Here is a 72,089-nt window from a genome sequence, read left to right on the forward strand (position 1 = left end):
CTTGGTGTTGTTTTTTAACGAGGACTAAACAGTTGCACGGCTGATAGATGGTAATCGCAATTGTTGAATTTGAACTCCGCTGTTCTTGAAAGAAGGTTTTGAAGATGCCAGGACTACTGATTCAGTTGCAATCCAAGGCTCAATACGGTTGACACTTGCAGCATTGTTGCAGCCGCTAATACCAATAGAAGATGACATACAAATCTTGAATCTGAAATTATAGAGAGGAGGAGAAGTTCACATTTGCATAAATCCCCAGTGGAGATCACCCTTCAAACCAAGCCTTCTTATAATTTGATGAAGAAATGAAAGTGGATTTACAGGGTTCATCTTCCAATCATTAATATAAGCTATCATTGATTCTTTGGTTTGAGTTCAAAATAAGACGGAAAGATATGACAGCTGTATTAAAATATAAAAACTTAATCAATATTAATCTAACCGTTGATGAAAAGATCCAACGCTTAATAAGCTGCTTGCTTATTAAGAAGTCCCGACAGCACTGCTCAAAAGAAAATACAAAAAAAATAAAATAAAATTATCTATACTCAATAAAAGACAAAACTGAACATTTATAGTGAATAAAGACAAAACCGAGATGGTTGGAAATAGTAATAACCCATGGAGCCAAAACCGAGTTGGATATAATAAATCAGAATCTTCCTAACCAAATATTTTTAATAATGAAAAATCTGTTAATACTATTGATTAGTTATTAATAATTTTGATTAGAGATTAATGTAAATAATTTAATTGCATAAGTTTGAGTAGAACAAAAATCTTGTGGAAGAAAAAAATGTTTGCTTTTTTTTGGAGAAGGAGAGGAAAAGTGAGAAAAAAAAAATTATTTTGATTTTTAATTCAATGAATGAGGAGGGAAAATCTTCATTTAAAAAACTTGGGAAAATACACATCAACTACAAGATCCGGAAATGATTGATCTCTTAGATTATAAGAATAATTTTACACAAACGCAAACTCGAACTTAAACACAAACTCAATATGATGATTTTTACGAGCCAAATCCAGATGATGAAGACATTGATGATGAACTCAATGCTAATAATACACAGATTTACTTTTATCTTATGTTTAATTTCATTTTTGTACGTTGAAATCATTAAAAGTTTGCATTTTTCACTATAGTTTGGCAAACTAGGAATGGGTTTGGCTTATAATTAGCAGTCGTGCCCACCTGGTTCTGTACAAATGATGCACAGTTGGGGTATCTCAAAGTCTTAATTTTAGCCGTCGAATTTGTATTTTGTAACTTGGCGTTTATTTGCTAGATCATAGTTCGGGTTATTTGAAAGTTTCATAAGTAGTCGAACCTATTCTTGAGAGTTGTTGTAAGAATACTTGTTCATGGTTCGGATTATTTAGTGAATATCGTAAGAGCCGAACCGTTGATATACTTGATTCGGCTTGCTTTTCAATTTTTATACATCCCGAACATTACCATTAATATCCTCATGGTTAGAATATTTTCTTAAGCATTGTTGGGGACCGAATATTTTCATGCTTCGGCAAATATTATTGTGAACATCGTAATGGCCGAACCTTTTTAATGTACCAGGATCGGCAAGTTTGGTATTTAGTACATAAACCGAACCTAATGATCAATTTTATTTCGATATCTCTTACCTTGTGATTTTCTTCTAGATCGCGCTTGGTGAACCTGTACCGGTGGACGATCAACCTGATCCCGTAGACGTAATTCACGAAGATATTAGGTATCACTTCGAAAATGATTTGGTATGTAAGAATTTGATGTTTACCTTAATTTTGTCAGAATAACCCGAAATATTTCTTAATAATTATTTTAATGAACGCATACATGGAAAAGCAAACCCGAAGCACATGATTGGGCTGATGAACACGCAATGAATATAAATTGTGTACTAGTTAAAGGACAACAAAGCCATCGAGATCGGTTTGAATCGATTTGTGATCGAAGTGGAACCGACGATAACAAGGCTAAAAAAGGTTTATATATATGTTGGGTTAGACCGGGATAAATAATTGGACAAAGATCAAGAAAACAAAGTGCCATTTCAAGATCGTTTTCAACCTCAAGAATAAGTCTTTCAACCAAGATGAAGAGTATTCGGCTATCAATAAAAATATGGATTGTCGTCACAACGATCCACGTCCACGTGACCTTCATGGACATGCAAAAGTTGCACCGCTCAAACCCAACTAGATTCTTGAAGTAGATAAAATGACACGAGCAAGTATGACACCATCTAGGATTCTTAGTAAATTGAAGGAGGACTACAAGAATAACAAGTCGAATATGAAAACTATCTACAACGTAAGAAATAAATTAAGAAGACTCAATTTGGAAGGTAGGATGGTGATGCAACAAGTGATGTGGACAGCGGTGAAGCATAACTATGCTTGCCAAAAGATATTGGATGACTTCGTTCAAGTGACACACATTTTTCTTGCCCACCCAGAATGTGTCCAATTGGCTCTTTGCTTCCCACAAGTTCTTATATTGGATTGCACGTACAAGACTAACAAATATGAGATGCCTTTGATGAACATTGTCGGGCATACGTTAACAAAGACACCGTTCAACGTGGCTTTTTGTTTCTTGAAAAATAAGAAGATATGTCACTCTTCCGTATGGATAAGATGTATGCCTACCAAGGGTTTAACATGTAAAATATAGGATAATATATCAAAGCATCATATTTACGGTCTAGATATGTCACTCGTCAGCAGGGATCGGTCCCTTCCCATAAAAAAATGTATAAGTTTACTCTACCTCACTCTACCTTCGTGTTCCAATGACCCCGACAAAAGAGCTACTGTTCTACCTGATTAAACGACAACTCTAATGAAATAGAAGTGTTTAAAAAATAAATTACAAACTGAGCTGAAATAGTGAATCAAATAATGTTTGGGGTGTTATACAACACCTAACATGCTAACACGCATCAAAGAACTAACCATACCTTAGGAAAATGTTTCTCACAGATGAATGAACTTAGTTCGGGCTCCCTTTTGGTGATAAAGCTACTAACTCCAAGAAGTGGGATTCTATCATTAAGAAATGCCAAAAGAGATTTTGCTCTTGGAAAAGAACTATACTTTATTGAAGGAAGGTAAACTCATTCTTGTAAACAGCGTCTTAACTAGTCTCCCCATTTACATGTTCTCTTTATTTGCTGCTCCTATTAAGGTTATAAACCCCATTGAGAAAGTGATAAGAGACTTCTTATGGGATAAAAGTGAAGTCAACATTCCTATCAAGAGTGGTGGTCTGGGTATCAAATGCTTGAGAATTATTAGCAAAACTCTTCTCTCCAAATGGTGGTGGAGGTTTAATACAGAAAAAGAAGCATTTGGGAGGAAAGTCGTTGCATCCAAATATGGGTCTTGTGGAATGGATAAAGAAACAAAATCCCCTAATAATTCTCAAGGAGTTGTTAGTCTCGTGAAGGGTATCCATTAGCAACTGGAGTTCTTCAAGGAAAATGCTAAACTGGAGGTTGGAGATGGCACCTCTGTGCTTTTTTGGGAAGACCATTGAGTAGGTGAGTCCTCTTTCTCTCTGAATTTTACTTCTCTTTATGAAGCTACCTCCTCAAAGCATTGTATTGTAAGCAAAACAGTTGAATCAACTAGTGGCGATGGGTCTCGGAACTTGGGTCTTGAAAGAAGACTAACTGAAGCCCAAATCAATGAAGTCTCTAGTATAACGGCTATACTAAAGCCTGTTTGCTTGTCTTCATAGCCTGATCATATGAAGTGACACCTAGATAAATCAGGGAGATTTACCGTCAAGTCAAGTTATGCTAAGCTTGCTAAGAAACAAGAGCTTCATATTTTGAATCTTAACATTTGTTCAAGATCATGGCCTCAGCGTATGGGTTTTTTCCTTTGACTAGTGTATCATAAGAGCCTAGAAACTATGGATCTGCTTCGCAAAAAAAAGGAAACTGATTGTTGATGGATGTCTTATTTGTTTCTGATCTAGAGAGATTGTTCCTCACCTTCTTTTCCAATGCAAGTTTGCATCGCATATATGGATTTACTTCAGGAATGCTACCTGTGCCTTTTGGACAATGCCTAATTGCATTGATGCAATCATTAATTTTTTCTATCGTTTCATCATCCATGCCATTTATTATTTTGTAGTAAGTGGGTTCCAAGTTTATTGTACAGCATGCTCTGCATCTTTCATGGAAACCAAATTCTTAACCATCATATCCATGATTCCAAATGTGATTTCAAACATACATTATCCCATAATTACAAAATATATATATATATATATATATATATATATATATAAACATCTCTAAATACAAATATCTATAAAATTTCTAATATTTGTTTAAATTCAATAATAAAGCATCTTTAATTAGCAAACTCAGAGGTAATTTTTTAGCTTTGTTTTTCAGTCTATTTTGAGATTACATACTATAAGAAAGCTTAGTATCGTGATATAATTCCTTTAGCTTAGTTTTTTACTGTATTTTACGAAATGTCGCATTTCAAATACTAAAGATATGTTTCAAATGTGACTTTGTTTCTCTCTTCCCACATTGTCATCATAATTTAAATATATATGGAAATTATTAATTCGTTTCCCTTAAAGCTTATAATCCGCATTGTCATTATGATTAATTCCATCAATAGCAACTTCGTCATCTTATTTGAGAAATTCATTAAGCCAATTACTTCTCCAGCATAGTGAATTTTACTTCTTTGGGTAATCGTATAGTGAATATTATATCAAATCAAATTACTCAAAAAAAAAAGTTACTCCACCATTACCAGACACGCACATCATCTAAGGATGCCTGCATTATTTAAAAACTGACGCATGGAGGGAACATTACTTATACGTTTTTTTCTCACCAAGATATCTATCAAAATAAAATGTCAAAACTACTAATAAATGAAAAAATTCTCTTCACTAACATTGGGGTGGTCCATCGTACTTTCCAATAGAAATTTCTCCATTACAGGTGATGTCTTCAAAATTCCATCTCTGCACTGTGTAAAGTAATCCACCTTTTCCCTTTTAAAAACAAAATATACTTAAAAAATTTACGTTTGTTAATTTATGGCTTGATAGAATCATCTTGATATAATCTGGTACATAATTCTAGTATCCCAAACACCATTCACTAAAATTCAAAAACCAAAACTTATGCTTTATGCAACCAATCAAATAAATTATATTAAAGGTAGCTATTAGTAGATTAAATAAAGATAGAAAATAGGTAAATATACTTCAAAGTTTGAGGAAATTTATCAGATAGGTTTTGTATGCAATCTTCTACAGAACCTCAGCTTCACTCTAATTGAAGCTGCAAAAAGTTGTAATTTACCTCGTACATGTTCCCATAAGCTTATATTGAAATTGTATATGAAGTAACAGAAGCGGTTAGCAAATGTGTGAAAATATTTAAAAAAAATTGGTTAAGCCTAACTCTGCAATTTCCTTAGTGACATATTAAGAAAATTCAATCAATTATGTTTTTAATTCTTCTAGACGTGTAAGATGAGTTCACATATAAAAAATTAAAAAAAAAACTAAATAATTTTCTATATAAAAAAATATGTCCAAAACTAATATTTTGCTGGAGAAACATTAAGAGTTCAATGAACCTTTTTCTTGTTGAACATATATTGGCACCGAAAAATTTTACATGGACATAGTGGTGTTTCAGCTACTGATGAATCGGGAGAGATGAATGAAAATCATCCTACGATTATGTAGGAACCTTTTGGAATACTGTTGGCACAGTTTTTATGCTAAGCAACAACCTTGTTATTCATCCGGCTATTATAATCAATGTTAAAGTTTTTGTACCACATCAATTTCCTCTTACTTTCGACAAAAAAAATATTAAAATTTGATATATCTTTCATCTTACATAAAGAAATATTACAAGTATATATATAAATAATCATGTAACAAAAGCATAAATAAAATGCCAACAATGAAAAAACCAAGATACCTGCATAGAATTTGCAGATAATAACTGTGTAAAGACCCTCAAGCTCGTCAACGCTATTAGACCAGTCAAGTAACGAATTAGGCAATAATATTTCGATTAGTATAACACGAACGTCAATTAATAGGAATTAATTTAACAACGATATAGATACGAGACTAGCCTTGTTGGATAGATCTCGAAAAGTTAGGCGGAATGGACTACTCGAACGTGTCATTCGAACATCAGACGAAGAAGATATTTGTTATTTTAGGTGAAGGGTAAAGTGGCCATTTCATAATAAAGTTTTATCAAGGAAACCAGTTTTTCTGGTCAGGGAATCCTATGTGGATAGCTCGAAAGGAATTCGATATGGTCGAGGAGTTTCTATTTCTCTTTTATTTTCTTTCCTTTTTCTTTTTATTTCTTCTTCTCTTTCCTTCTTCTCTGTTCTTCACCTATTGGTGATTATAGAAAACTGCAGTCGAATTTTTTAGATCGAGAAAGAGATGGGTATGATCGAGTAATAGTTGTTGTTGATGGTGCTGAGGTTGGTTAGCTTTGAGAAGAATAGGAGATGTCGATGCTACTGTAAATCTGAGTGAATCGATTTAGGGTTTCGTTGGATTTTGATGTTCTGAAAGTTTAGAAGATGATGTATAGAGCTACTTCTAGATGAGTAAGCATGGGTAGACGTTTAATTGAAGTTTTATAGTTGTTTCTGTGGTAAATCAAAGAACTAAGGTTAGGGTTTTGGGAATTCAATTGAAGATTTGATTTAGTGATAGACATGAAGAAATTGAAGACTGGGTGTGGTTATTTGAGAGAAGAATCAGGCATGGTTGTTGGTGGTTTCGACTCTGGTGTTGATTCAAGCTCAGATATTGTGAAAGAGATGCTGAATTGAAGCTGATGGAGAACCTGGGTTTGATTCTAGTGTTAATAAGGTGATGGAGTTAAAACTAGTATGTAACCTTGTGTTGGACCAAACTCAGGAGGAATGTGAAAGGTAATTTAATATAAGAGTTCCAATAATTGATTTTGTGTTACAGTTCATGTAGTAATTGATTTGAGTATATCATTTGGATAGAATGGTATGTGTAGGTTGTTCCTGTGATTTCATATTGTTTTGAATTACAAGGATTCTATGAATTTAACTTGGAATGGAATTCTTTGAGTAAAGATATTGGCGTAAGTGAACTGTATTGAAGTTGAGATAGACTGTACTTTTGTGTTGCTGATACAGACTAAAGTATAACTGGTGGTGATTGCAGGGAGGATATGAGCCATGGGTGGATGATGAAGTGATATTGCAGGTTGTGATGAAAATAATTGTAATTGTGGTGTTGCAATGACAGTCTAGAGAGGTGTTATAGATTATGGATGGCATGAAATGGTAGTGGTGATGATGTTGAGTTGTGGTTGTGGTATTATTTGTGAAGATGAAGTGAAATGGGTTTGTTGTGGCTGTGATGTTATGATTTGAATTGTGATAAGTTTACAGCGAGGCTTGAGCCACTGTTGAGGTAATTAGCGCAGCAAGAAGTAGTTATGTTGGTCTGAGAAATTATGGAACTATAAATTGGTGATAGTGATTATCTTTATACTGGATAAAGATTCAGTGAAGTTGTATATTCTAGTGGTGATTGATAAAAGAGTGTGCTTGGAGTTGAAGTGGTATCTAAGAATGTCGTGTAGTCTGTATAGTTGGAATTGCTGGTGGAGAAAATGAATGAACTGCTGGTGTTTGTTTTACTGAAATGAAACTAGTGTTGTATTGAAGATGTAGATTGTTAGAGAATTGCTCGGTTGAACCCACCAAGCGTTGGTGTGTCAAGTTTGGTTGTCATATTTTAATCAACCAAAACTCATGTTAAGAGTCGCTTGATTATGTACTAGAGTCAACTTCGTATAGGTTATCTTGAAAGTATTAGGATATGAAACATTACAAGTATTGCGAAGTCTTGAAGATGTGAAGAAGCAAGGAGCTACAACGACAACAATCATCCTTCCACTTGAGGTTAGTGATATTTGACTTGAACTGTTTCATTCCCTAACGTATCTTTCAAGTCGTGAATATTGAAAACATAACTGCGAAGCATATGTGAAGTCTAGATAGACATAGTATTAAGGAATACAATACGAGGTTTATTGCTTAACCATTAAACTTTGTAGATAAGACATCGCCATAACCATTTGAATGCTATTGTGATTATATATGGGTATGAAGTGAGGATTTCATCCTAGGGAACAATGTTTACATGTGTTCTAAGGAAGTAAGTTCATAAACTTGTTTGTAGACCGAAAAGAAAATTTCCAGGTGTTATTGGTTTTGTTATTCATTGCATATCTTATGAACAACCAATATGTATGATAGGGTATAAGCGCTCACAACTTGTTGTGTTATTGGTAGAACTGTTCACAATGGCCTGACTTATGTATTGGTATAACTTTTATTAGTAAAAACGATCTTAAGCAATCACCTGTGGTATGATCGGATTTTGTATGTCTGACCAATTAAAAAGAAAAGGGAACCGATCCTTGTAAGCGGTGCAGTACATCAAAGGGAACCGATCCTTGTATGGGGTGCAACAAGGTTTATAGCATAAAGGGGAACCGATCCTATGGACATGTGCAACACATATAAGTTAGAAACCATATATATGTGGGGAACCGATCCTAGTACCTAGTCAACCGAATTTTTGGAAAGCTAGTGTGACTATGCGCAGTACTCACATGGAGGTAGAATCGAAACTTGTTTTGGTAGAGCCGTAAACCCATGATTGTGATTGAATGTTGGTTTGATCAATCACATAGTTCTTGAAAGACAGATGAACCAATACTAAACTTGTTTGGAAGTGTGGAAAATCGGTTTCAAGGTTGTAAGTGTGAAAGAGAACTTACAAAGTGTTAAGATGTCGACAAACTTTGAAAACGTGCTGTGAATATTTATTTCTTTAATTGTTCAAAGATATTCCTTAACGGCTAAGGGAAGAGAATCCCAGGATCGAAACATAAGTAAGTTAAGAATCTTTTAATTAAGGTTATTAATTTCATTTTGTAGGGAAATTACATAATTAGTAATGTGCATTTACTAATTACATTTTCCGAGAGATTTCGATCGTTATTTTTGGACAGAGCATTTCCAGGAATTATGAAAACCGAATCTGTGCTTTTATGAATATCTTGAGAATATTTTCGGTTTTGGAAATTCCTTGGTGTCCAAATTCCTTGTATATAAATACTCGAAGTTTTCCTTTCTAGCTGATGAGTGCCAAATATTGTATATATTTATCCCTTTTTGTTGGCATTTAACTCATCTTTTGTGCATTAATTCTACATTTTATCCCGTATTCTGTATTTTCATTGTTTTCAAGAATAAATATTTTTCTTACTTAATTTTATATTTTTAGGTAATAAATAAAGTTTGGATGAATAGCGGAGCGAAAAGAGCAGAAAAGTAGTGAAAATCCGGGAGGAATTACACAAGGAAGCCGCGAAGAATGTCGTGCACAAGACCAAAAGGCTAGAAGTGGGCTTGAAGAGGAAGAATTGTTCTTAAAGAAGATATGGGCTTGGCATACCCAAGGCCCAAAACCCTCACCCAAACCCATTTTCTATATCCAAGCCCGTCTCGGATTTCAGCCGTCAGATCGAAGCATTTCAGCATCCTACGGTCGCTCCATCATCGCACATCAAACTCCGAAGCCCCCGCTTTACATCACAACGCCCATCTCCATCTTGGGTCGTCCGTTTTGCTACATCCCTTCATCCGACGGTCGCTACACGCTTACCTCCGTATCGCCGTTGGATCCACCTACCATCTTCCCATCCATCGCTCCTTGTCGCAGATCATCAAACCTCGCTGAACCCGCCTAACACCCAAGTATCGAACACCCTATACCCAGCCAAACGCACCTTTCTTCTTTCTTCTCCATCTCTTCTTCCTTCAGAACCCGTACCACCACCATGTCCGTCTCCATCACCACCATCTTCTCCCCAAATCACTCCACCATCTACGCCACCAAACCAACCCTAAACCTAAGCCCATCATCACCATCACGTGCTATCTCTTTATCAACCACTAATTTCTCCAATTTCTCATCTCTCTTCTCACTGAAACCCTAGGTGAGAAATTGGGGATATAAGTGATGTTAAAGCAACAATTAGAGCATGGGATGAACGAGAAGAAGTAATTGGAGAGTGGGTCGACGAGATGGAGTGAGTATCTCAACACATTAGGTAAATCAATTTTACCTAATTTTCTGTTTTTGGGAAAAAGGGGTTGGAACCCTAATTCTGATAGGGGGAGTATATATTTGTAATGTTTTGTGTGAGAGAAGGAGAGGGGATGCTCTCTGGACTAGCCAGTAGAAACTTGAAACAAAATTTATGCAATTCCAAATTTCAGTTCATCTCTGCAGTTAACAGTGAAAGTTGTGATGTTTTGATTTTTATCTTGAATGTTGATTATTGTGTTTAATTTATCATATGTGATGAATGTTGATGCTGTTAACATGTGTAGTATGAGCTAATTAGCAACAAGCTGAGGCTCTGATGAAGCCTTGGTGCACTGTCAAATGGTAGATTGCTAGGATAGGATGCCATATGCTTGCTTTTCTTGTGCATTGGGAAGAAAGCAGTGCTATGATTGCTTGTGATTGATTGTGCTGTCAAAAGACAGTCAATACTAGGGGTATTTCTGTTAGCAAGCTGTTTTTCTTTCCTTTCTATTGTATGCATTGGACTCAACTCAACCTAGGAATATGCTATCTGATTAGGACACCAGGTGGAATCTAAGCCTTAGCTTAGCCACAATTCCTTTCTTCAGTCATTTACAATTCCTGCTCTGCTTTTATTCACTGCTTAGTTACATTCCTTTACTGTTTTGGTTAGTTCTTGCATTTTGAAGCCTATTGTGCACTGAAGTCAGTGCACAAACTCACCTCTGCCCTTGGCTTCCAAGCCTTGGTTCTTAGCTGTTTTCTTTGCTGCTTTGCTTTACCTTGCTGCTTTGGTTCTTTACTTCTGCCACTTTGTATGCCATATTGCTTTGTCTTGCTCACTGTCTTCATTGTTAGCTTAGGTTTCTCTTATAGTGCTCCCACTCCCTGTGGACTTTCCCCTGCTTTCCTTCTATTCTATAAACTTGGCCTTGTATACTTGCAAGTTTCTGTGTGTCTTTGCCTGTCACACCACTAGCAAACTAATCCTTCGTAACAACAAATTTACTCTTTTGTTGTTGTTACTGATGTAGCCGTCTATTCGGAGAGGAGAGTAACCTAATTACACGAAATCTCTTACGGCCGCTCAGTTTAAAGTCTTCTTTGGGATTGAGAAGCTCTAACGTGACCCGTTGTGGGAAACTAGATACTTGCGGTTTATCTTTTGTTTTCGATTGATTTGATTGACTAACGGTGGTTGAAATATGATTGCACCTAGTTTGTTTATTCTTCATAATCTTCTCTTCTGATATAAGATTCACTCAAACTAGTTCAAAGTTTCGACAGGGATCTTTAGAATGTTGTTAGTTCTAAAGACGATCTTGTGATAATCCTTTGTTAACAGACTCCGTTCCGTGCGAGATTGATCACAAGAGATTCAAGTGATTGTGTGCAGGTTTTTATTGAAGATTTAAGAAGATTTGAAGATAAAGAAGATATTGAATATCTGACTTGGGTTTTATAATTTTTGGTGTGCAAAATACTTGTTTCGGTAAAAGAGGATCCAATTAATAATCGGTTTATCCTTGCGGTAGATTGGATTGATTAATTGAGTAGATCGGCATCAACACGATTCTTCGGATTAAAGGTGTTGTTGGCTTAATCTTAATCGATTACCTTTGGGTGATTGAACATAAGATAGATTTAAGGACCTGACGAAGGAGTTTATGTTGAGATAAACGGAAGAGTCTTTGTCCAATTCATATCACTTGGTTGAATAGAGTTGATACCAAACAGATTTGTTGTTCCTTTACTGTTTGGAATACGAACCAAAGGAATTGTTCCAAGTACGTGACTTATTTATAAGTTGGAGGCGTGGGAATACAGAAGGAACTAGGTGAACTATAGGGTTAGTTACTTGGTCTCAACTATATGAACTTAGTGTAATTTTGTGTAGCGGCTTAATCCTGAGAGTATTCAATTCTGGACTAGGTCCCGGGGTTTTTCTGCATTTGCGGTTTCCTCGTTAATAAAATCTTGTCGTGTCTTTTACTTTTATATTCCGCATTGTAATTGTTTTATTATAATTAAAGTAAATTACACAAACGTTAATTCATATTTACTTGATAAGCAATCCTATTTTGTTTGGTTAAGTCTGAACCTTTGTATCAAGTAAACATACTTTGCTGTTGTATTGTCTCGATCTCGTATCCATAGACTATCACACGATGTGTGAACCTATTAGTTGTATTGTCTCGACTCAGTCCATAGACAATCACTTTCGGAGAAAGTACTTATAGGTAGGAAAAGTTTTAGCTTGAGGTATATTTGGGTACCCTCACCTTTTCAATTGGTATCAGAGCATGCAAACACGAAAAGATCTAACAATCAGTGTTTGGTGCGATCCAACCTATAAGAATGAACTCGACTTCTCATGAATCGACTTCGATTAACGTACCACCAAGATTTGATGGAACAAACTATCTATGGTGGAAATCTTCTATGAGATCTTTTCTTCAATCACAAGACTTTAATACTTGGTTATTATTCATCGATGGTTATACTCTTCCAAAGAGAGAAAATTCAGAAACTGATCTCAAACGCTTAGCAGAGTTTTAAAACGAAGAAAAGGCACTTGCAAAGCAGAATTCTGATGGTTTAAACGCCATTATACATGCAGTTTGTGATGACCTTCTAAATCATGTACTGTCTTGTAGAACTTCTAAATAAGCATGGGATATTCTTGAGACTGTATTCGAAGGAGATGAATCTGAAAAAGAAGCTAGACTTCTCATCATTTCATTTGAATGGGAACGTTTCCATATGGATGATAACGACACCTTTGAGGAGTTTAACTCTAAACTTTCTGAGATTGTTAATGTATCTTTTCTCCTTGGAAAGGAAATACCTGAAAAGGTTATAGTATGCAAAATTCTCAGATCGTTACCATCCAAATACGAGTCTAAGAAGCATGCCATAATAGAAGGAAATGATTTTTCTACAATTTCTCGAAGCTATCTTGTAGGAAAGTTAAAGATCTTTGATAGAGAAATTCTGCTGAAGAATAAAATTGAAAAACGTTGCCAAAAGGTTATGGCACCTGTTGAAAAGGAGATTGACTCAACTATTATGCTTCTTGCGCAACGAATTAAGAACATATTATCCTGTGATAAATGTATTCCTGATACACTATCAGTTTGCCATAAAAATGGTAATGATGAAGTCAAATGCTTCAAGTGCCGTAGATTCGGACATATGGCAAAACAGTGTCCCAGCAAAAAAACAAGAAAGTGCAATAGAGCGTATGTTTCCACTCTTGATGATATTCCGGAGGAAGTATCCAATGAAGAAATATCTAATTACAATGCACTTTTTGCTAACTCTAATTATGTTGTTTTCAGTAAGTCTAATCAACTTTTAGAAAAACGTGAGTTGGAAATTAAGAAAAGTGAAAGGTTAATCCTAGATATTGAAAATCGGTTGAAATCCATTTCAGATCAACCCTATATGGTAGAATCTGAACCAAAAAAAAATGGGTGAAATACCAAGAGAATCAGAAACCAGTTTTTCTGATGACACAACAAGTTCTTCATGTGAAGAAAACAATCTCGCTACAATTCTTTTTCTGAAATCAAACTCATCCAAGCCTTTCAAAAAGTGATAAGGAAGACTGGTAAAAATTTTGGCCTTCAAAAATTATTTGCAAACTATGGCAATTACAAGAGAAAGGAAGAACAGAAGGAAACACAGTCCACTGTGTTGATAATTCATCCTGAGGATGTGTTTGTTAAGAATGGTGAGAATATTTCTCACCCCAACACACACTGATTGTGTTGAGTTTTGTATCCTCACTTATTGCCCAAAATTTTGATTGTGAGGAAGCATAATTCTGGGAAAGTTATTCATAATTGTTTCTTTAGTGAAAAAATATTGAATATTTCTTATTTTTGGGAAAGAATAATTTCGGTTTCCTTAAACCAAATTTTTTATATATTCCTTGGTTTTCTCCCATCTTAAAATCTTCTTCCTTTCCGAAAGGATATTATCATATTTCATTGGAGAAATCGGTAAAAGAAAAATCATCTCTTGGTGATCTAACACTCTGTGCGTCAGTTATGACTGAAACTCATGATGTTCCTCTTCATGATAACTCTCAAGACTCACTAAGAAAAAAGATTCACTATGTTAAAGGTTGTTTTAGGTATCATGAACTGATGATAAAGGATTCAAAAGAAGTACTAGCAAATCTTCATTCTCAATTGCTGGAGATGAACTTATCTACTGAAAGAGGAAGTACTCAGAGGAATTTGAATCCAGTTTTTGAAAGAAATCTTCACAAGAAATGAGAGAGAGAATAATAGACATCAATTTTTGATTTCTTTCATTGATTGTATTGGTCTATTATGAATAAAACTATTATGAATGAAATTATTTGATTAGTAACTTTTCTTGTGATAGTTTCCGGTTTACATAGCCTGTGCTCAATTGCTTTTATTTTATTGCTATGTATGTTTATGGGATGTTTGATTTCGGTTTTACTACCTTAATATTCGATCTCATATATTGTGAACCCTAATGGTTTGGGTGACTTTTTGATTTAACGGGATTAAGTTATATCCCTAGTAGGTAGGCTTTATCAAAGGATCATGAGGGGTGCTGTTAGAAACAATATGTGAAAAAGTCACAATATATGTTGAGTCGGTTTTGGTTTAGCATAAAATCATATATGTTTCGACGGTTTTTAACTTTTTCTTGATATTGTTAAAACTGGTTTTCAACCTTTCTCTGGTAAAGGTTGAAGTGTGTTGTTATTCTTTTGTTTGTGCATAAGGATGAAAACGGGGTGATATTTTGATATCAATTCTCCCTGGACGAAGATGCTATCAAATTGGAGAAGTGGATGCGAAATCTGAGGTAACAACCTTGTTAGTTAATTGTTTTCCTGTTTAAGAAAAGCCTGAGTTTATATTATATATATTTGTTGCTTTTGCTTAACAAAATTTCGGTTCAATTGATATTTATTCCATGATGTGTGTGTGGATGTGTGTTTCAATTGGTTCCGGTTAAGAAAAACCATTGTTATCTTTCTTTTGTAAGGTACCAATTGTTTAGGCTTACAAAATTACGGTGCATGCTTTTAATGTCTATGTTGATTCAATTGCTTCCGGTTGAGGTGAATAATTATACAAGTTGATTTATTTTGGTTTGTATGAATTATTTACGTCTTAACGAAATAATTTGTATACGGGATGAGTTGTTTAGTCCAGTTCTATTCTGGATAAGAAACCAAGTTAATTTTGATCTTACTTTTTCTTATCAAAGTGAGGTTTTGGTTATTCAAGTCTAATCGAATGCCTAAACAAGGAATGCTAGTTAACTAACCTAGTACTTGTCTTGTTTAAAATTGAAAGGTATAAGTTTATGGATAATTAGAACCTGATGAAAAAAATGGAGTTTATCTTTATTTTGGTCTCATCGAATTAAGCGGTTGTTTCTTTGAACAATTGGTTTAGCAAAGGGACTAACGTGCTTAGTCGTTTTTGGTTTGCTAAACTAAATTGAAAAAATTGTTTCGGACAATTGTTTCCTTGGTAACATATCAAAATAAAACTACTTGTAGTTTCGGTTTTGATATTGGTTATCAGAACGTGATGTGTGGAACCCTCGTGCCTCACTTTACAGGTTTGCAAGTCTATTATGAGATTTGTAAGATTCTTTTCGTGTTGTCCTTTATTTTTTCGTTTCTTTGTCATTTTTCTTTGTCATTTCGTTTCTCTGGCATTGATTTTATATTGATTGGCATCGCTAGGAAAAAGAACATTGGTACTTGTATATTTTATCTAACGAAAGAGTGAAAGCACAGACTAAGGGGGAGTAACATGTCATATAGATTGGTATAACAAAGACGTGCGGATTGAATATCTACCTATATTCCTTGGGGGGAGTATTAGCTTTGTTATTATAATGTCAACAGCGGCATTTTCAAGGATTGAATGTAAGCATTTTTACTATGTTGTTGAATCGTGAATCAAGCGGATTGTAATGAATTCTTGTAATTTGTTTATCCATATGATGTAAGAGTTTTGTCAATAAAATTGAAAAAAGGGGAGATTGTTATAGCATTGCTCGGTTGAACCCACCAAGCGTTGGTATGTCAAGTTTGGTTGTCATGTTTTAGTGAACCAAAACTCATGTTAAGAGTCGCTTGATTATGTACTAGAGTCAACTTCGTATAGGTTATCTTGAAAGTATTATGATATGAGACATTACAAGTATTGCGAAGTCTTGAAGATGTGAAGAAGCAAGGAGCTACAACGACAAAAATCATCCTTCCACTTGAGGTTAGTGATATTTGACTTGAATTGTTTCATTCCCTAACGTATCTTTCAAGTCGTGCATATTTAAAACATAAATGCGAAGCATATGTGAACTCTAGATAGACATAGTATTAAGGAATACAATACGAGGTTTATTTCTTAACCATTAAACTTTGTAGATAAGACATCGCCATAATTATTTGAATGATATTGTGATTATGTATGGGCATGATGTGAGGATTTCAACCTAGGGAACAATGTTTACATGTGTTCTAAGGAAGTAAGTTCATAAACTTGTTTGTGGACCAAAAAGGAAATTGCCAGGTGTTATTGGTTTTGTTATTCATTGTATATCTTATGAACAACCAATATGTGTGATAGAGTATAACCGCTCACAACTTGTTGTATTCTTGGTATAACTGTTCACAAAGGCCTGACTTACGTATCGGTATAAATTTTATTAGTAAAACCGATCTTAAGTAATCACCTGTGGTATGATCGGATTTTGTATGTCTGACCAATTAAAAGGAAAGGGAAACCGATCCTTGTAAGGGGTGCAATACATCAAAGGGAACTGATCCTTGTATTGGGTGTAGCAAGGTTTATAGCTGAAAGGGGAACCGATCCTATAGACATGTGCAACATGTTTTTAGGCAAAGGGGAACCGATACTATGGACATGTGCAACACATATAAGTTAGATAACATATATATGAGGGGAACCGATCCTAGTACCTAGTCAACCGAATTTTTGGAAAGCTAGTGTGTATATGCACAATACTCACATGGAGGTAGAACCGAAACTTGTTTTGGTAGAACCGTTAACCCATGATTGTGATTGAATGTTGGTTTGATCAATCACATAGTTTTTGAAAGTAAGATGAACCAATTCTAAACTTGTTTGGAAGTGTGGCAAATCGGTTTCAAGGTTGTAAGTGTGAAAGAGAACTTATAAAGTTAAGATGTCGACAAACTTTGAAAACGTGCTGTGAATGTTTATTTCTTTAATTTTTCAAAGATATTCCTTAGTGGATAAGGGAAGAGAATCCCAGGATCGAAACATAAGTAAGTTAAGAATCTTTTAATTAAGGTTACTAATTTCATTTTGTAGGGAAATTACAGAATTAGTAATGTGCATTTACTAATTAGATTTTCCGAGAGATTTCGATCGTTATTTTTGGACAGAGCATTTCCAGGAACTATGAAAACCGAATCTGTGCTTTTATGAATATCTTGAGAATATTTTCGGCTTTGGAAATTCCTTGGTGTCCAAAATTCCTTGTCTATAAATACTCGAAGTTTGCCTTTCTAGCAAACTAATCCTTCATAACAACATATTTACTCTTTTGTTGTTGTTACTGGTGTAGCCGCCTATTCTGAGAGGAGAGTAATCTAATTAGGCGAAATCTCTTACGACCGCTCAGTTTAAAGTCTTCTTTGGGATTGAGAATCTCTAGCGCAACCCGTTGGTGGGAAAATAGATAATTGCGGTTTATCTTTTGTTTTCGACTGATTTGATTGACTAACGGTGGTTGAAATATGATTGCACCTAGTTTGTTTATTCTTGAGAATTTTCTCTTCTGATATAGATTCACTCAAACTAGTTCAGAGTTTCGACAGGGATCTTTAGACTGTTGTTAGTTCCAAAGACGATCTTGTGATAATCCATTGTTATCAGACTCCGTTCTGTGCGTGATTGATCACAAGAGATTCAAGTGATTTTATGCAGGTTTTTATTGAAGATTTAAGAAGATTTGAAGACAAAGAAGATATTGAAGATCTGACTTGGGTTTTATAATCTTTGGTGTGCACAATACTTGTTTAGGTAAAGGAGGATCTAATTAATAATCTGTTTATCCTTGTGGTAGATTGGATTGATTAATTGAGTAGATCGGCATCAACACGATTCTTCGAATTAAAGGTGTTGTTGGCTTAATCTTAATATATTACCTTTGGGTGATTGAACATAAGATAGATCTAAGGACCTGACGAAGGAGTTTATGTTGAGATAAACAGAAGATCCTTTGTCCGACTCATATCATTTGGTTGAATAGGGTTGATACCAAATAGATTTTTTGTTCCTTTAGTGTTTGGAATACGAACCAAAAGAATTGTTCCAAGTACGTGACTTAGTTATAAGTTGGATGCGTGGGAATACATAAGGAACTCGGTGAACTATAGGTTTAGTTACTTGGTCTCAACTATACGAAGTTCGTGTAATTTTGTGTAGCGGCTTAATCCTGAGAGTATTCAATTCTGGACTAGGTCTCGGGGTTTTTCTGCATTTGTGGTTTCTCGTTAACAAAATCTTGCTGTGTCATTTACTTTTATATTCCGCATTATAATTATTTTATTATAATTAAAGTAAATTACACAAACGTTAATTCCTATTTACTTGATAAGCAATCCTATTGTGTTTGGTTAAGTCCGAACTTTCGTATCAAGCAAACATACTTCGTTGTTGTATTGTCTCGATCTCGTATCCATAGACGATCACATGAAGTATGAAACGATTAGTTGTATTGTCTCGACTCATTCCATAGACAATCACTTTCGGAGAAAGGACTTATAGGTAGGAAAAGTTTTAGCTTGAGGTATATTTGGGTACCCTCGCCTTTTCGTAGATGATTGAGGAAAGTGGTATGTTTGTTAAAATGGTAATGCTGTTTTGAGATGTAGTTGATGTTCTAGAGATGGAGTTAAGTTTCTGTTGTTATGGTTGAGTCATAGTGGTGTTACCAGAGAGAAGTTAAAGTGTTGATTGTGTTGAATGAGAGATAGATGAATGTGGTGAAGTTGAGCTTGTAGTTGTAGAAAGAGTGAAAGCTTGGATCTGCAATTGCTGGTAATTTGTAATTTGATTTTGAAGTTCATTTAGAAAGAATGAATAGATTGTTATTGAAATAAAATCTGTAATAGAAGTTTAGCTTAGGCTTGTGGCCTATTAGTCATCCTAGTCAGTTGTATGGCTGAGTTAGTTTAGCTGACTCGGTTTTCTGACTGGATTTAATCGGTGTTGACTCACCGAGTTACCTTGTCTAGACCCACATTGACTCAGTTGACCGATTTAGACTTTAGACTTTGACTATTTGACCCTGGACTTTGACCCGACCTTGGACGTTGACTGTCATTTGACCCTTGACCGTTAGTGACTGTTAGTTGACTTTGGTGGACTTCGGCTTAGGGCAGTTTTCTTAATTAGATGTTTTGGACCTCTTGTGATTCGAATTAGCATTTGATTCCTTCTACAAAGTTGTAGATATTCATAAGACTTAGTTATTGGACTTTAGAATCAACCTAATTGAATTAGTAAACCTTTAGAAGTGCAAGAGACGGATAATGAAGATGTGTGGAATAATAAATGGGCCTAGAACCATTAGATAAAGCTATATGATTCTTGTATGATATTTGTATGAGCCATTTTGGTTAGATTCTTAGAGTTCTTGTGTGATTAACAGTTGGTCTATTAATAATGACCAATTCAAAGGATGATCCAGTGGATCGTGGATCTCGAGGTAGGCGTGGCTTGTCATCAAAAGAGGTGGGAATACAATTAACTCTTTTGTAACCATTGTTGTTTCTTTTACAAAAGTTTCTGCTTAACAAACTCATGCATTGTCTAGTTGTGTGTTCCATGCTTTGTTTAAATTGCATTATGATAATTCTGTTAATCTTTCCATGGTTTGGAAAGGACTTGTAATGTTCGGTTGTCATATGAAATGTTATGGGAAATACGAATTTCCACTTTCAGTTTCAGAGACAAGTGGTATATAGGATACGCTCCTTCACATTTATATCTACATGAATTCAGCTTTTACGCTTACTACGGGTCATCATGGTTTTGGTGATATCAATAGCTATTGAGAGTCGTTAGCACAAATATTATACATTGTTTGACGAAGTAGTTTTTCCATAAACAAATTTGTTTTGTTTCAGTGACTTAGTCGCTTTTTAATGTTTAGGAAAACATTATTGTTTTCCAAAATCTTGTTATGATTATTTGAAAATTAAATGTTATTCCTACTGGGCACCCCTTTTAGGGATGATGTGCTCACCTATTCCCACTTTCAGTTTCAGAGACAAATCAGAGTTGCGCAGCGAAAGCTTCAAGGGTTGAGTTCGTTAGTTGGTTAACTTCGTATATGTTTATTATGTTGTATGCTCTATCTGTAACCATATGACTATTATATATGTATCATTTGAGAGGATTTCTTGTATACATATATTTTAGAGCGGGGTTAGTTTTTAGGTTAAGTTTTGAAGCAGATTTTTTAATTGAATGCTTAAGTTTATGATTTAGATTGTTAGTGTCTCTTTAGTTTAATTAATATCTTGGATTAGTCAGCTGCTAGCTTTGGGGGTGCTACAAACTGATGATTCATTTCTTTGATGCCTTTCTCTATCTTCATTTCAGCACTGTGATGACATAAGTAAGCAGGGTCTACAACTTTTACATCACTAGTTATTTGAAGTTAGACAGATTCTTACGATGTTAATTAGGTACTTCTTCAATAAATCTTTTATGGATTTTATGCTTAGAGTTCTGTTGTATCTTCTTCAAGTGTTCCAGAATAATCTTTCTCATCTTGAAACGAGTTTTCTCAAATGAGACTGAGCTTACTGTAACTATATTGGCAAACCGCAGCAAACCCGTGCAACTCATATACTTAATTATGGACCTTAGATGATTTTTAACATCTTGAAGTATATCGATGTTGTCCAAAAGAAATAGAAAGCGATGAACCACATGACCCTTTTCCTTCAAAACTTGGTAAGTCATTACATTTTTCGACCGATGCCTTCATATTCTCGTATGAAACCTGATGGAAAAGTAAATACCAAACTATCAGAAAAAAAGAATAGGAAAAGAGTCTAGTTAAGACCAAGCTATCAGAATAAAAAGAGGAGAAAAGTCTATTTAAACAATACAAATGTCAAGTGCAATCTTTGCAAATTTCAATAATACCAATTCAAACTAAACTTACAAATGCAGGACAACTTGAATATAACGAAGTGCATTTTGCACGATAAACAATACAAATGTCAAGTGCAATCTTTGCAAGTTTCAAGAATACTATTTCAAATTTAAAGAAGAAGACGTACATGATTTGTGTATGCATCATATATCATAATAAGTGATAGAACAGTAACCTAACAAACATCAAATACGCGGACTTACATATCATCCAATGGCGGAGCAGAAGTACTTCCATCCGGAAGTCCCAATAACCACCTGCAAAACATATTTTAGACATCAGATTCCTAATTTCTAGATTAATTAGGACATGAGGTTAATGACAATAGTAATTCCAATTGAACTCTGAATTGTTGCTATCCCGTGGCCTGATTTTCACCATGCGTTGGCGCTCTTCATTCCTAATAAAATCCCATCCAATCAAGACCGGTCCCATAGGGTAATCTGGGAAAGGCCTACTAGGAGGCAGCAAGGTCTAAGGGCGGCAAAAGCCCAGTTTGATATAGGATAGAACCATGTTTTTGGGCATACCAAAAACTTTCAAGGCATACTCCACTATTTGAAAAGGGATGTTAAATAACAAAATGAGATAGCCCCTTAACCAAATTTTTTTATAATGATAAATCTGTCCTTTATATATTAGTGTTAATAATTTGGATTAGTGATTAAAAATTTTGTTTAGTGGTTAAATTAATTTTTTCAGAATTATAAGGTTGTTTAGATGAAAAAATTTTGTGGAAAAAAAATCAAAGTTTTGGTTAAGAAGGAGAGAAAGAGAAGGAGAAAGTTTGGATTTTTGCTTCATGGTTCGGCTTATCAGGATCAGGTTCGGCTGACATCTATGAGCCGAATCAACCAAATGATGAACGGTTCGGCTCATTCTTTGGTTACAACATGCGCCGAACCTATATTTTCCACTTTCAACATGAACGGTTCGGCTCATTGAATCTGTTTACAGCATGCGCCGAACCTATAATTTTCAATTCTAACCCTTTTGCTAGACAGTAGTTCGGCTAATATGAAAGTTTCATAGTAAGCCGAACTACATCCTGAATAGCCCGGAATAAAAATTATTACAGGTTCGGCTTATATATTCAAAATAGTATAAGCCGAACATGAATTTGTAAATGTTTGGGTTAAAGTAATGTTATTGGTTTGGCATATATTGATAACTTCATATAAGCCGAAACACCCTAATGTTCAAGGGTATCTAGGTAATTTAAAGGATTTAAGGGTATCTAGGTAATTTAACATCCAGAGGGTACCCCTTATCAGGTCACTCTAGTTAGGACTAGTGTTTGAGTATGCCCTAAAATTATTGGGTATAAAAACATGGTTCATAGGATACTCTTAAAAGTAAAAAGTGTTACAAGAACACAAATGTTTTGGACAGAAATTTAATTGGTATAAAAGTTTGTGGACTTATTTGTTAATTTTCTTTAAGTCGTTAATTTCCTCCCAGTTTTCAACAGATAATTTTGTTTTTCTTTTTATCCCATGACAATTTTGATTCTTCAACGTTGGTTGGAAAATATATCTCACTAATTCATGTTTATTTTCCTTTTATTTCTAACACACATATAAATAGATAATATTTGGGATTTACATTAGGTGTGAGATGATGTTGGGTTTTTTGATCGATTCATTTTCCCATAATTAGTTTAAAATTTGTTTAGGGACTTTTGAAAGGGCTTACAGTTAGGTAATTTTGGTGCTTTTTAAAAAGGTTAAACCTTTAAAAGTTTCGAATAAATTTTTTATATATTATTATCATAATGTGTAAAAAAAATATTTGGGACATGATTTTTTTTTTTTCTTCGGGGGTAAAAATTTGTGAGGAACGGCCCTGCATAGAGACCAACAAAACTCTGCTTAAAGACTTAGAAAACAGCTACAAACCCATAAAAACAACCATAAACGTGTTAGGCTAGTATTAGTTGTCATTCCTTCGCTGCACAATCACAAACTTGTCATTCACTTGCTGCACAATCACAAACGTGTCCTGTAAGCAGCTCCTCTGTACTCCACGTTTTACCATTACGTGCCAAAATGTATTAAATACATCCACTTAGCTTAATCACCAACCTACGACAAAACAATACCGCCAAAACCGTAGATACACAGACATAATAATCCAGTGATCACCTTTAAGAAAAAAAAAAAGAAAAGGAAAAGATGTCTTCGGAAGACAGGCAACAGCTTGACAGCAGGGCAAGGGAAGGAGAGACTGTTGTCCCTGGTGGTACCGGAGGAAAGAGTCTCGAAGCTCAGGAACATCTTGCTGAGGGTATCCCTTTTCGTTTCGCCTACATTTATTTAATATATTTGCTTTGCTAGTTTCTTATATGGAAGTGCTCGGTTTTGTGATTTAGGGCGTAGCCGAGGAGGACAAACAAGGAAGGAACAGCTAGGTACTGAAGGGTACCAAGAGATGGGAAGGAAAGGTGGACTCAGCACCATGGATCAGTCTGGTGGCGAACGTGCAGAACAGGAAGGCGTTGATATTGACGAGTCTAAGTACCGTACTCGAAGTCAGACCAACTAGATTCCAAGATGTACACGTCGGTGTGAGAGATCGATTTGTCCTTGTATTTCCCTTTGGTTTTTTAGTGTATGTTGTTCCAGGAACTGTCTAGTTACTTGTATGTCATTAGTTCTAGTTAGCTGGTGGTTAGTCGTATGTTAGCGGTTTTTAAGTTTCCTTGTCCTTGGGATATGTTGTTGGTGTCTTGTGTCTTGTAGTGGAATAATGGTTTAATGAAGCTTATTTTAGCATATGATTTCCCCCCACCATGCAATTAGAGTAAAGCGGTTATCCATGGAGACCGAGGAGGATGCTCCAGCGTAGTTACAAATTTGAACTTGATAAAGTCCTCTTATGATAAATAATGTGAAACAAGCATAATTAAGAATTTTCCAACAGAGAGCTTGATTGCACTCTCCATAAAGTACTAAAATGCAAACAAACAAATTAAAGAAAGCTTCTTTGGAGTGTGTAAACTTTTAAGTTGTAAAATCGGTTCAGTATCTCAGGAGCTTCTACCTCAATACTTGAACACAAACTTCTTCAAGGAGCACTCCTCGGACCATTTCAAGCTAGAGTACAAAATGGACGGAGACTTAGCAATATCTGACGAACTATAACCCAGTTTATTTACTAAGGTAATCCATCTTACGCATTATCGTCTCCGCTGAGTGCAGCATGCACATAGGGTGCATCAGAAATGCACTTTGAATTTGGTCATCTGATCAACCCCATATCTTATAAGCATTCACTTTGGTTTCCCAAGTGGATTTTGACATTAGCGACTGTTGGAAAAACGATTAATAAAAATATTTTTTAAAGATATTAATTTAGTGTTTATTTTATGAATGAAAAAATGATGAGTCCCACATAGTGGAGTTTCCACTTTTTAATTGTTTTTAAGAGGCTGTATAAGATTTTTAGTCCCACATAGGGGAGTAACTCTTCTTAAGTTGTATTTGTCAATTATATAAACAAATTCACTATTTTTGTAAAAAGGTATGATAAAGGGGTTGCTCTATATTTTAGAGAGACCCCTAAGAGAAAACATGGGGAAAAGGGTTTCTCTATATTTTAGAGAGACCCCCAAAGGAAAATATTTTGTATTGTTTTAGCATTTGCAATTTTCCTTAATGTTTTTTCGGAGTTGCCAAGCTCAAGTTGAGAATCTACTACATAAAATAAACACTTTGTTTTCCAAAGTTTTGCCCTGTTGCTGTTGCGGAGATATGGGGAGCTTGTTCGTTTCGTTAAAGCAATCACTTTCATTATAAAGGAGCTAAGTATCAATAACTTTTGCTTATTTGATTTTTCTTTATTTTTGATTATTGCACCCAACAATCTTAAGACATTAGTATTTGTAATAATCGAAAACGATTGATTGTTTGTGAATCATGGATGTTAATTGTGGAGTGAAAAACTAAAAACGTTTTTTGGTCAGCTGTAGAGTTTCCAGTATATCTCTTAACCTAGAAGTAATGTCGGAGATCCCTTTTGACCAAATGTAGTATACATCTTGATAGTTACCCACGTAAAATTTCGGAATTTTTGGAGTTGTAAAAGTATTTTTTTGATATTTTACAAAACAGAGAAACGTTTCTGAAAAATTCTGACGAGCAGAAATTTGTTATTGACAAAATTATTATTTTTGGGGTAACCATGAGTTTTTTGAAATGGTGTTTCAAATGAAGTTTGTAAATTTAGATGTTATCTTCAAAACTCATATTTTGCTTTCCGGTTCGGAATTGTGGTTTGTGAATAAAGGTGTCATCTGCAAGGGACATGGCTAATAGGCGCATGTGGCTGAACACAAGTCTTCCAAAATTGACAAAGGCGACAACATCAAACAGTTCTAAGCGTAGTCTTCAGAAGAAAGGTATGTTTCGTAAAACTGAATCCAGCATTACTTTAATTAAAGATGATTGTTATGTTTGTAAAATTCCTGGCCACGCGGCAGTAAATTGTAGACAACATAAAAACCTTAATCAGTAGAAAGTTAATGTTAATTTAGTTGAAACAAACTAGAACGAGTTTAGTGGCATAATGTCGGAAGTTATTCTAATAACCAATGTGAGAGACCGGTAGGTGGACTCTGGAGCCACCAAGAATGTTTGTTGAAACAGAGACATGTTCACCTCCTATCATAGGATAGGGGATGTCGAGAAACTCTTATTGAGTAACTCATCTGCAATAGAGGTTGCATATAAGGAAAAGGTCGAGCAGAAGCTCATATCTGTAATATTCTCACATTGAATGAAGCTTTCATGTTCCGAGCATATGCGAAAAACTTGTATCTTGTTCTGTTGTAGATGGAAAAAGATTTAAGATCTTAATTGAATCTGGAAAACTTGTTGTAACTAGGCAGTGATTTTTTAGGCAAGAGTTATAGGACTTTGGGTCTATATAAGCTTAACGGAAAAACTGATGATGTGAACATAGTTGATTCTTGTGCTTTCTTTGTGTGATTGATTGTTTTACGTGGTAGACTTGGAACCGTAAACTTATAAGTCAATGCTTAACTGACTAGCATAGGCTGCGTACCCAAATTTAGTTTGGATTTTGAACACAAAAGTGAAATCTGTGAAGAATCAAAATATGCTATAAAACATTTTAGCACAAATGTTAAGAGTAATTCTAAGCCTTTAAAATTAATTCAGTTAGGCCTAGTTGACATGAGTTCAACCGAAAACCACTGTGGTAAAAGATGGTTTATAACTTCCGTAGATGATTGTACGAGGTACTATCTTGTATACTTGCTTAGGGATAAGGATGACGCCTTAGAAGCCTTAAGATGTATAAACTTGAAGTTGGAAACCAATTAGAAGCCTTGAACATAACAACCGTATCCTTAAGGAGATGATAATTTCCATGTTGATTAGTTCAGGATTACCTGCAGCCTTGTGGGGGGAGGCAGTCCTCTTAACTAGTATATCATGAATAAAGTACCCTTTTAAGGATCGATGAAACTCCATATGGTTTATGGAAAGTTAGATGACCTTCTTATGAATGCGTCAAAGTGTGGGGGTGTTTGACTAAGATTGTAATTCCTCTTCCTAAAAGAACTAGATTGAAACCAAAAATGTTTATTGTGTTTTCGTATAGGGTATGCTGAATATACTTCTACAAATAGATTTTTGGTTGTTGATGAGTGCTAAAAAGTGCATATTTCTATATATTTTTCTTGGCATTTAACTCATCTTTTGTGCATTAATTCTACATTTTATCCCATATTCTGTATTTTCTTTGTTTTCAAGAATAAATATTTTTATTAATTAATTTTGCATTTTTAGGTAATAAATAAAGTTTGGATGAATAGCGGAGCGGAAAAGAGCAGAAAAACGGTGAAAAGTCGGGAGGAATTACACAAGGAAGCCGCGGAGAATATTGTGCGCAAGACCAAAAGGCTAGAAATGGGCTTAACAATGAAGAATTGTTCTTAAAGAAGATATGGGCTTGGCATACCCAAGGTCCAAAACCCTTACCCAAACCCATTTCCAATATCCATACCCGCCTCCATCTTCAGCCGTCAGATTGGATCATCTCAGCATCCTACGGTCGCTTCATCATAGTTCATCAAAATCTGAAGTTCCTGTCTAACACCACAACACCTAATTCTAATCTCAACCGTCATTTTTAATGTATTCATCATCCAACGGTCGGTCAAAGCTTGTTCTCATCTTGCCGTCCGATTCATTTCATCATCTCATCATCCTACGGCTGATCTTCACAAATCATCAAAGTGGATGATCCCGACTAACACCATAGCACCTAACACACCTATACCCCAGTCGAACCAAACACTCCCTACTCCATTTTCCATCGACTTCTTTTTCTCTTTCTCCCTCACCCTCTGCAGAGAACAACTCCGCCATCACCATCACCTTCTGCCATCGCCATCATCCCTACCAGCCACTACAACCACCCTACATCAAATACAACCAAAACCCATCCTTCCCCCATCATCCTATGCTACCTATTTCACTGATTTCACACTCCCTCTCTCTGTTAGGGTTTTGAAATCGATGAACTAGGTTGATAGGCAGAGGAAGCTCGAGCTGGAGCGTAGCAGCATGGAAGACATGAAGAGGAGCAGGAAGAAGAGCAGCAGGAGTATGGGTGAGAATTGTCATGTCAATTTCTTTAATTTCAAAACCCTAATTCACTGTTTTGGGAATTTGGGGGAAAGTGTAACCCTAATTCGAATTGTATAAATAGGAGCTGTGAGGGTGTTGTTGAGAGTATGCCTGGGCTAGCCAGAGCTTCACCCAAGGGGCCTGTAATAGCCAGTGCTTCCAAGTTGTTTTCAGTTCATGTTTTGAAGTCAATATAATTTCAATTTCAAATGTTAATTATGTTTATCATGTTCTAATTTCATGTGCTAGGGTTTAGATGAAACTCTTGATTGTATGTTAAGATAGTTAGTAATCCTGTCACTGTTCTTGTAGTGCTGAAACTAAGTAGGATTGATAATTAGCTAGTTGAGTGAATGCATCTGTGATCAGCTGTGCTGTAAGAAGACAGCTGATTCTAGGGGTGTAAGAGTGAGAGTAGCTAAGGATTCAGTCCATTTGAAGGGCTATGCTTAATTGAAGTAGGGAAGTTAGTAAACTTAGTGATCAAATGCACCTGTGATTGAGTGTGATGTAAGAAGACACTCAATGTTAGGGGTGAACTAGAGAACTTAGGGGATTAACCTTCCACTAATGCGGATTGCTAGATGACTGGTTGAGCAAACAAGCCTGTGATCAGCTGTACTGTGAGAAGACAGTTGATGCTAGGGGTAAGTTAGTAAGATTAGTTAAGTAAATCATCCACAATCTTCCCTGAGATGAAACAAGAACATGATTGATTAGGATCTGCCTTAGTTTAGGATCAAGAAGTAGATTCAAAGACCCTAGTACCTTCATTCTATACTTCACTGCCTTTGGCTCATTGCCATTGTAACTGTCACTGCCACTGTCACTTACTGTCACTGCTTAGCTTAGGAAACTTCAACTACACACACAAGTACCTGTGGATTCGACCCGTTCTTGCACAAACTACAACCGACACCGTGCACTTGCGGTTTAACAAGTAGGCTTTCTTTTACTCTTATTTTCTACATCTTTAAGATCCTACCAAGTTTTTGGCGTCGTTGCCGGGGACTTGGCTGCTGTGTGGTTGAAGCTTTGTGTATTTTGCTTTTCTGTTTTCTGTTACAGCTGTGTAGCTTGTTTTTTTTCTTTTTTTTGTTGTTCATCATAGCATTGTTGTTCATCTTGCATAACCTTCTGCCATTTGCATCTGTCATCCTGCATCTCATACCATAACTGCATCTTGTTGTTCATAACATAACTGCATCTTGCATTCTTAGCTGCATAGTCTTGTAGTTTGCATACCATAACTGCATCTTGCATTCTTAACTGCATCTTGACTGATTCATACCATATCTGCATCTTAAACCTACTATTAATTTCCTGTTCATACATCTCAGTTCATAACTTACCTTGCACTTAGTTCATCTAGCATAACTTGTTGTGCACTGCCTTGTAGCTAGTTCTCACTTGCTGCTTTCACTAGCTGAGTCTTCCCTAGCTGCTGTGGGCACCACTGCTGTTAACTTGCTGGTGCTTCTGGAAGTTAACTGCATGTTCTCTGCATATTGTTCTTTGCATACTGTACTGCATTCTTGACTGCATTAGCATCTCTGCATTTTGTTTTGCTGCATCACCTGCATCATTGTCCTGTACAAGTTTGTGGTGTTGCTGTGACTCTGGTGCTGACTGATTGTGCTGTGAAGTCCAAAAACTCACCTGTGAAACTGCTGCCTGTTGTGCTCCTGTGTTGTGGAGTTGCTGAACTGTGGAGCTGTTGCTGAGCCTGGTGCTGTTGGAGTAGAAGTTGTGACCCAACTGGGCCTCTGTTAAGGAGTTGAAGAAGGATGATCCAAAGCCCAACTGGGCTTTTGCAACCAAACTGAACAGCTGGGCTGTGCTTAAGCAAGTAAGCCTAAACCCAAACCCAAATTTTTTGGGCTTGTAATTTTTTGTGGGTTTGTATTGTTATTCTATTTTGGGCTTGTAATTTTAATTATCTTTTTGGGCATGTAATAATTATTTTAATTTTATTTCTTTTATTTTATTTTTTTATTTTATTTTATTTGGGATTGTAATAATTTTAGTTTTATTTTTATTTTCTTTTTTTTTTGTGGGTTTGTAATAATTAGTTTTATTTTTATTTCTTTCTTTATTTGGGCTTGTAATTTAGTTGTTTGTTAGGCTTGTAGTTTCTTTTAAACTAAAATTTGGGCTTCAAAACCCAACACAAACAAAAAAAAAAAAAAAAAATTATGGGCCTTACTTTTTTGTGATTTGTGTGATTATTTCATAAAACAAAGACATGTCTGGATTTTGGTCTGCCTCTGGGAATAAATCTATTAGAGATGCTTACGGGCAAGATTCACCTTATGAGCCTCCCACAGACCATGATGTCAATAGTTATAGGGATTATAATTATGGACCTTTTCAAGGTCATGAGCCTCAATATGCAAACCCGTATAACTATTCACCCATGTATCAACCTAGCCAACCTAATATGCATGTTTGTACCTTTTGTGGTGGTTTAGGCCACCCTGATGAATATTGCTATGTTTTGCATGAATTTAGGAAATCTAGGGGATACCATGAAAATCCAAATTATGAAATGCCCACAAATTGTGAGGCTGGTAGTCATTGGGACCATAATCAACCTTTCGAAGGTTGCGATCAATATTTTGTAAACCCTAATGACCATGCACACATGTACCATTCACCACAATTTGAACATGAAGAATTTTGTACTCCCATGAATTTAGACTCCACCGTAGAAGCTCTCAGACTCGGTGAGCAAAATTCTGATAGAACTATATCACGCATTCAGGCGAAGTTAGATCAGATTTTGCTTCAACTACAAAAGGAGGAAATTCATGAGGAAATGCATGTTGTCCCTAATGAAGTGTCCAGTCCCATTCATCTAAATGATATTGAATATGAACCTGATTTAGAGGAACATGAATCGACCAAGGACACCACCACTTTTAATGAGGATCAATTACATGTTACCATGATGATGATTATGATGATAATGATATGTTAGAAGAACATGTTTTTGCTGAAAATATTGTGGAACCTTTTGGTTCAATAACATATGGCTTCTCAGCCTCAACCTTCATGAATGTTGTTTCTTCTGATACTCATTGTAATTCATAATTTTGATTCTAATATGGGGCTTGTACAATTCTTCTGTGAAGATGAACATGACATAGGAATAGTTGAATCTTCTGTAGACACTAATTTTATTATGCATAAGGACGAATTTGATGTGTCTGATTCCTTGCCTAAGTCACAAAATGTTATTTCTTCCGGTGATGATTTGAGTACTTCGAACAATCATGATACTGATTTAGGTCTTGATGTTTTGTTCGATGAATGTGAGCATGTTTTACCTGTTTCTGATTTAGGGAAAGTATGTGTTGGTACTATTGATCGTACCCATGAAAATAATTTAGATGTACCCACTTTCTTACCTAAATCTCAAATCGAGATTATTCCACCCAACCTAGATTTGGTTTGCAACAAAAATTTTAAACCAACTTTTCTGAAAATTCCCAATCTAGGATTGGAACTGTGTGCCTCCCAAGTCCTCTTGGACTATTTTGCTTCAAAATATAACACTTTTAAAGAGCCACAGTTGGAATGCATTTCTTTTCCCATCCCGAAAACAATCCATTATGAGTTAGACCTTTTGAATCCTGAACCCCTAAAATTAAAAGATTTTGTGCTTAAAAGTAAACCTGTTGAACAATTTAGGTTTAGGGGTGATTCATTCGGTTTTTCACTCTCACTCCCATTTAAGTCCAATTTTAGTGTTTTGAAACTTTCTATGTGTCAACACTTTGTCTTTTGGGTTGATCCTCAACTCTTTAGACTTTATGTATATAGTGAATTTTTTGTACATGATCCGGTAGGTAGTTTTTAGTTTCTTTTTCTTTATATCTTACTACCCCATGGCTATCGCGGCTGAAATACGTTGGATTCTAACCATGAATAATGGAGTTCGTTTATTTCTTTCGTCAAATCGGGTAATCTCTTTCCTTTCTCTCAAAACTCAACATGTTCTTCTGATTTGTCCAAGTTATGAATATGTTTATCATTAAACATTGAGGACAATGTTTAGTTTAGGTTGGGGGTGAAAAGTAGATACTTTGATAACATGCTATAATCGAAAAATAGAACTCATTCTTTTTGAAAAAAAAAAAGTAAAAATTAAAAAATCATAAAAATGGAGCTCATTTACCTTGAAATGTTGACTCTTGTGCAAATATGTAATTTTTATGAGTCTTAGTCTAGATATTAGGCACCCTGATTCTAGCACAATTCACATAGTGATAAGAAATTTGCACGCGCACGATCTACCAATACATGTATAGCCTCATCCTTGAGGTGTTCTATCGGAAGTTTTAGTTGCCAATCACTTTAGAATACTGAACGAAACTTGACTAGCTTGTTCTTTGGTTGGTTGGGATAGAAGGTGGAGGTTACATTAAGAAAAACAACCATCAAATTTAACTGGGTGCATCAAAAAGGGCTACCTCTTGCAAAGTGTCATGTAATTTTTTTGTTTCTTTTTCCTTATGTATCAAAAGTGTTTCCTTGTTCCAAAAAAAAAAAAAAAGTATATCAAAAAAAAAAAAAAAAAAAAAAAAAAAAAAAAAAAAGAGAAGAAAAAAAAAATAAAAAAAAATCAAGTATTTATTTATTCCATGTTTTGTCATGTTAAAGACAATAGTTCTCTCTTGTTCCAAAAATAAAAGTAGTCAATGTAAATAAGAGTCATGTAAAGAGTCATTTTGTTGTTTCATTGTAATAAGCAAGGAGGGTGTATGCCATTGATGTACAACGCGAGTAATTGTGAAATACCTCCAACTCATTCACAATTCTCGTAAAGTCCGGACAGCTAGCTAGATTTCGACCTTGGTTCTTAGCCTGAGAAACTATCTCTTGGTTATTAGTAGTCATAACATCCGATCTTTCTTTACACATGTGTAGATACACTTTACACTCTTATCACATGTCTTTATTTGTTATCAGTGCTAGGATTGTGCCTTTGATAACTAGATTGACATCTCCATTTTGCTGTGAGCTTCTACTGTCTTGCACATGTCACATTTCATGGAATTTGAGCTTATATTTTGACCTAGAACTTTGTAGGTACGTTCTAAGCAAACCTTCACGAGACTTCACTCGTCCACTAGGGACACTTAGTGGTTTAAAAGGCTTAGTGCATATGCTAAATGCATTCGAGAGACCAGCGACAGTGGTATAGGTAGGATTTCCTTAGTTTTGTTTTACTTGAGGACAAGTAAAATTCAGGTTTGGGGGTATTTGATGAGTGCTAAAAAGTGCATATTTCTATATATTTTTCTTGGCATTTAACTCATCTTTTGTGCATTAATTCTACATTTTATCCCATATTCTGTATTTTCTTTGTTTTCAAGAATAAATATTTTTATTAATTAATTTTGCATTTTTAGGTAATAAATAAAGTTTGGATGAATAGCGGAGCGGAAAAGAGCAGAAAAGCGGTGAAAAGCCGGGAGGAATTACACAAGGAAGCCGCGAAGAATATTGTGCGTAAGACCAAAAGGCTAGAAATGGGCTTAACAATGAAGAATTGTTCTTAAAGAAGATATGGGCTTGGCATACCCAAGGTCCAAAACCCTTACCCAAACCCATTTCCAATATCCATACCCGCCTCCATCTTCAGCCGTCAGATTGGATCATCTCAGCATCCTACGGTCGCTTCATCATAGTTCATCAAAATCTGAAGTTCCTGTCTAACACCACAACAGCTAATTCTAATCTCAACCGTCATTTTTAATGTATTCATCATCCAACGGTCGGTCAAAGCTTGTTCTCATCTTGCCGTCCGATTCATTTCATCATCTCATCATCCTACGGCTGATCTTCGCAAATCATCAAAGTGGATGATCCCGACTAACACCATAGCACCTAACACACCTAGACCCCAGTCGAACCAAACACTCCCTACTCCATTTTCCATCGACTTCTTTTTCTCTTTCTCCCTCACCCTCTGCAGAGAACAACTCTGCCATCACCATCACCTTCTGCCATCGCCATCATCCCTACCAGCCACTACAACCACCCTACATCAAATACAACCAAAACCCATCCTTCCCCCATCATCCTATGCTACCTATTTCACTGATTTCACACTCCCTGTCTCTGTTAGGGTTTTGAAATCGATGAACTAGGTTGATAGGCAGAGGAAGCTCGAGATGGAGCGTAGCAGCATTGAAGACATGAAGAGGAGCAGGAAGAAGAGCAGCAGGAGTATGGGTGAGAATTGTCATGTCAATTTCTTTAATTTCAAAAACCCTAATTCACTGTTTTGGGAATTTGTGGGAAAGTGTAACCCTAATTCGAATTGTATAAATAGGAGCTGTGAGGGTGTTGTTGAGAGTATGCATGGGCTAGCCAGAGCTTCACCCAAGGGGCCTGGAATAGACAGTGGTTCCAAGTTGTTTTCAGTTCATGTTTTGAAGTCAATATAATTTCAATTTCAAATGTTAATTATGTTTGTCATGTTCTAATTTCATGTGCTAGGGTTTAGATGAAACTCTTGATTGTATGTTAAGATAGTTAGTAATCCTGTCACTGTTCTTGTAGTGCTGAAACTAAGTAGGATTGATAATTAGCTAGTTGAGTGAATGCATCTGTGATCAGCTGTGCTGTAAGAAGACAGCTGATTCTAGGGGTGTAAGAGTGAGAGTAGCTAAGGATTCAGTCCATTTGAAGGGCTATGCTTAATTGAATTAGGGAAGTTAGTAAACTTAGTGATCAAATGCACCTGTGATTGAGTGTGCTGTAAGAAGACACTCAATGCTAGGGGTGAACTAGATAACTTAGGGGATTAACCTTCCACTAATGCGGATTGCTAGATGACTGGTTGAGCAAACAAGCCTGTGATCAGCTGTATTGTGAGAAGACAGTTGATGCTAGGGGTAAGTTAGTAAGATTAGTTAAGTAAATCATCCACAATCTTCCCTGAGATGAAACAAGAACATGATTGATTAGGATCTGCCTTAGTTTAGGATCAAGAAGTAGATTCAAAGACCCTAGTACCTTCATTATATACTTCACTGCCTTTGGCTCATTGCCATTGTAACTGTCACTGCCACTGTCACTTACTGTCACTGCTTAGCTTAGGAAACTTCAACTACACACACAAGTACCTGTGGATTCGACCCGTTCTTGCACAAACTACAACCGACACCGTGCACTTGCGGTTTAACAAGTAGGCTTTCTTTTACTCTTATTTTCTACATCTTTAAGATCCTACCAAGTTTTTGGCGTCGTTGCCGGGGACTTGGCTGCTGTGTGGTTGAAGCTTTGTGTATTTTGCTTTTCTGTTTTCTGTTACAGCTGTGTAGCTTGTTTTTTTTCTTTTTCTTTTGTTGTTCATCATAGCATTGTTGTTCATCTTGCATAACCTTCTGCCATTTGCATCTGTCATCCTGCATCTCATACCATAACTGCATCTTGTTGTTCATAACATAACTGCATCTTGCATTCTTAGCTGCATAGTCTTGTAGTTTGCATACCATAACTGCATCTTGCATTCTTAACTGCATCTTGACTGATTCATACCATATCTGCATCTTAAACCTACTATTAATTTCCTGTTCATACATCTCAGTTCATAACTTACCTTGCACTTAGTTCATCTAGCATAACTTGTTGTGCACTGCCTTGTAGCTAGTTCTCACTTGCTGCTTTCACTAGCTGAGTCTTCCCTAGCTGCTGTGGGCACCACTGCTGTTAACTTGCTGGTGCTTCTGGAAGTTAACTGCATGTTCTCTGCATATTGTTCTTTGCATACTGTACTGCATTCTTGACTGCATTAGCATCTCTGCATTTTGTTTTGCTGCATCACCTGCATCATTGTCCTGTACAAGTTTGTGGTGTTGCTGTGACTCTGGTGCTGACTGATTGTGCTGTGAAGTCCAAAAACTCACCTGTGAAACTGCTGCCTGTTGTGCTCCTGTGTTGTGGAGTTGCTGAACTGTGGAGCTGTTGCTGAGCCTGGTGCTGTTGGAGTAGAAGTTGTGACCCAACTGGGCCTCTGTTAAGGAGTTGAAGAAGGATGATCCAAAGCCCAACTGGGCTTTTGCAACCAAACTGAACAGCTGGGCTGTGCTTAAGCAAGTAAGCCTAAACCCAAACCCAAATTTTTTGGGCTTGTAATTTTTTGTGGGTTTGTATTGTTATTCTCTTTTGGGCTTGTAATTTTAATTATCTTTTTGGGCATGTAATAATTATTTTAATTTTATTTCTTTTATTTTTTATTTGGGATTGTAATAATTTTAGTTTTATTTTTATTTTCTTTTTTTTGTGGGTTTGTAATAATTAGTTTTATTTTTATTTCTTTCTTTATTTGGGCTTGTAATTTAGTTGTTTGTTAGGCTTGTAGTTTCTTAATAGTGGGCTTGCTCTAAACTTAACTTTTTGGATTTTGGGCTTGCCTCTTTTGTGAACAAAACTTAACTAAATTTTGGGCTAAAAAAAAAAAAAAAATCATGGGCCTTACTTTTTTGTGATTTGTGTGATTATTTCATAAAACAAAGACATGTCTGGATTTTGGTCTGCCTCTGGGAATAAATCTATTAGAGATGCTTACGGGCAAGATTCACCTTATGAGCCTCCCACAGACCATGATGTCAATAGTTATAGGGATTATAATTATGGACCTTTTCAAGGTCATGAGCCTCAATATGCAAACCCGTATAACTATTCACCCATGTATCAACCTAGCCAACCTAATATGCATGTTTGTACCTTTTGTGGTGGTTTAGGCCACCCTGATGAATATTGCTATGTTTTGCATGAATTTAGGAAATCTAGGGGATACCATGAAAATCCAAATTATGAAATGCCCACAAATTGTGAGGCTGGTAGTCATTGGGACCATAATCAACCTTTCGAAGGTTGCGATCAATATTTTGTAAACCCTAATGACCATGCACACATGTACCATTCACCACAATTTGAACATGAAGAATTTTGTACTCCCATGAATTTAGACTCCGCCGTAGAAGCTCTCAGACTCGGTGAGCAAAATTCTGATAGAACTATATCACGCATTCAGGCGAAGTTAGATCAGATTTTGCTTCAACTACAAAAGGAGGAAATTCATGAGGAAATGCATGTTGTCCCTAATGAAGTGTCCAGTCCCATTCATCTAAATGATATTGAATATGAACCTGATTTAGAGGAACATGAATCGACCAAGGACACCACCACTTTTAATGAGGATCAATATGCATGTTACCATGATGATGATTATGATGATAATGATATGTTAGAAGAACATGTTTTTGCTGAAAATATTGTGGAACCTTTTGGTTCAATAACATATGGCTTCTCAGCCTCAACCTTCATGAATGTTGTTTCTTCTGATACTCATTGTAATTCATATGATTTTGATTCTAATATGGGGCTTGTACAATTCTTCTGTGAAGATGAACATGACATAGGAATAGTTGAATCTTCTGTAGACACTAATTTTATTATGCATAAGGACGAATTTGATGTGTCTGATTCCTTGCCTAAGTCACAAAATGTTATTTCTTCCGGTGATGATTTGAGTACTTCGAACAATCATGATACTGATTTAGGTCTTGATATTTTGTTCGATGAATGTGAGCATGTTTTACCTGTTTCTGAATTAGGGAAAGTATGTGTTGGTACTATTGATCGTACCCATGAAAATAATTTAGATGTACCCACTTTCTTACCTAAATCTCAAATCGAGATTATTCCACCCAACCTAGATTTGGTTTGCAACAAAAATTTTAAACCAACTTTTCTGAAAATTCCCAATCTAAGATTGGAACTGTGTGCCTCCCAAGTCCTCTTGGACTATTTTGCTTCAAAATATAACACTTTTAAAGAGCCACAGTTGGAATGCATTTCTTTGCCCATCCCGAAAACAGTCCATTATGAGTTAGACCTTTTGAATCCTGAACCCCTAAAATTAAAAGATTTTGTGCTTAAAAGTAAACCTTTTGAACAATTTAGGTTTAGGGGTGATTCATTCGGTTTTTCACTCTCACTCCCATTTAAGTCCAATTTTAGTGTTTTGAAACTTTCTATGTGTCAACACTTTGTCTTTTGGGTTGATCCTCAACTCTTTAGACTTTATGTATATAGTGAATTTTTTGTACATGATCCGGTAGGTAGTTTTTAGTTTCTTTTTCTTTATATCTTACTACCCCATGGCTATCGCGGCTGAAATACGTTGGATTCTAACCATGAATAATGGAGTTCGTTTATTTCTTTCGTCAAATCGGGTAATCTCTTTCCTTTCTCTCAAAACTCAACATGTTCTTCTGATTTGTCCAAGTTATGAATATGTTTATCATTAGAAACATTGAGGACAATGTTTAGTTTAGGTTGGGGGGTGAAAAGTAGATACTTTGATAACATGCTATAATCGAAAAATAGAACTCATTCTTTTTGAAAAAAAAAAGTAAAAAATTAAAAAATCATAAAAATGGAGCTCATTTACCTTGAAATGTTGACTCTTGTGCAAATATGTAATTTTTATGAGTCTTAGTCTAGATATTTAGGCACCCTGATTCTAGCACAATTCACATAGTGATAAGAAATTTGCACGCGCACGATCTACCAATACATGTATAGCCTCATCCTTGAGGTGTTCTATCGGAAGTTTTAGTTGCCAATCACTTTAGAATACTGAACGAAACTTGACTAGCTTGTTCTTTGGTTGGTTGGGATAGAAGGTGGAGGTTACATTAAGAAAAACAACCATCGAATTTAACTGGGTGCATCAAAAAGGGCTACCTCTTGCAAAGTGTCATGTAATTTTTTTGTTTCTTTTTCCTTATGTATCAAAAGTGTTTCCTTGTTCCAAAAAAAAAAAAAAAAATCAAGTATTTATTTATTCCATGTTTTGTCATGTTAAAGACAATAGTTCTCTCTTGTTCCAAAAATAAAAGTAGTCAATGTAAATAAGAGTCATGTAAAGAGTCATTTTGTTGTTTCATTGTAATAAGCAAGGAGGGTGTATGCCATTGATGTACAACGCGAGTAATTGTGAAATACCTCCAACTCATTCACAATTCTCGTAAAGTCCGGACAGCTAGCTAGATTTCGACCTTGGTTCTTAGCCTGAGAAACTATCTCTTGGTGATTAGTAGTCATAACATCCGATCTTTCTTTACACATGTGTAGATACACTTTACACTCTTATCACATGTCTTTATTTGTTATCAGTGCTAGGATTGTGCCTTTGATAGCTAGATTGACATCTCCATTTTGCTGTGAGCTTCTACTGTCTTGCACATGTCACATTTCATGGAATCTGAGCTTATATTTTGACCTAGAACTTTGTAGGTACGTTCTAAGCAAACCTTCACGAGACTTCACTCGTCCACTAGGGACACTTAGTGGTTTAAAAGGCTTAGTGCATATGCTAAATGCATTCGAGAGACCAGCGACAGTGGTATAGGTAGGATTTCCTTAGTTTTGTTTTACTTGAGGACAAGTAAAATTCAGGTTTGGGGGTATTTGATGAGTGCTAAAAAGTGCATATTTCTATATATTTTTCTTGGCATTTAACTCATCTTTTGTGCATTAATTCTACATTTTATCCCATATTCTGTATTTTCTTTGTTTTCAAGAATAAATATTTTTATTAATTAATTTTTCATTTTTAGGTAATAAATAAAGTTTGGATGAATAGCGGAGCGGAAAAGAGCAGAAAAGCGGTGAAAAGCCGGGAGGAATTACACAAGGAAGCCGCGAAGAATATTGTGCGCAAGACCAAAAGGCTAGAAATGGGCTTAACAATGAAGAATTGTTCTTAAAGAAGATATGGGCTTGGCATACCCAAGGTCCAAAACCCTTATCCAAAACCATTTCCAATATCCATACCCGCCTCCATCTTCAGCCGTCAGATTGGATCATCTCAGCATCCTACGGTCGCTTCATCATAATTCATCAAAATCTGAAGTTCCTGTCTAACACCACAACACCTAATTCTAATCTCAACCGTCATTTTTAATGTATTCATCATCCAACGGTCGGTCAAAGCTTGTTCTCATCTTGCCGTCCGATTCATTTCATCATCTCATCATCCTACGGCTGATCTTCGCAAATCATCAAAGTGGATGATCCCGACTAACACCATAGCACCTAACACACCTAGACCCCAGTCGAACCAAACACTCCCTACTCCATTTTCCATCGACTTCTTTTTCTCTTTCTCCCTCACCCTCTGCAGAGAACAACTCTGTCATCACCATCACCTTCTGCCATCGCCATCATCCCTACCAGCCACTACAACCACCCTACATCAAATACAACCAAAACCCATCCTTACCCCATCATCCTATGCTACCTATTTCACTGATTTCACACTCCCTATCTCTGTTAGGGTTTTGAAATCGATGAACTAGGTTGATAGGCAGAGGAAGCTCGAGCTGGAGCGTAGCAGCATGGAAGACATGAAGAGGAGCAGGAAGAAGAGAAGCAGGAGTATGGGTGAGAATTGTCATGTCAATTTCTTTAATTTCAAAAACCCTAATTCACTGTTTTGGGAATTTGGGGGAAAGTGTAACCCTAATTCGAATTGTATAAATAGGAGCTGTGAGGGTGTTGTTGAGAGTATGCCTGGGCTAGCCAGAGCTTCCAAGTTGTTTTCAGTTCATGTTTTGAAGTCAATATAATTTCAATTTTAAATGTTAATTATGTTTATCATGTTCTAATTTCATGTGCTAGGGTTTAGATGAAACTCTTGATTGTATGTTAAGATAGTTAGTAATCCTGTCACTGTTCTTGTAGTGCTGAAACTAAGTAGGATTGATAATTAGCTAGTTGAGTGAATGCATCTGTGATCAGCTGTGCTGTAAGAAGACAGCTGATTCTAGGGGTGTAAGAGTGAGAGTAGCTAAGGATTCAGTCCATTTGAAGGGCTATGCTTAATTGAAGTAGGGAAGTTAGTAAACTTAGTGATCAAATGCACCTGTGATTGAGTGTGCTGTAAGAAGACACTCAATGCTAGGGGTGAACTAGAGAACTTAGGGGATTAACCTTCCACTAATGCGGATTGCTAGATGACTGGTTGAGCAAACAAGCCTGTGATCAGCTGTACTGTGAGAAGACAGTTGATGCTAGGGGTAAGTTAGTAAGATTAGTTAAGTAAATCATCCACAATCTTCCCTGAGATGAAACAAGAACATGATTGATTAGGATCTTCCTTAGTTTAGGATCAAGAAGTAGATTCAAAGACCCTAGTACCTTCATTCTATACTTCACTGCCTTTGGCTCATTGCCATTGTAACTGTCACTGCCACTGTCACTTACTGTCACTGCTTAGCTTAGGAAACTTCAACTACACACACAAGTCCCTGTGGATTCGACCCGTTATTGCACAAACTACAACCGACACCGTGCACTTGCGGTTTAACAAGTAGGCTTTCTTTTACTCTTATTTTCTACATCTTTAAGAGCCTACCAGTTGTGTGTTCTGATTTTTCTGACTTTGGTGTGAATTTTATTACGGAATCTAGGGATGCTGAGTTCTTTGAACATGTTTATTCTAAACTTGTACCTCATTAGAGATATATTGTTGATCCCCTAGATTTATTTTCAAATAGTCAGAACTAATTTTAAAGGAAGATGAAGTTGATGTTGAGCCTAAGATAAGTAAAATAATTAGACTTGAGACTTCTTATGAAACCGACTTCATAACATGCATAGCTTAGTCTGAGCCCCAGACTTGTAAAGAAGCCTTGATATCTACTGAAACCCCATCTGGTAAGAAGCTTCATTTAGTAAATGGACTCAGTCCGTCGGAACCAGAATTGGGAGCTTGCTAGTTTACCTCCAGGGAGTAAGACAATAGGATGTAAATGAGTCTTTAAGTGGAAACGTAAGGTAGATGGAACTGTGGAAAAATATGAGGCTAGGTTAATATCTAAAGGATATAAACTAAAAGAAGGTGTACATTTCCTTGATTCTAATTCGCCTGTGACAAGAATTACTTCCGTTGAGATGCTAATTGTTATTACTGCCATAAACAACTTAGAGATACATCAGATGGATGTTAATACAAATTTTATAAAACCGTGAATTAGATAAAAAAATTTACATAGACCAACCTGAGGACTTTGTAGTGAAAGGTTGTGAAGACAAAGTTTCTAAGTTGAACAAATATTTTTATTGTTTTCAATAAGCACGTAAACAGTGACATGATAATTTGATCATGTGATAATAAGTAGTGGATTTAAGATAATGAATCTGACAAGTATATTTGCAAGTAACTTGTTAAGGATGCCTATGTGATTGTATGCTTGTATGTTGATGATATGCTTATACTTGATATAAACTTAGATATAATTAATTCCACTAAAACATACGCTGAATGAGAAAGTTGACTTGAAAGACTTAGGCCTTATTGATGTAATCATAAGGATGAGGATTAGAAGATAAGCTAACATTTATAGTCTTAGTCATTCTCATTGTGTTGAATTTGTGCTTATGAGATACAATCAGTCTGATTGTAAGCATGCATGTACTCCGTACGATTCTTCTTGTAGACTCGAGAAAAATAAGGGTAATGGAATATCTTAACTTGAATACTCAAGAGTTATAGGATGTATGATGAATTTAATGAACTGTAAGAGTCCAGACATTGCCTATATTGTGAGTAAGTTAAGTATATATACTTGTAGTCCAGAACAAGAGCATTGGGATGCGCTTAGTAGAGTATTATGGTACCTAAAATACTCTATTACCTTTTGTTTTATTTATGAAAGGTATCTTGTTGTCCTTCAGGGACTTTGTGATGCAAACTGGATAGTTGACTCAGATGAGTCTAAGTCTACGAGTGGATATGTTTTCACTCTAGCAAGAGGGTTTGTTTTTGGAAGATTTTAAGACAAACATATATTACTCAATTCATTATGGAATCTGAGAGTATTGCGTTAGATAAAGCACGAGAGGGGGACGAGTGCCTAAGATGCTTTTTAGAAGACATTCCTCTCTGGCATAGGCCTGTGCCAGCTATATCTATACATTGTGTTAGCCAAGCTATAATAGTTAAAGCTAAGAAATAACTAATCTCAATCGGCGTTCTTTCCATTGATTGGTTAAAGTCCAAGGAGAATTTCGCGCAACCTTTGACGAAAGGTTTGTACAAAAAGATAGTTAAAAATGCATCGAGGGGGTTGGAGCTTAAACTCATATATTAAACTTACCATCAAGGATACTCAACCTTGCTGACTGGAGATCTCATGATCAAGGTTTCGAATGAGAAACTAATTTGTGGTGGGTAAAGGTAAACAATATCAGAGATTTTCATTCTCTGTCCCTTCCCTATGGTGTAAACGTGATAGTGTGACTGCATGTGGAGGATGACTTTTTAATAAGTCTTAATGAGTTCTATAGTTTCACCTTAAGATTGAAGTGGGGTGTAGCAGTAAACACTCTTGATGGAATTCACCTATCTGAATGAGGAAGTGGGTCGCTTCCTATGAGAATATGAGCTGATTCTCTAGAGCATTCTGAGAAACAGGATACGTCCAGGGAAAAAACTGACACAACGGCACGAGCTTGCAGCAACCTTGGAGATATCATGCGTGGTTATTATCGCGGATTACACCAAACGCTAGCAGTTCAAGACATCGCGTTCACTGTCTAGCAAGTAGTTCCGGTAATCTCTCACAAAGCAAAGGTGCAAGACCTCATGGACACCTCTGCCTATAATGGTATTTCCTGTTTTTCGTTTTTATCTATTTTTATTTCATTTTGGGAAAATGAGTTTTATGTTGTTTTTATGGTCTTGGTATTACTAGTTCTTAGGACCTAAGGGTCACTAAGGGTTCACTAGTTCATGACTTTTCACTTTGGTGAAAGAAACCTTTAGTCTCACTTGTGAGAAACTAAAGATGAAAGCTCTATATACTATTATGATTTATGCGATCCATAGTATGACCCTGGGATCAGCACACTGTTGTGTGAAAGAGAGGACGTTGAAATGGCTAGTATGACTTCAACATGCACGATCTGTCTGTCTGTTCAGTCAGTTCGGGTCGTGAGATTGGGTTGTTGTTTTACCAAGATCTATCTGTGTTTTTCACGTTTTATTGAGTTTTCATTCATGTGGAGGATTGTTGGGAAAACGATTAATAAAAATACTTTTTAAAGATTTTAATTTAGTGTTTATTTTATGAATGAAAAACTGATTAGTCTCACATAATGAAGTTTCCACTTTTTTAGTTGTTTTTAACAGACTATATAAGATTTTTAGTCCCACATAGGGGAGTAGCTCTTCTTAAGTTGTATTTGTCAATTATATAAACAAATTCACTACTTTTGTAAAAAGGTATGGTAAAGGGGTTGCTCTATATTTTAAAGGGACCCCTAAGGGAAAACATGTGGAAAGGGGTTTCTCTATATTTTAGAGAGACCCCCAAGGGGCTTCTCTATATTTTAGAGAGACCCCCAAAAGAAAATATTTTGTATTGTTTTAGCATTCGCAATTTTCCTTAATGTTTTTTCGGAGTTATCAAGCTCAAGTTGAGCATCTACTACATATGCTAGTAGTAGGTGTATTAGGGTTTTTATCCTGGAGATATCCGTTCTGCGAGGGCTATAACATCACTCTTGAGTGTAGCCGGGCGCTAATGTCTTAAGGACAGCGTGTTGAACACGCGACTCACTCTGTTTTCCAAAGTTTTTCCCTGTTGTTGTTGCGGAGATATGGGGAGCTTGTTCGTTTCGTCAAAGCAATCACTTTCATTATAAAGGAGCTAAGTATCAATAACTTTTGCTTATTTGATTTTTCTTTGATTATTGCACCCAACAGCGACAACGCACGAATACCAGTTAGAAAAGAGGCTTTGCGAGGTTGAAAACCCATACCTTTCAGCCGCTGCACTATACCTTTAAATCTATCAGTGCTCATTGTCAAACACGATGCGCTGTTGATTAGAAACTTGGAAAGTCTTGATGGAGGGACTTTTTCATCTCTCAAAAGTTGTATGTTTGGCATCAACTCTCCACTCATATCTACACGACGAATCCTCAGACGCTGGAAAATTTTAAGCACATCTCTATCAGTACCAAGAATGTTCTTGAGGAAATCAAATATGGGAATAACGTATTTTTCCAAACTTCTTGATAGAATTAAAGGGTTAGAAGATACGAACTTGGCAACCTCGAGTTTTGAGATGTCTTTAGAAATGAAATAATCGAGTTTGGGAATAAGGTTTGTTTTAGTTTTACCTACAAGGGTTATTGGACTCTTAAGGATGAGTCTGGAGATGCAGGGTTGAGGGAACCCGTAATTCCGAAGACAAGACAGTACATATTCTGGATTTTTTATACTTTTCAGGTTTACTTTCTTACAAACAGCGAAAGCTTGAACATCCGATAATCCGTAAGAATTCGTAAGGCAAGTCACCGCGGTTGATGATGGCGAGAATGAAAAAAAAGAATCGTTGGAAGCCATGGAGAAATGAAGTAAGCTCTTACCGTAAGAGGGAAAGTCTAGATTTGAAAATGAACTTACCATACAGGCATACAAAAACATATATAACTGATAATGGATGATTTTTTAATAAAAAGCAAGTATTTATTTGCATTCTAGACAAATAATGGAAAGAATTAAAATAGGTAAATGTCAACATTATCGGACTAAATAAGGCAACTCTTGAGATATATTGAGGACGCAAAATCATATTCCAAAAACCTAAAGAAGGTAAGTGCTCGGCATGCAGCCATGCAGAATGGAGCCCAGTTGTGTGCAACTTGCACGCAGACTCGTGCTAAAATCGCCCGGAGGGTTGGGTGAACATGAGTTAATACTGGCGTACTGCTGAATACCTCACAAATCGGGATCAACAGCAGCACCGTGAATATTTTTGCTCATTTTCCCCAGCTAGTGATCAATTTATTTTAGTTTATATTTTTATTTTGATAAACATCTGATGCCTCGTTGCTTCTTCAAAAAATAATAATAATATGATGCCTCGTTGCCATCTATTAAACCACATATAAAGATCCGTTATTCCACCTGCTTAAACCAAAAGAGCATGACTGACGCGTAATGTGTTGTATAAGATAACTATAAATTAAAACAGAAGTAACTAGTTGTGTCAGTACGTATAGTCCTTGTCATTTTTGAACGTGTCCACTAAACAGCTGCTTTGTACTTGTTTTATCACCACGTTTTACCATTACGTGCCAAAAACCATGCATTCAAATTTGTTGTCCCTTCACTTCTTGTGTGTAGCTACAAATATATATATATATATATAGTCAAGGAAGCTCTATCACCAACTTGCATTAGAGAAACATAGTACTCTTTGTGAAGTATACAAACATAATAATCCAGTAATTCACTTTGTGTTTTTGGTTAGAGAAAAGAAAAGAAGATGTCTTCGGAAGATAGGCAAGAACTTGACGCCAGGGCAAGGCAAGGAGAGACTGTTGTTCCTGGTGGTACAGGAGGAAAGAGTCTTGAAGCTCAGGAACATCTTGCTGAGGGTAATATCAATATTCCTCTTTACAATATTTAACATGTTTTTGCAGTTCTGCTGTTGCTTTTGAAAATATATGGTTGATGGTTTTGTGAATTAATTATAGGGCGTAGCCGAGGAGGGCAAACAAGGAGGGAGCAGCTAGGGACTGAAGGTTACCAGGAGATGGGAAGCAAAGGAGGGCAGACGAGGAAGGAGCAGATCGGTACTGAAGGTTACCAGGAGATGGGAAAGAAAGGTGGGTTGAGCACCATGGAACAGTCTGGTGGTGAACGTGCGGAACAAGAAGGCATCGATATTGACGAGTCTAAGTACCGTACTCGAAGCCAGCCCAACTAAGACTTGAAGATGATAAACTAATGTCATATGTAGACAAAAATGACACCCTAGCTAGGTTCCTAATTTCTAGTTTTCAGGTTTTTCTTTTATGAATGTCTAGTTAGTTGTATGTTGTGTTTCTTTTCGTTTCTGCATAATTAGTTCGTCTCTTAACAAGTGGTGTCATCAGTTGTGTAAGAATCAGATGTATTATGTTGTCCTAATATGGTAGTCTATCTACTTTTAGCTTCTTTTAGTATATTTCCTCTTGTTCTATTGCTTTGGCTCATTTTCTCTTGTTTTTTTTACATCGGGATGATCCGAGTTAATAGTTAGTAATAGTTTCATTCGGTCAAGGAGACCTCAACTGGTCCGACTCTCAAAGAGTTCAAGCCTTGCTATCTACAAACGTTGTTTTCATTTTCTCAAAGCTTTAAAGTTTAAGGACCGATGTGTATCGGCTGATACCGAAATTGGTAGGGGATGCCAATTTTGATGATGCAACGGCCAGGGGCTTCATTTGTCCTATATGGATCGGTACGCCTTTCAAATTCTGGTGTCTTTCAAAGTAACCTTTTGTTTGAAGAAGAACATTTTTTTTTTTTAATGTACGGGAAGTTTTTTTTTCGCATCTTTCAAAGATTTAAAACTTAAGCGGTGACAAGGACAACTATTTCTATTACAGAATGCATTTTACGGCAATAAGATGCATTTTGCATCCTGCTATCCATAGTTTCCACTAAATATAGATTTGTTGTTTCCCGGCCACTAATTCTAAACGGAGAAATCAGTTGTGTATTCACTAGTACCTATTTGTTGTTTCCCGGCCACTAAGTCTAAACGGAGAAATCAGTTGTGTTCACTAGTACCTGACTTCAGAGAAGTCTATCAGTGTCGTCTAATAAATTAGAATGTATTTCCAAATATCGAAAGAAAAAAATATATCGAACAGCCACGGTGAGGGTGTTGCTGCTTTGAGCATTTTCACCTCAGAGACTTCCAGTCCGTAGGCCTCGAGTACTGGCGGGAAAAAAAAACGCGGAGGCTTTATACAACGTCGTGACCCAGGTTTGTTATTTTACATTGTTCAGATTTTCACAGCGAGACAACCACCACGATATACAGTGGTCACGAAACACAATTGTTTTGAGCTGTTACAAAGTTGATTAACCTTTCCGGTCATGCAGCTGTGTGCATGGAAGAGCGGAATCACGGTTTGGTGTCCTACGGGATCTGTCTGCTTGTTCTTCTGTTTCTTTTTGTAGTTGTAAGTTATTTTTCTTGTCAAAGATCAGTGCCCGTTCACTGCTAATGCTGTCACCAGAAGGCCCATCACCAAGAACGGCTGTGCACTAGCCTGGAACAAGAAAATCAAGTCAAATTGAGTACCGTTGAACGACCATGAATACCAACCAATTCTCTGACTGCGGATATATGTTGATCCAAGGATTGTAAAAGGGAAAAGAAACGGAAGACAAGGATTAAATGGGGCAGGGGTTTGCACTGAAGCCTTACCTGGTACAATACATCGTATTTAATTGGATCCTTCAGTATGTATAGAAACTGTAACAAGAATCCAGTCGTTAGCGTAAAGCAAGACGTAGTGTACCCAGCAAACGCAAAACAAAGAACTATATTTGGTATCGAGAGAGGTGATACCTGAAAAAGTACTTGTGGTACTAACAAACCAAGCAGCGCTAAGGCATGATACGGTTTACCAGCGCCAAGCAGATACCCTTTGAGAAACACCGATGGAAAATACAAACACATGCAACATAGACAGTGGTGAGATGGTTGAAACGGAAACAAGGTAAATAATATACTCTAAGAAAATTCAAAAGAAAGTTTGTAAATATCTCTGTTTTTCTGAATCAGACTATAAACCAAATAATACATGAACAGAAATAACCGTACCAACAACAGTTATCTGAGTGACGTCAATCGCACCAACGCAGATCCACTTGGCAGTATCAATACCAAATGCCACAGGAATGGACTGTTTCAAACAACACGGTGGTAATTATTATTAAATAAACTATCGGAAGATACAAGCAAAAATTCATTTTCAAGTTAAAAACGTCAGAAAGCGGATAAAAATAGAACCTGTAGTCCCAGTGCTGTATCCCCCTCGATGCTTTTGAAATCATTCACAATAGCAGCACCCATCTGAAATATTGAAGGAATGTTTTCATTAAGCCTTAGCTAATTTATACATTTTTAGCATCACTGTGAAGCCTGAAGAGTGAATAGCATACCCCGGCTAAGCTGTACAAAAGTGTGAGGATGATTATGTCAGCTTTTAGGGTCCCAAATAAAGCCTGACCAGCCCACCTGTGTTTCATCAACAGAATGATAAGTCAGTCTATCTAAACCAGCGAAATCAAATATATAACAAAAACGATGAGCTTTGATCAAATAGAAAACGACACAGTAATACACTATAACACTCCCCTCGGGATTGGGCTTCGTAATGCTTCTCCCCTTACGGACAAATACATGCCTCTAATTTACTTAGATGGATACCTATGCAGATATTTTATAAGCATTAGGCCTCAGAAGTGCACCCACTTCAGTCTAATATACAGGGTCAATTGCTAGATAGTCGTGATGAAAATTGACCAGGACAGATATACACTTGTTCAATCAGAAAATTAGGAAGAGTCGGGACAATGAAACACATTAATAATAGATTCTCAAAATGGTCTACAAGAAACATTAGCACACCATGGCAAACTGATGTAGCTCACTCCCATAGCAGAATTTCCAATCCATCCGTTTTTCTTGAGCTGCAACATGTTTAAATGTCAGTTGAGGCATAAGAATATTATATTTTCAACCACCGAGGAAGTAAAAAGTTATTAGAAGCATGATGGCGCTAAGGGATGACCTCACCTTAAAAGGAGGGGCCGAATATAGGTACGACACCAGGGATCCAACCAGAGCTAAGTAAAAAACTACAGGAACATCATGTCCTGCCTAAGAAGAGAAGAGAAGAAAGCTTCAAGATAACACTTTTTGCAGAATTGTTTTAGTACAAAAATCACATATATAAGGCACCTACCCACACGTCTAACAAACGAGCCAACCCGAGCCCCCCTATTAGTAGAAACCAAATCTGTCCTATGACCTGCATTATAAATAAGTTCTGTGAGAGATAAAGAGAAATTCATTGCTTCATGATAGTATGATGTTTTAATTGCAATACTGAATTGAAACATACTAACAATGTTTAACTTAAAACTAACAAAACCCATCCTATTCCATTTGTTCAGTTTTCTCAAAGTTAATGTAATGGTTCAGAAGAGCATACATAACCGTTGAGAAAACTAAAAACCATTCGGGGAAAAGCAACTTATAAAGATAGAGCACCTTCTGAGAGAACAACAATACATCTGAACCAGGTAAGAAAGCCTCGCTTTTGTCGAGATTCGGGAAAATGAAGGAATTTCTGTAACTTATCATTCTAATATATAGTCCATACCTGGTTTTTGGATATAATACCAGAAGGAATCGGACGATAGGGTTCATTTATTGCATCAATATCTCTGTCATACCAGTCATTCAGAGTCTACAATATAAAGAACCATAGTACATGATCTTTCCACTTACTGACATTGAAAATAATAAGAACCAGAAAGTTCAATAAGCAAAGCAACTTTACCTGGCAGTATCCCGTAAGACATGGACCAGACATTATCATGCAAACAATTGATTTAGCAACATCTTCTACACTCCATTGAAAGTTTCCTGTAATACGAAAGATTTGATCATGATGTTGTTAAGAGCATATCCAATATATTGAATACCATATACTATATCTCTCTAGCAGAAGTATGTTACACAGTTATCTGCGTATCATCCTGTTTCATCTGGAGTTAGGGACTGCCGCACTAAACAATTTTACAATGGTCTTGTTTTCCTTTAAGCAACATCAGTATTTCCTTACAAAACGCCAGCTCAAACACGCTTCTAGATGTGACAACTATGAATGTACATGTAAGATTTGACATTAGCTTATATATTTTTCAATAAAGGGGATATATCCTTAACATTCCAAGAAAAATAAAGAATGGATACCAGAAGCAGCAACTCCAACAGCTACTCCACAGACCAAAGGAGGCCAAGTAACAGGCTTTGTGAGTTGAAGTCGAACCTTCCATATATTCTGTGCGTAAAAGGTTTAACCATCAAATAACTACTTTTAACTCCGTGTGCTACAATTGCAAATATTAAAGCTTATAATCTTCACATTATGTTTTAACTATACGATGTTACTAAAGAGATCGATACAAATTCGGTTCCTAACCAACATTCAAAGTAACAATCAAATGACCTACCCCTGTAACTATGTAAGGCTTCAATTGCTATAGCTCTCAGGGGTGTTTGTTTAATACGTCTTTGGCCTCTACGCCTGACTCGTGTATGTGAGTCAGACGTTAGTCCATACTTTTTCAACATGTTTCAAGGGTTTAAGTCAGATATAACATCCAACTCAAGGGCCACCACGTCAGGCTAAAAAGTGTATCCAACTCGTAGAGATCTATCTAACTTCACAATAATGCTTTATATGCGTGTTTACCCTCCAAGCCAGGCTTGGATGATCGTATCCATCGAGTCAGACTCCAAATGCTAAGGTTCAGACGAGTCAGCCTAACAAACATTACACTACCTTTCCCTAAATTGTACTAAGAAAAAACTCACAGTTTCTTTGGCTGCTCCTTTAATCCCAAGTAGCTGATTAATGCTCGAACCAGACACTTTTTCCGATTCTACCGATTTATCTATCACACAAAAAGAAAAAACCTAAATAAACCCCAAATTTTACAATTGCATGTAACAAATTAGACAATATTGAATTAACAATAAAAATTAACAGAAATAAGTAGATTCTACATACCTTTAGTAGCTTCAGTTTCAGAAGCTCCTCCTCGAACTATAAATTTCCTTCTTCCTGATTAAAATTGGGTTTTCTGGAGTAAGTGTAATGAAAACAGATTGTGTAAAACGAAATTAAGAAGGCTTACTTACTTCTGATTAGAGAAATGGAAACAGGTCTGAAAACTACTGTTGATTGAGCAAGACGATCTGATTTATCATCTAAAGATGTTGTTAGTGAGATTTTATTATTCAGTATTATTGCCATTTTTGTTTTACTTAGAAGCTCTGCGCGGAGTGTTCCGAGTGAGTGAGTGAGAAATTGAAAAACAGTAATGCGGGAAGTGGCGATAATAATGATGAGAGTCGGACAAATGTTTGTTTGAGGAGGTACTGGGTAGCCAAGTACAGTACTACTTGGCAGTTGTTGTTGGGCTTCAGAAGTGGTGTAGCAGGTTAGGATGAACGGTTTTTTTTGGAACGGTTTTTTGGGACCATTTTTTTTATTTTTTTGGGGACGGTTGTTTTATTTTGGGTAAGATATCGGAAGTAAATATAGGTCACCCCTTATCTAAATATTTATATTAATACCAAAATTGCCAATTTCAACTAAGTTAGTGTAATAATTAGTTGTATCATTAGATTAAAATAATTAGTGATTAGTGCAAGATTAAATCAAAAAAAAAAACTAAATAAATAAATAATCAAAAAAGATAATTGTATCATTAGGTTAACTAAAATTACCCCTTAACATAATTAACTAGTTCGGTTGGGAAATGTTTTTTGCAACGTAACTGAACTGATGTTCGGTTGGGAAATATTTTGCGAAATGACCGAACTAAAGTTCGTTTGGGAAATGTTTTTTACAACTAACCGAACTTAGGGTTCGGTAGGGAATTGTTTTTTGCGACGTAACCGAACTATTAGTTTCGGTTAGGAAATGTTTTTTGCAACTTAACCGAATTGATGTTCCGTTGAGAAATATTTTGCGAAATGACCGAACTAAAGTTCGGTTGGGAAATGGTTTTTGCAACTAACCGAACTATTAGAGTTCGGTCGGGAAATGTTTTTGCAACTAACCAAACTATTAAGGTTCGGTTGGGAAATGTTTTTTGCGACATAACCGAACTAAGGTTCGGCTAGGAATTATTTTTGCGAAATATCCAAACTGTTCTTCATGTTCATCATTTCCATTAGGTTCGGTTAGTTGGAAAAAGTTTTTCACATAATTCCTAGCCGAACTTCTCTCTGCAACTTCTATTTTCAACTCATTTTGATGATTCATACTCATTTTTCAATCAAACGAGAAACGTCAAGGAAAGGGAGAAGAAGAAGAGAATAAAGAAAAAATCAAAACTAAAAAATTTCGATTCCCCCCTGTTTTTGTTTTTGATTTTGATTTTGATTTTGGTTAATAGATTCATTTAGATTAGATACATATGATTAGATTTATATAGTTATTAGGTTAGTTTTGATTTAAATTAAAGTAAAGGGTAAATGTGTATTTACCTAACTTTAGGACACCCCTTATAAGTATAGGGAGGTTGGCCTAATAAGACCATAGTCCCCCCAAAAAAACCATGGTCCCTAAAAAATGGTTCTTTTTTTGGGGCACCACTCTTTTACGTGGAGACCTTGATTTGATTAAGCCATCCTCCCTACACTTATAAAGGATATCCTAAAAATGGGCAAATCACTAACTACCATCCTTTACAAATCCAATTAAAACCATTAAGAAAAAGAACAAAAGAAAACAAATCCATCATGGGGAAGCCGAATTTTTAAGTTTGAATTTTCTTCTTCACCTCATCTTTTTCTGTTCTTCTCTTTTTCCATTACTGTTGCTCTTCGCACATAAAATATTTGTTGTCAAAATAAATGAAAAAACAGAATTAATAATCATCGTTGATTCTCACTTACCCATTACTTGTAATCTGTTCTTTATGCACAAATTTTAGTAATAATAATCAAAATAATGTGAAAAAAAACTACGGATACAAGTTAGGTTGAGAGATATTTTTCTCGAACCCTAGTTTTTGGTCCTAACAGAACTATGGTCTGTAAGACCAATGTTGAGTTCGGTCACGTCGAAAATATTTTCCCCTATCCAAATTATGGTATGTAAGACCAAATGTTGAGTTCGATTATGTCACAAATGTTTTCTCCCAATCGAACTACGGTCTGTATACTCTAGCATAAGAGTTCAACTACCTCTCGTAGAAAAAGATATAACATAACTAACCTCTTTCAATATTCCAAAAACAATATCCCAATTCGGACTAAATTTGAAGCATTCCTGAGTACCCGAAACTTCATCCATGCTTGTGACTGGTAAAATCCATCATTCTGATTTTGAGATTGAGTTTGGGGAAGAATGAAATCACCATCTAACAAATAACTCATTTCCAGATCGTTGTGAAGATTAACGAATACTTTAGGATTCGGAGGAGGAAAAATCATCACTTGAATCACTCATTTTATATTCACATATCTCAAAATAATAATAAAAAATTGATTCAGTTCAAAAACCTTCTTCTTCTCTAGTCCTTTAATTTATTTAACCTTATTAATTACGTTACTTAATCATTTAACTAATTGTTACACTAACTCAATTAGGAATGATAAGTTTGGAATTACCATAAATATTAGGATAAGGGTTACTTCGGTTTACTTCTAAATATCCTACTAAAAATGAAATGATGGTTCCCCTCCAAAATGGAGTGGTGCCCAAAAAAAATTCTTTAGGATTGTTGGTAGGGGTTGACTCAAAGTCTCAAAGCCTTTTGAGGAGTCGAGTGATAGTGTGATAGACTAGTGACTAGTTTGGATTTTTTTTCTTGGTGGAATTATGATTCCTTAGGTTTTTTGGTTGTACAAATCCCTCATATTCATCTTATTCTTGTGATTTATATAATTCCACCAAATCTTCCATTTTATATCTGACCCTCCTCGTAAGATTTGCTGGAAAAGTTGAGAAGGGATTTATATGCCCACCTCTTGTTACCCTTAAATATTACCAATTTATCAACTATATGTGTGTTAAAAAAAGGTCAAAATATCTCAACTAATCAAAAAGCGATTTCCAAAAGTATTCCTGATTATTGGCACCTCTTATTCAACAAGATTTTTATTAGTAAGCATTCAACCTTTGTGATTAATAAGCACAAGAATGAGCTTTTTACCCATCAAATGTATGTTGTTCACAGTGAAACCTCTTTTTCCTAAAATTTCGAGGAAACATTTTTTGATGTGAAAAGTTATCATAAAACTCACTGTCATCAAGATACGACGCATAGTATGGATTCTTACCTGAAGAATTTTGTCTAGAGGGATTCGACAACCTGTTGATGAGTTCTTGGTATCCTTCAATTATCAAATTCAGGTTGTCTTTCATATCTCCATTTTTGATTTCTTCTAGTACCTTTTTCACATCAAGAACAATAACATCTCCATTTTTATCCGAAGAAGATCCTTGAATACTTCTTGGAAGAATTGTGTTAAGATGGAGTTTGCGATCTTGAACATTCGAGGAACAAATAAAACTGACTTTCCTGGAAGGATTTCACAAGGTGAATACTAAAACCAATTGGTTTAGACATACGAATGTCAGTTACACCTTTGAGAATTAAATCTAAGGTGTGATGAAGTTGAAGAGAATTGTCATTCAACCTGGATTTTCTCTTACGTTCAAAAAGTCCTCTTGAATCACAAAAGAGACACACTTTTGATCACCGAAGTCATTAGAGTGAACAACCTTAACATAATCGTTAGGAGATTTCTTCCTTCCGTGTGATGTGAAAATTCCTTGATTAGAGGAAGAACCAAGCACATGTTTTCCAATAGGAAGGGATTGCGATTTAGCTTCTGAAACTGAAGTCTCAGTTAAAACATAAGCGATAGATATAGTTGACTCTTTAAAAAATTCTTAAATAGTGTGTTTGTTCAAAAGACGTTCAATTTTCAAAGCATCCTCTTTGAGTTTAGACTAAGGATTTTTCTTCATGGAGAACCTTTAATTGAGAGTCACGAACATTTACCATACCACTAAGCACATTGACCTTATGTTTTTACCGATTGATTTCATCAGCCTGGATTCTAATATGTTTTAAAATCACACTCTCTTTGGCTGGTTTCCTTTTTTCAACCGAGTCAGACTCGTTTGAAAGGTAATCGGCATGACATACATCAGTGCAATTCTGTTTCTTTGGAACACAATGTTCATATAAATTCGAGATAGGAGAATCTTTCTGTTTAATAGATTTTATGGAAGCAGAAATTTTATTTATGATGATGCGTTTATATGAGATAACACAATTTTCTATAGAGTCAGATATCCACAAACACAGATTATAAGGTCTTGAACGTGTTTGCCTTCTCTGGTACCAATTGAAAAAGCTGGGGTCTAACAACCACATCCAATATTTCGCTTAGAAATATTATGGACTAACTACTAGATAGTATATCAAAGAGTTATATCTCAATTTCTCAATTAAATCTCCAATCAAACAAATAGGAGTTTGCGAGCCCAATTAAATATAAGAGATAACTTGGACGGTATCAAAACCAATATCCAAGTGTCAATCAATTTAATCAATAACCAAAGGTTGGATTTTCAGTTGATTGAACTTACGCACAACCTATCATATTTCAATTATATAAAAAAATATAATGCGGGAAAAAAATAACACAGACACCAGAAATTTTGTTAATGAGGAAACTGCAAATGCAGAATAACCCTGGGACCTAGTCCAGATTTGAACACCACACTGTATTAAGCCGCTACAGACACTAGACTACTACTAGTTAACTTCGGACTAGAATGTAGTTGATCCCTAACCAATCTCACACTGATCAAGGTACAGTCGCGTTCCTTACGCCCCTGAATCCTAGCAGGACTCTGTGCACTTGATTCCCTTAGATGATCTCACCCACAACTAAGAGTTGCTACGACCCAAAGTCGGAGACTTGATAAACCAATCTGTCTCACACATAAAAGTCTATTGAATAGATAAATCTTTCTCCCACGGATAAACCTATGAGTTATATTCCGTATTTTGATATATCAAAGTGAACAGGAACCAATTGATATATCAGACTTATATTCTCGAAGAACAACCAAGAAATATCAATCACCTCACAATAATCTTAATCATATGGTAGCGAAAAAATATATTGTGGAATCACAAACGATGGGACGAAGATGTTTGTGACTATTTTTTAGCTTGCCTATCAGAGAATAAATCTCAAGCAAATCTTAGAGAAGATAATACTTAATACGATTAAAAACAGCAAGATTAGAACGCAACTACAAAGAAATAGTTGGGTCGGGATTCACAATCCAAATGAAGTCTTTAAGTCTTTAACCAGCAGGTTTTTGGGAAAAACCTAAGGTTAAAGGAGAATCGACACTAGTCTCAACTAGTATCACACAGGAGGTGTGGGGATTAGGTTTTCCCAGTTGAAAGTTCTCCTTTATATAGTCTTCAAATCAGAGTTTGCAATCTAAGTTACCTTCGTAACAAAGCATTCAATATTCATCGTTAGATGAAAATCTGATTAGACTCGAGCTAATACCTTTCAACCTTTAGATCAAACTTAGCTTGTCACACACAAATGAAATGTGATTTTGTTGGCTCAACAATAGTTAACCGAATATAGCCACATGTGCACTTTTGTTGGCTCAACAATAGTTAACCGAATATAGCCACATGAACGCTTTCATATCAACCATATTCATCTTAATCACAACTAGTTCAAATGACTCATATGAAACTAGTTAAGGAGTTGTTCAATTGTTTTTATTCTCGTAGAAGTATACAAGACACAATCGAACCAAAATCGATTTTGATTCACTTGAATTGATTCATGAACATCATAGCCATGGTTTGAAAAATATTGCATTCCTTATTGTATAAATAAATGTATTAGTTCATTAACAAACCGATTTTAGAACATAAGCTACTCAAGTATGCAAACGGGTACGCATACCTAAGTAGCCAGAATGGGTTTGGGTTCGCCCTTATGCGAATGGGTACGCATACCTTCCAAACCTCTGTCGAATTCCGGAACTTGAAGCTCACTCCAATACGTATACTAAGTTACTGGACTTTCATTAACCAACCAGTACATGTATGGGTATGCATACTATGGTTCCCGGACTTCCACTGAACCAAGCAGTACGTATACGGGTTTCGATGTTGGAAAACACATATGCAAGTACCACACTATGATATATACAATCATGGTTATTTGTTCTAAAATCCCATTTCAATCATTGAAACATTCTTAGAAGACGACAATAGTTGTCTCACACAAACTATTAGCTTCACAGAAATTTTCAAGTGATCAAATGATCAATACAAAACATTCCGGATCTACATCAAATGACTGTCTCACATAAGTCATGTAAGATGTTACAATGCGATTTTCACTTGATCATCTTTTGACTTTCATCAAGAATATAAGATAAACTTGGTTAAAGAAAAATCTTAGGACCACATATTTCGAGAAATATATAAGCGAGTTAAACTTAGATCGAAATATCAAATGTGTATTATACAATTTGTGTCTCAAATAGGAGATAGAGTAGATAGAATTTTGAGTGATAGATGATTTCAAGTCTCCACATATCTTTTTTTGATGAAGTTCCACAAGCTCCCCTTGATAGTTCTTCATCTTTAATCGATGAACGTCATGGAGTCTAAGGCTCAATTACACTTACTATCCTAATCCGAGACTTATCTATAAGTAGACTAGCAATCAAGGCTTATAATTTTGGAAACTAAACTTGAAAAACAAGCTTGAGATAGAAAAGATTGCGAGTTCGACCGAGTAGTGCTCTAACAGGGACGAATTATAGTAATTTGTTCCAACCCGAGACATAAACAGAGACAATAACAATCCTTCGAAAAAAGGACCCAACGTACATAAATGAAGGATGTGTTTTAACATGAAATGGATGTATCCATATATCTCTGAATCATACTGATGAGATGATAAAAGACACAAAACATATACCAAGAGTTGGTTCACGTAGGAATGGACGTATTAGTTCACGTAAGGCTGGACGTAATTCTCCTTTATTTGTCTATTTTTTCATAAAAATGTGTCCTCTTGTGTTAAAGCAAATCTAACGAGTACTTTTTTATGAAGTAAAAAACAAAACTTATGGATCGAGGGATAATCCATGAAATGGAGTAATAAGATAAAATTATTATCTATTACTAGTCCATGGAATCTAGCTGAGGATAATCCATGAAACGGAGTATTGATATAAAATAGATTATCTTCTAGGAATTCGATTGATGAATGTCACGCTAGAATTAATCTTTGAATTGCTCTATACTAGCATGCAATATGTCTAGGAGCAAGTTTATACGATAATTGAGGTATCAGATGATGGAAGTATCATACTCGTTCTGAATATTGATTGTGTATAGTCAGGGAACAGTGTGGCATCCTGAAAACGTTAGCGCTCTATACTAGCATACAATATGTCTAGAATGCATCCAATTATCAAGAGATCATATACATCGCTCTACATAGTTGGGGAACAGTATGGCATCCTGAAGACGTTAATGCTTTATACTAGCATGAAATATGTCTAGTAGTTGTCCAATCATTTCGATTCTACATAAAGGTGCTAATGAAATATGCGACGTGTCAAAAAAGCTCAGTTGGGAGGATTTACGAATAACATATTCATACAGAGCTCTCATAGGATGTAAGCTCAGTCAGATATTGTGAAATGGGATTTCACGAATCATAAAATATGAGTTTCACATACATTTCTGAAGCCATGTCAGAAACATGAAAGATCATGATTTTATGATTTTAGCCTTTGTTGAAAATCCACTATCAACACCACAAAAGAAGGCTCCCTCTTGACCTACACCTCTCAAGTCATTTTACAAAGTTGGACTAGAGTCGATCTCAACATGGTCGTCTTTCCCCACTGATTCTGCCAAGTATATTCCCTTGGTTGTGGTTCCGCTGGATATTAGATTGTGACAGTGAGAATCTTGTTAATTCATTTATGCGCGTCACTAATTAGATGACAAGTCATTTGGATACCTTAAGATATTCATAGTTATTCCATACATTTACCCACACTTGGTTGAATTTCTTGACTTTTACATCCATAGCACTGGGCAGAAATCACATTGTGTTAGTGTGACTTCCTAACCTAATCACCTTCTTAGGTAAAAGGATTACAACTTAATTGAAGCATCAAATCTAAATTATCGATTTTAGAATCATAATTACATAAAATAATCCAAAGACAAACCCGTACACTATGATATTGTACAAATGGGAATCTCTCTAGTTATATGAATATAATAATACGTTTTTTTTACAGAGAAATAAAAAATAGATATATAAAAGATAAACAAACATTTGTAGTTCGTTAAAACTTTAAGATGCGAAAAGGATATCTTCACGTGTACCGTTTCTTTGTGTTAACTAAAATTGAAGCGGGAACGAGTGAGCACATCATCCCAAAGGGGTGCCCAATGGAAACAAATAACTTCAAGAAATCATTAACATGCTACTATAAGATATAACAATTTAATTGTAATAACATTAGGAAGAAATTAATACCTTTTACACCAAGCACCGAGCACAACATCGAAATATAACATTTTAAGAAAGAATGGAAATGCATATTTTACAGTCCATAATACAATCTTTGCGATCAAACCAGTATGATATGCAAACAACCCTTTTCCCAAAATACCTCGTAGATAATATTGCACTTCTCGTGTTATTTAAACATAACTTTACCATATAAAATAAAAGGTAATATTTTGCACTAGTGTGTTATAATAATATTTACACTTGATGTACTTAATCAACTTAGCAAGGAGCCACGTGGAATAATCATGGACACTCCCTGCGGGGATACTAGGTAATGCATATCCGAGATCATATTCGTTCAATAACACACAAATATGCTCATAATAAGTAAAAGAACATCATGCTCGCAATTAAAAAAGAAAACTTAATGATTACAAGAAGTTACAACAGTTCCCCATTGATTTGCAGATATATCACGCCTACATCAATAATTTCTATCGACAAATCTACAAAATCATCCTTGATCATATTTAAAATGTAATTATCATCTCAATTAACATGTATATGATACATAAATAGTTGTTTAGAATCCAATCGATGTCATTTACTCTCTCTATGTATATATATATCAGTGTTCCTTCTACTATTTCGATATATTTCTTTGTTAAAATTCTATTGATAGTTATATGTCCAAATTTATCATCAAAAGATTAGGAAAGTTATCCAAAATCTGTCCAGAAAAGTCGCCGAAAAAATGTCGGGTCATCGGTCAACATCCAGTCAAGTCAAATTCCAAAGTCATGTCAGGATTTTACCTGAGGATAAGAATTTATTTTGATTATTGATGGTGATTTTCGATGAGGTTTGTAATTTTAAAATTCTAACCCTCGTCGAAAATCCACCATCCCCAATCAAATACCTGAACATTGGTCGAAACAAGATAGAACCAAATTTTTAGATGAGTTTAAGCATTTCTTTTGGGGTGATCGATGTCTTGTGGAGTATTACCCAATCAAATCATTCGCAGATGTATGCTTAATGATGAAATTATGAACGTTATCACTTTTTACCATTCTTATGCTTGTGGTGTTCATATTAATTTTAAGAAACCTGCTGTAAAAATTCTACATTGTGAATATTATTGGCCTACTTTGTTTCATGATTCTCACCAGTTTTGTCGAAGTTGTGACAGGTGCTAAAAGTTGGAAAGGATTACTTGGCGGAACATGATGCCGCTGAACTCCATATTGATAGTATACATCTTATTAATGTGACTTGTTCCTACTTCTAACGATAATTAAATACATATTGTTAGCGATTGATTATGTATCTAAATGGGTATAGGCCACACCTACCAAGAAGAATGATAGCAACGTTCTGACTAAGTTCGTTAGAGAATATATATATTTTCTCGATTTGGCACCCCTAGAGCCATCATAATTAAGTGATGGAGGATTACATTTTTGCAACAGATCTTTTAAGATACTTTTAAATAAGTACTTCATTATTGTAAAGTCTCTACTCCATATCAACCTCCAAATTTGTGCTCAAGTTAAAGTTCTAACCGATAAATTAAACAAATGCTAGAGAAAACTGTGAACCCTAAACGTAAAGATTGATCTGCAAATACATAATTTTTCTTTATACTAATTATTTCACTATGTATTTCATAATCTCACCATCCAATCAATTTTTCAACAGTTTTTGCGCAATATATTTTTCTTCTTCCACATCTAACCATCCATCCTTCGTACACAACCTTCGTCATTTGTTTCTTTCCTCACTTATTTCAGGAGACCCATGCCTTCAAATGATCTTTGATACACTGTTCACTGTAATCATTAAAGCCTCCCAATAACCAAATCAGATTCCAAATCAGAAATCCACAAAATCCACTAAAATCCAAAGACTTTGATGGAATCCCTAATTTTTCAGATCATCTAAACCTAAAACTAAAAATTCAACAAATTCTTTAAATTAATTATACGATCATAAATGAAATCGCAAATCTGGACCAATTTACTTTAAATCTCTAAGGATTGATATAAATCGTGATTCTTCTTTCTTCCTCGTTAAAAACGACGACTGAAAAATTTAATGATCTATGTCCTGGGTAATCTGGTTTTTAGTACCGTGGAGTTGAGTTCACGGTTATGTCAGATCGAGGAAATCACCGGAGGTGAAATAGCTTGGATTCACCTGAGAGAACTGTCACATCTAAGTCAATATCTAAACATTCTCTTGATGTAAAAACTGTTGATTGGGAAACTCTCCTAGAAGAACAGTTGGATGAATTTTCTGATGAAGGTGATTCAGATATTGATAGAGATGTTGATGAGGAAGTCTCAGAGTATGTTAAGTTTTTGGATTCATGGAAAATGAAGAAGATTACAACTTCTCATGTCACACCTCTTCTGACTCCCCTCTGTCAAGAAAACGAGAAATTGAGAAGATGTTACGCAGGTGTTTATTTTTTGAATCGTTCTAACGAATCGGTCCTCAAGGATTCTGAGGAAAACCTACGTATGAAGTCACTTGAATGTGATAATCTTTAACAAAAGTATTTTTTTTTGGAAGAGAAACTTGCAGAATCTGAAGCAAGGTTTAACTCTCAACAAATTAGTTTTAATGACAGAGAAAGTGGTTGTCTCACTCGAGAAAAACGCCTTGAGGTTGATTTAGATGCTGCTCTTGATAAAATCAAGATGTTGGAAGATGACTTGAAAAAGTTCAATACTAGTTCAAGCAAATTAACCACTCTGCTAGGAGCAAGTAAAAATCATCGTGATACACGAGTATTGGGCTATAAGGGGATAAATACTCCAAGTATTAGCAAAAAGGTAAAAAAATTTAAGGCTAGTGATTCTTCTCAACAAAAAGTTCCCACTGATGGCAAAACTGAAATATCTTCACCAGAAGTTAAATTTCGAAAGAGCAAAGTATATCAACCTCCCAAGTCAGCACACACGGAACGACGAAAGAACATTCCTTATGTTTGCCACTATTGCGTAAATAAAGGTCACCTGGAAAGGAGATGTCGTTTCCGTATGAGGAATGAGAAACTTCATGATGTTCTTGTTTGGGCATCACAAGAAGTTGTGAAACCAAGATCATATGTTAAGACTAATCCCCTTAACGTTACAGGTTGTAACTGTCCAACCTTTAGGCAAAGGAATCAGTGCTGTGATAATCCTAGTTTTGCCTATAAACGTCATACGAATCCTTTTCACAATAGTAATGGTTATCAAAAGGATAACTTCGTAAAGACGAAGACAAGATCCGATGCTCCCAATTGGAGAAAAACTAACTTGCAAAAGAATAATCAATCCAATTCTCTTCCGAGAATTATAGAAGAGAGTAATGGGAAGAAGGTTCTGGTTGTTCCTAAACGCACTCAGAAGTGGGTACCAAAGAAAGCCAATGATGATTTGAGTGTGAAAAGGAATAATCTTCCAGAAAATTCCATGACTATGGAGAAGGCAGTATCCATGATGTTGGAACTTAACAAGTTTTTTGGAAAAATGGAATTGGATGTGAAAGGTTCTAAAATCGATCTCTTTCATGATAATCCAAAGGTCACTTGTTGTGAGCAAGACGTTGTTCACCCCAACACAACTTGATTGTGGTGTAAGTGCATCCTCACCAAGGAATGCCTTGTTATATATATGGTGAGGGAAGCACGAGAACTGGGGCACACAGATTATGTTCGGTAAGGCTGTAGAATTCAACTGGATTCTTCTAAAAAGGTATTCTATAAACCTGCGCAAGATTTGTGTTTTTATAATGATCCATGTACCTTGCTTATTTTATTCATTTCTACCTAACTTGATCTGTGTTTAAGGTTCTTAAACGTTTAGGTTTGAAAATAGTAGTTCGGAATGTTTGGACTTCATGGTACACCTACCAGATATGCATAACATCTTTTAAAAACAAAATCCAGGGGTTTAAGTTCGCGGACTTGAAAATTCGTTTGCAAACCCGTTATGCATATTTGCATGTAGACGTCAATATTCGGTCGACTTTTTTTGGCCGTAATTTCTTCATCCAAACTCGGAATGAACTCATTATTTTTGAATTATCTTCCTCTTTGAATTCTCTTCAAAATGGAGATGAGAATTTTTTATTTTGGATGAGTGAAGATTGGTATTTGTCCTGTCTCTTGTTTTTGAGTGTTTTGCTCCGTTTCGTTGCACTTGGATTCATGGAGTAGTACTCTTCTAAGCTCATTTGTAGCTTTTACAAGAATGTTGTTGGTGAATCACAAAGAAGGAAGTTCAAGAATGGGTAGTAGTACGCAGTACTATGGGATTCTTGAATGTTCACAATCATTTTATGTGAACTATGGTGCATGGTTATTCCTTGAATGTGATCTTTTGGTTGTTGATTTAAATTGATTGAAACTTGGATATTGGTCTTTGGTACCATCCAAGTTATTCCTTGAATTTGATAAAGACTCGTTGATTATTATTAGCTTGAGTAAAGATCAAATCAAGAGAGATATATTAACTCCTAGATATACTTTAATCTAGATTGAGTCTGACTGTCTAGAGTATTCTCTAGCAAAGTATATTGGAGTTAGTCCATACAGATTTCTAAGCAAAATATTGGGTGGTGTTGTTAGACCCCCGATTTTTCAATATCTTTGAAGGAAATAACCTTAATACTTTATCCAGAAATACTCTGGTTGGGAAGTTAAAGATCTTTGATCATGAGCATACATCCAAATCTGGAAAGGATATTGCTTTCAAAGAATAAAAGAACAAAAAATTACTTGACAAAAGTAAATGTGTCGGAAACTATGTGGATGATCCTAGTGAGACTGATTCATCATACGAAGATATTGATAACTCAGTTTCTATGATCACAAGACAGTTTAGAGATCTTCTTTTGAAGAGAAGTAAACGGTTTGTCAGAGATAAGCCTAGATCATCAATTAAACCTCATAAACATGTTCCTCATAAAAACAGGGATACAGTCGATACTGATGATGAGAATATGCCGCAGTGCTTCAAGTGTAAAGGTTTAGGTCATTTCTCAAATGAGTGTCAAAATCATTGAAAATGCACTGGTAACAAAGGTCTTGCTGCAACTCTTGATGAAACATCTGATTATGATTCAAATGAAGATGAAAAATCAAGTGTTGCGTTCCTTGCTGAAAATATTGATTTTGATAATTGTAGCAATACTCACATCAATCTTGATATTTTTTAGAGAAATTTCTTCAACTGTTTTGGAGGATAAAATGGATTTTTCTCAGTCTGGAAAGTCTATTGCTAATATTTCAAGTACCACATTTTTTATAGCATCTTGCGCTACTACGTTGTCTGAACCATCCTCCACCTTGACATGTTTTTACTGTACTTTTAAAGGTCACAGACTTTCTAGTTGTTTCAAGTACAAGCATAAAGTAAGATATGTCAACAAACATCACGGAGAGAAAATCGATTACCAAACAAGATCAAACTTGTTCAGAAGTCGTCTGAGGTACGTAAACTCATCTCTTATCCAAAGAAGTTAATTTCCAAAGAAAAGATTAGACCACTAGAGAAAAATTTACGGTCTAAACAATCTGTGAAACATGGTTCTAATAATTCTATTCAAGAAGGTTATGGTGGAAAGATTATTGTTCACCCTAGCACAACTTAATTTTGTTGTTGGTGTATCTTGTCTCAAGTGCCTGGTTCCGAAGAGACAAGATTTTGCACATTTCAGGCTTTGGGAAAAGAAAAATCTTTTGTTTTTTTTTGTTTTTTTTTTTGGCTTATTTTTCTCCTGTTTGGAATTTTTCCATCTTTTAATATCTAATTGATATTGAAAAAGTTTTCCCTGTTTGATCATTAAAAAATGGTTAAAACGACAATTCCGCCTTCTTGGGGTTGTGAATCGTGCATTCATGAATTTCTTTTGTATAAAAGTTCAGTAACCATACAATTCTTTTTTTCCTTCTCTGAAAAACTTATTTTTTCACAAGATAGCTTGTTTAGACTAGTGATTTCCTCTCACAATCATATACTCATATGGAGACTCCACGCATTATGTCTTCTGATGGAAAAGATGTTAATATGATTGTTAAGCCATCAATCATGAAGGAAAAATTTATATCTCCTGCTCCTTCAACTTTAAAAACAAAAAGGAGGAATGTGAGAAAACCTAGGGTTGTCCCTTCAAATCTTCAGAAGTTCTCTGATGTTGTTGAAGAGTTGAAGGAAACAAGGAAGGAGATACAACAAATAAAGGTTATTGTTTATAGGACTCTCGAAATTCAGAAGGCCTGGTTCGACATCAGTCAAGAAGGTTTGTTGAAATTGACTCCTATCTTCATGAACCTTATTTTCCAATGGCTGTTGACGACAAGGAGTTAGGGGACGATAAAAAAAAAATCAAATGTCTTAATGTCTAGGAAACTTCTTATGAGAATTTATTCTTGTGTTTTAAGAAGGATAACTAGGGTTTAGAATAGCAATTATTGTGAGTACACATAGCTATTGCCAACGATTTTCATCTTGCAATGTTTTTATATTTATTTATTTAAATTCTATTTGGAAGATGATTTTGTAGTATTAATCTTTATTGGTTTTATATATTGCAAAAATTGTTATGGGATATGAGTGTTTACGTCCGTGAACCATGACTATCTCATATATGTCAAAAGTTAAGCCTATTGTGTCATTATGCACATATTGATGGAAGATAGGATGAACTTTTGATGGCAAAGATTAAGTCTATTATATGTTTTTATGCAAATATTGATGAAAAATAGAATGAATCTTTGTATATTCCGCATTATTGATCTTTCCCTGATCCATTTCTATGTAAAACACTGTGCGGCTCCGTAAGTTCTCTTATGTTGAGCATTTCCAATTAAATTAATCATGGGTTCTCTTGTGGTTAATTTAATTGAGCATGTTGGATACAAATTCATGTCTTCGTGTTATATGTTAATGTCCAAAGAAATCCTTCTTTTCTTGTAAAAGTAAGGTCGCTCTTGTTTATCTTTCGGGAATGACATTTTATGGGGGAGAGTTCTTAATTGAACTTGTGCTTTATTGCCAAATATTTGTGGGGAGTGCGGATGTGGAATATTGTAGGAGTTTTCTTGTATCATTATTAACTCCTTAATGAATGCATTTAGTTTCGACTATTTGATTGCATCTAAACAAAGTTGATATGTTCTTTTTTAGTCATCAAGTGTCTACATGAAAACTTCATTAGGATCTCACTAGTTTTCGTACATTTGCCAATTTATATTGACAAAAGGGGGGAGAATTAATGTGCAATTCACACTACATATACATATGGTTTACGGATCATTATGTAAGGGGGAGTGGTTTTCATGTGAGACAGAGTATTGACTAAGGGGAAGAGATACATATCACCATAGTATTGTTGTCAAAGTTTTGATACAATTGGACTTTGATGTTGTGTAATAATACTATGACGTTGTATAACAATGATTGAGAATCACTGTTTTCTCATTGTTATAGCTACAGATCTTCAAAAACAATGATGTTGAGTTGAACACGTTCAAAATCGCTGGAGTACTTGGAAGTGACAAAGATTTCGAGTAATAGTGAAGAACCAAGGATATCAATCATTTGGATGAGAACCTACAAAGTTTATTTATTTTGTAATCCATATGTATTGATAGTTTTGTCACTAAAATTAACAAACATGAAGATTGTTAGAGAACTGCTCGGTCTAACTCACAAGCGTTGCTATCTCAAGCTTGTTTGTCAAGTTTAGTTGCCAAAACTATAAGTCTTGATTTCTGTTATACTTATCGCTAAGTCTCAGATTAGGATAGTAGGTGTAGTTGAGTCTTAGACTCCACGACGTTCATCGATCTAAGACAAAGAACTATGAAGGGGAGCTAGTGAAACTTCATCAACAAAATGTATGTGGAGACTGAACTCATATATCACTCAAAAGCATATCTCTTCTATCTACTATTTGAAACAAAAGTCGTATAGCTATATAGACTGCGATTATTCACATTTGATAATTGAAGCTGGGTTTAACTCGCTTACATATTTATCGAAATATGTGTTGGTAAGATTTTGCGTTAACCAAGTTCATCTTATATTCTTGACGAAAGCCAAAAGATGATCATGTGAAAATCGCCTTGTAACATCTGACATGATTTGTGTGAGACAGTCATTTAATGTAGACTCGGAATATTTCGTATTGATCATTCGATCACTTGAAAATTGCTTTGAAGATAATATTTTGTGTGAGACAGCTATTATCGTCTTCCAAGAATGTTTCAATGATTGAAATGAGAGTTCAGAACAAATAACCATGATTGGATATAGCATAATATGCGTACTTGCATATGTGTTGTCCAACTCCGGAACCATGATATACATACCCGTGTGTGTACTGCTTGGTATAATGGAAGTCTGGGAACCATAGTATGCATACCTGTATGCGTACTGGTTGGTTAATGAAAGTCCGGGAACTTAATATGCGTACTCGTAAGCGTAAGTTCCGGAATTCAACTGAGGTTTGGAAGGTATGCGTACCCGATCGCATACCGGCGAACCCAAACCCAGTACGGCTACTTAGGTACGTGTACCAGTTTGCATACTTAAGTAGGTTATGTTTTAAAATCGGTTTGTTCATGAAATAATACATTTATATAACAAGAAATACAATCTTTTGAAAACCATGGTTATAATGATCATTAATTGATTCAAGTGAATCAAAATCGATTTTGCTTCGCTTGTGTTTTGTACACTTCTACGAGAATATAAACAATTGAATAACTCCATAGTTAGTTTCATTTAAGTCATTTGAACTAGGTGTGGTTAAGATGAATATGGTTGATAAGAACAAGTGAGGCATTGTTAATTTCAAAGGTGCTTTAAGAGGAGCCCTGTGCAGAGAGACGATGGGATGTACCGGGTATCCTAAGTCATGGATAATGTCATGTATTTCAGTCGAGTTTCCACAAGAATGTTGCAAAATGATTGAAGAATACTTAGTCTACAGTAAGGCATGTTGGATTGCAAGAGTGCAATGTAAGTCTGAATTTAAGGCAGCATTCTAAGTTATGCATATCAGAGTGATATGTTGGCTGTTTGGCGTGTACATTTAGGCACATAATGGCTGAAGAAAATATTTGTAGTGCAGATGCTATCATATGTGGAAAACTAGCTTAGGGAATAGCTAGCAGATTACTGCTGAATTTCAAAAAAGTTCTGAAAACGCATACCCACAGATCGTAAGAAAATTTGGGTGTTGAGATGTGAATGAAGTGGAGATTGAAGCATAGTCGAAGAACAAACAAACAAACTAAGTGGTGGCATGAGGTACTATGCAAAAAGTTTTGGCAAGGTTGAAGACCAAACAAAGTTTCTGATTTCTGAGAGTGGCTCAGATGCGTACAAGGCCATGGAAAGTTTAATAGAGGCTGAACTCTTGTTGCGTTCAACGAGGACGTTACTGGGTGGGGAAGGTTTATGATCGGTCCAAACAGTGACGCACAATCATTATGCGTTATTGAGTTTGTAACCTGGCAGATGGAGTTGCACAATCTGACGATGTAGTGCCATGGCTGAGACAAGAAAGGTTACTTGGCACATGCAACATTATGCGATGGTGTTGCATATCCTTATTCAGAGTTAGGCCTGCTCAAGGAAGGAATAAAGGATGAGATGGAAGTCATGGAATGACTTTGGCATGGTCCTAAGCTTTGTCCAAGGCTTGGATTATGAATGTGCAACAATGGCGAGGAAAAACGCTTCATTGGTGATTATTGCTCGCCAAAAGAGATGCATATGAAGCATGAAGTTGAACTAAGCAAGTCAAGACTCAAGTGGAATGGTATTTGGATGTTGGCATCCAAATAAGCTAAATATGCAGTCGGAATGGATGTTGCACAACCATTGCCGAATACTTGGCAGATGCGCAAGCTGAGTATTGCACAACCATTGCCGAAGATTGGCAACGCCAAGTTGCACAGTGCAATGATTGCGGGATTTGAGTTCAAATGTCATTTGCGAGTGTGTGTGCATCACACGCATGCCAAACTGAAGGAACAAGTTAGAGACGGTTGCAAAGGAGTTTTGCAACTGAGTTTGGCATGTCCTAACCGTACAACACAAGTGTGGCGCGATTTCTGAGTGCCAGCACTAAAGTAGCAGTTAAAAAATGAACTGTGGCGGTTAGGGAACTGCCCATGGACAGATGGTTGTTCATGGGGCGTGCAACAAGTTGCATACGGATTTGCCTCGGTTCTTGGAAATATAAGTAGCTAGATAACCCTTGCAGATGAGAGTTGTTCCATAGTTCAAGTGTTGAGGAACCACATTGCAGTAAAGAGTGAATTGTGTGTTACGCTTAGAGAATAAGCTTGCAAGTCCATTGGTTGGACTGATTTTGTAATCTTCCCCTTAAGCTAGTAAAAGAGAGTTTGTTGGCTTACATATTTATCTTAGTTCCTTGTTGATTCGATAATACTCCCTAAGTTATGTGTTGCATAAACATGGTAAGAACCCCTTTGTCGTATGGGCTACATTACTGGTGAAGAGAAAATCTAAGTAAGTCTTATGTTGCATGCTCAAGGTAGAGTTGGTTGTTTGCATAGACGTAAACTTATAAGGCTGAAATACGAGTGGGTGATAAGAGATCACTGAACCACTGTATTGCCAGGATGCGAGAAAAATTTATCAGGGACATTTACAGATGTGACAGCTTGCGTGGCAACTTGTTCAATTAATGTAGTAGTACGTTGTTGGAGCTTAGCTTGTTAGGCTTCCAACTAGTTAATGCAATACTTTAAAAAGAAAAAGTAATTAATTAATTTAATTATAAAAAAAAAAGGAATTCAAAAGGGCGTTGGTGTCCAGTTGGTGGCTAGACTACCAATAAATTCTGTAGAATTGACTCTTTTCTTTATATTAATATATAATTTTATTAATAAATTAATCGAGGATAACTAAGTAATTTATGTATGCTAAGATACCTCTTATCACCCACACTAGTTAGTTCAGTTCTTTTATATGCGCACAATTTTTCTTGTATGTCCCCTAAAGCCGGTGCGACTACGATGTGGTCGGGCCACATACTACAAGTATGTGGCTCTTCTTTAAATGATGACACCTCGTATAAAGTATGAAAAAACTTGAAAAATTATTCTATCACCTAACTGTTACCTTTTTTGCTTTTCTTAACTCCCTACTTTTTCCTCTCTACTTTTTCTCAAAAAGTGGAACTGTTAAAGGGATTTGGAGGGGGCATGTTTTTTAATTAAATAGGTGTCAAGAAAAAAGGTGGGCCGACCCTAAAACAGGGTTCCTACAAAGGGTCCATGAGAGGTGGATAGGAAAAAAAAAACAAAATAAAACGAATATAAAACATAAGTTCAGCCGGAAAATAGCATCCCAACTGAAAACTGCATTTGCCAAGCCCAGTGTTATATCTCTTGAGGTAGCAGCTGCGGGTGCAGTTACATAAGCATGGTTTCAATACTATGAGCAGTTTTCTTCTCGCCTTCAAATAGGCAAAGAACCATTTTTTGGGGACCATGGTTTTTTTGAGGGGACCATGGTTTTATTTTGGGTAAAGACATTGGAAGTAATTCTAGGTCACCCCATATCTAGTTATTTATTTAATACCTAATCTACTCTCCTAATTAATTTAGGTTATGATTAGTAAAATAATTTAGTTAAAAACAATTAGTGAGATTAAATTAAAAGATGGGTTTATTATTAGTTGAGTGAATTATTTGGGTGAACAGGTATGATGCAAACTTAGATAATGTATGTTTAATTG

At 35.7% G+C, this 72,089-nt stretch overlaps 3 protein-coding genes across 4 annotated transcripts; 2 read left to right on the forward strand and 1 right to left on the reverse strand.

Annotated features, from left to right (window-relative positions):
* Positions 1-16,705: 16,705 nt before the first annotated feature.
* LOC113320654 (protein EMB-1-like) lies at positions 16,706-24,086 on the forward strand. 2 transcript variants are annotated; one of them, XM_026568551.1, is made up of 3 exons: positions 16,706-16,724; positions 23,603-23,701; positions 23,787-24,086. In XM_026568551.1, exons 1-3 carry the CDS (start codon positions 16,706-16,708, stop codon positions 23,957-23,959), a joined length of 291 nt encoding a protein of 96 aa, XP_026424336.1. In that variant the 3' UTR covers positions 23,960-24,086. The 2 variants fall into 2 exon arrangements, with proteins under 2 accessions (XP_026424336.1, XP_026424335.1); XM_026568550.1 differs by lacking the exon at positions 16,706-16,724 and having other exon boundaries at positions 23,566-23,701.
* Positions 24,087-46,394: 22,308 nt separating this feature from the next.
* On the forward strand, positions 46,395-46,883 carry LOC113325002 (protein SLE1-like). Its single transcript, XM_026573252.1, has 2 exons — positions 46,395-46,551; positions 46,651-46,883. Exons 1-2 carry the CDS (start codon positions 46,440-46,442, stop codon positions 46,881-46,883), a joined length of 345 nt encoding a protein of 114 aa, XP_026429037.1. The 5' UTR covers positions 46,395-46,439.
* A 1,000-nt stretch (positions 46,884-47,883) lies between these two features.
* On the reverse strand, positions 47,884-52,086 carry LOC113323264 (chlorophyll synthase, chloroplastic-like). The gene is made up of 15 exons (XM_026571550.1): positions 51,891-52,086; positions 51,760-51,813; positions 51,564-51,643; positions 50,940-51,027; positions 50,524-50,609; positions 50,344-50,430; positions 49,924-49,989; positions 49,755-49,838; positions 49,587-49,648; positions 49,118-49,193; positions 48,966-49,028; positions 48,777-48,858; positions 48,522-48,598; positions 48,378-48,425; positions 47,884-48,219 (listed from the first exon to the last, which is right to left on the reverse strand). Exons 1-15 carry the CDS (start codon positions 52,003-52,005, stop codon positions 48,154-48,156), a joined length of 1,134 nt encoding a protein of 377 aa, XP_026427335.1. The 5' UTR covers positions 52,006-52,086; the 3' UTR covers positions 47,884-48,153.
* Positions 52,087-72,089: the final 20,003 nt, after the last annotated feature.

Source organism: Papaver somniferum, chromosome 11, assembly GCF_003573695.1.
Source record: "Papaver somniferum cultivar HN1 chromosome 11, ASM357369v1, whole genome shotgun sequence".
NCBI classification, from domain to species: domain Eukaryota; kingdom Viridiplantae; phylum Streptophyta; class Magnoliopsida; order Ranunculales; family Papaveraceae; genus Papaver; species Papaver somniferum.

Excerpts from the sequence above, each read along its gene's own strand:
- LOC113325002 (XM_026573252.1), top strand. The coding sequence starts at position 46,440 with ATGTCTTCGGAAGATAGGCAAGAACTTGACGCCAGGGCAAGGCAAGGA. Across the intron at positions 46,552-46,650 it reads TCAGGAACATCTTGCTGAGG|GGCGTAGCCGAGGAGGGCAA; the intron begins GTAATATCAATA and ends AATTAATTATAG.
- LOC113323264 (XM_026571550.1), bottom strand. The coding sequence starts at position 52,005 with ATGGCAATAATACTGAATAATAAAATCTCACTAACAACATCTTTAGAT. Across the intron at positions 51,814-51,890 it reads TTCCATTTCTCTAATCAGAA|GAAGAAGGAAATTTATAGTT; the intron begins GTAAGTAAGCCT and ends AATTTTAATCAG. Across the intron at positions 48,599-48,776 it reads CACTCAGATAACTGTTGTTG|GGTATCTGCTTGGCGCTGGT; the intron begins GTACGGTTATTT and ends TGTTTCTCAAAG.
- LOC113320654 (XM_026568551.1), top strand. Across the intron at positions 23,702-23,786 it reads TCAGGAACATCTTGCTGAGG|GGCGTAGCCGAGGAGGACAA; the intron begins GTATCCCTTTTC and ends TTTGTGATTTAG.